Below are 72,089 nucleotides of genomic sequence, written 5' to 3' on the forward strand. Positions count from 1 at the left end.
CTACAGTAGTACTTATGGTACATATACGTATATGGATAATTCTTGTTCTGAAGGTTCTTAGTACGGTCTTTATTACAAGCTATGATATTTTTATCTAATAAACCTTGAAAAAATAGCACTGCTAAATCTAAGTAGTAAATAATTATAAAAGGCAACAAAGTAAGTTTGAAACTACTATTACTCCAGTGTTACCACATTATTTTGCAAATGTTCTCCAGGATTTCTGGATTTCTTCTAGGTTTTTTAAAGTACACGTTTTTGGGTCTATTTTTAGTTTTAAAAATAAGTTTTAGGTAAAAAACTGTGTTGAATAGTAAAGCAACATTGATAAGATACTATAAAGCTATTTTATATGTGTGTTTTAATAAAAAAATTTTTGATGATGACAACAATTTTTTATCCCTATGACATATTTTTTTCATCATCAAAAAACTTTATTTCTTATATATATCGTTGCTTAAAATTCCAAGTTTTTTGCCAAAATTATTAAATTCCAGGTTTTTTGGCAACCCCATATGAACCATGCTGTTCAAATAAACATTTCACAAAATTCAATAAAAACAAAATCAACTTATAAATGGAGAATTAGACACAGGGTCCGAACTTAAAAAGAAATTTTGTGTGTTAAAATTCTATAAAAAAAAATAATACTTTACTCAAGTTTAAAAAATTGTAATGAGTCCTAAAAGCTTTAAAAAAATTATTAAATTACAATGAAGTTGAGCAAAGACATTTTGTTGCTAACCCAGTGTTCTTAAAATTTTACAAAAATTAATTAATTGTCTGTAAAACTTAGTTAAGTAACTAAAAACAAAGTATAAAAAAAGTATACTTCATGCCTACAAAATTAATACTTAATGATATTTAAGAGTTTAACCTATTTACAAATACAAATAACTCAATAATCAAATCTACAAATAGCAAATATTTACAAATGTTTTATCTAAAAAACTGAAATAAATTCACAGGTTTTTTATAAAGTACAACTTTCTTAAACTAGTCAATCTGCTCACTTTTAAAAGAGGTATATTAGTGACAGTATTTCAGTTCAATACCTTAGTTTTTTATTATTGAGTGAAGTTTACTTTTTTGAGTAAGTGCTGGTGAACAAATAATGTAGTTTAAAGCATTTAGTTCACATAATTTTAAGTATTTGCCATGGGCAAAAGTATTTTAACAAAGTGCAGTGGCAGCTTTTCAGTAGATCATATCTTAAATAAAGACATCTTAGGTCTATTGAATGCTTAAAAAGTTTAATCTTATTTTGCTTCAGGAATATTTTGTTTATTAGTAATAGATCACCATAAAATGGTCCACACAAGCAGAAAAAAAAGTGAGTTATTCTGTATCTTATATCATTATCTAATAATTATTCAGTGTGTATTTTTGTAATAATAATTTTTATTTAGTATTAAATTATTAAGTATTAATGTATTAGTATTTTTATCTATATAAATTAAAACTTATAGGTATAAATAAATAGTTAACTGTCAAGAAGCGTTAAGGGCATAGGGGGGGTAAACACCCTTTTTGGTTTTTGATTTTATTTTATATAGTTTTTACTAAGCTACAAGATGCTTTTTACAGAATTAAAAAATTCTAAATAATTTTTGAGATATAGCTGGTCAAAGTCAGAGGCAACAATAGGATCCTTATGAGAGGAGCAAACTAAAACGGCAAAAATAGACTGTTTCACTAAAAATCTATCTTCTCCTACGTTTTTTGAGATAACTACCTCAAATTTTCAGGAAATGTTCCTTGCAATATTTAAAAAATTCTGTCAGAACAGAATTTAAAAATAATTATTAAAAAAAAATTTTATAATAAAAAAACAAAAAAAAAAGTTTTTTTTTGTTTATTTTTTATATAATTTTTTTGATTTTAATTTTTTTTTCAATTTCTTCCGACAGAATTTTCTAAATATATCAACATTTCCTGAAAGTTTGAGGTAGTTATCTCAAAAAACGTAGGAGAAGATAGATTTTTAGTGAAACAGTCTATTTTTGCTGTTTAGTTTGCGCCTCCCAAAAGGAACCTATTGTCGGCTCCGACTTTGACTGGCTATATCTCAAAAATTATTTTGAATTTTTTAAATCTGTAAAAAGCATCTTGTAGCTTAGTAAAAACTATATAAAATAAGATCAAAAACCAAAAAAGGGTGTTTACCCCCCCTATGCCCTTAATTTCATAAATTATAATCAACATCTTAAATAACAATAATGACCATAAAGCAACATAGAGATTTTTTGAAGATGTTTTATGTGACTTTTTCAAGTTAATTAAGACATTTAAAAGTGCAGTGGCCACATTATTCCTACAAGACATTTGTTTAAAATTATACATTTCAGACTATAAAAGTTCTAAAGTCCTTCTATTTCTATAGTTGCTTATTAAGTCTGTAAGGGAAAAAACTAACAAATGCTGGTCCTTATTAGAAAGCTTAAATTAAGTAAAACAAAACTAATTATATAATAAAACAGTATTAGTAACTAAAAAAGCTTTAATACAAAAAGGAAAAAAATTTAAACAGCTAATTTTTTGCTAGAAAAACTTTATAAAGATATGGTTTGTATTTTTTTCCATCTGAAATTTTTGGGAAATGTTTTTTGCAATAATAAGAGTTCAAAGTTTCAAATAAAAACCTCAAAATCAATAAAAAAATGATTTTTGTTGATTATTAAAAAATATATATAATCTTAATAACTGTTTAAAGATAACATAATAAAACTTTAAAAATCATTACATAAAACTGTTTTAAGAGAATTTTTTGTTTTTTTTTTTTTTTAATTGCTTTATACCTTCTATTAGAGTCTATTCAACTCCAAGCTTTTTTGCTTATACATCTAAGCTAATTAAAATTTAAAAAAGCAACTGTTGTTGCTCTTTTTTTTAATAAAATTTTAGTGATTAACTCACCCCAAATTGTCCTCAACTAAACCAAGTAACAATCAGTTGTATAAGATAAATGTATAAGTTTTTTTTTTGCTATTTTAAACTACTCTATTTAACATATTATTTATATAAAAATTTCATGCTATTATTTATATTATTATTTTCATTTATTTATATACTTACAATTATTTCAAAATATTTTTATTATTTTGTTTAAAACTATTTGTTTTCAATTAAAAAAAAAAAGTTATGTGCCATTACATGACCTTAAAAATTTAATTTATATAATATTTTATACCATAAATATTTTTATTTCAAACATTTAAATAAACCTTAAAAAAACTAAACTAATGACAATTTAAAATTTTATGTAAATGCTTGAGTATGATCATCTAATTGGGTTTTTGTATGTCTTGTAACTTAGCTGTTTAATTGACCAAATATATTTTACACTTTGTTTGTGGCAATGTTAAATTAAAAAGTAACCAATACCTTAAAAACTTTTGTAACTTAAAATAAAACTAAGAAAACAATGGAAATATTTTAACAATTAAAACATATTGTATCTGAAAACTTTTTAAATAATAATTTTACAGTTTTATGTACAAAATTACTTAAGGTAAACAAGAAGTCAAATTGTAGTCAAAAAATATATCTTTCAACAGTTTTTACAGTTTTAAAGTTTTACTCAACTATATATAAATATATAAATATGTTAGTTTGAAACTTTTTAGAAAATTTAGTATGTTTCTAAAACTAAACATTTATTTTAATTTTTTAAAGGATATTTTTGTTTTCATATTGAAGCATTTTTTAAAAGCTTTAAACCTCCAAGGACATTATAGGTACTATTGTAAAATTAATTGTGTTGAAGAATTAAATCTCAACTAAAGAAATTTAATCAGGGTTACTAAACTTTTTTCTTTTTACTTATTTGTTTTCCTGGTTTTCTGTATTTCTTTAAGGTTTTTTAAAATAAAAATATATTAGTTCATTTTTAGTACATAACTATACTAAATGTGCAAAACTGACTTATAAAAATATTGTGAAACACTGCAATGCTACTTTAAATGTGTTTTTAAATTTTAAAAATTCTAAATAATACATCTTTATTTTGATAATTTTTTTGTATCTAATTTAAATTTCATAGTTCTACAAATAAAAATGGTTTAAAATTCAAGGTTCTTTTTAAATTCTCAAATTACATGTTTTTCCAGGTTTTTTGGCACCCCTGTCTAATAGAGTGAAATATTATTTTTTCAAAAATTAATAAATTAAAATTAAAACTAATACTTTCAAAATTGGTGTTTAGTTTTTAAGACATTTTTAGTAGTTTAAACCTAAAACACAACAACAGAAATTTAGGCAAACCTCTGTTATTTATCTGAGGTCTAAAACTTTATTTATTAAGAGTTCTAAACAACAAAAAATATGGAAAGTATAATTTTTCATATTATATTTTCTGTTTAATTCTGCAGTCTTTTAGTTAAAACTTATATTATTCTTCATAACAGCAAATAATAAAAAGCAGTGTATAATTTTTTTAATATTTCATTTTTTACTGATCATAAATATTAGTTCTACTTTAGATGTCTCATTATTCTCATTATACTATCTTTCTAATGCATAACATAAATAAAGTTTAAAAATTTACAAGCTTTATAATTAACTGGATTTTACAACTTTTTGAGATTTAGTTTTTTTTTACTATATTACTCACTACAAAATAGTATGTAAACTATTTGATTAAATACTAAATAATTCTTTAATTTGAACAATTTAATATATTTTATTAAAAAATAAAAAATATTCTATCAAAAAATAAACATTAATGCCTATATTTTTAAACTATATTTGTATTTTAAATAAAAAACATAACATTGAACAACTGTAACTTTTAGTTTATAAATAACTAAATACCTTTTCCATAAATTTACTTAAACCTTAAATTGTTAAACAAAACCTAAAGTGTGTTTCTTTTACAAAAAATGTTTAGAGATGGGCATAAGAGCTGTTGATTTTTATTTTAAAACTTATTTTTTTTGAAAGCTTTATTATATACTAAAAGATAATGTTTATAAAACAGAAAAATCAATGAACTTAGAAGATATTGTCAGTTTTGTAAATTTTCAGATTTACACTTATAAAAAAAAACTCATGGTTAACTTTTTTTTGGAAGTTTGAAAAGACTTGATAAAATCCTCTCCGGCTTTTTTTAAAGAAGCTTTTCCTTGCAATATGGTACACAGCTTTTAAGTAGAATATAAAATCGAAAACTTATTGACAAAATTCAAAAATTTACATTTGTTTAAAAAGTTAAAAATTTGTTTTGAAAGAAATTATTTGTTACATACAAGAAACAATAAAAAGAGTATTTTAAAAAGAGATTGTTTTTTAAGAAATACTTTGCCTAATTTCAGTTCATACTTTTTTAAAGGAATCTATTGAATTTTTTGATAGCTTTATCTCACAAGTAACTAAAAAATTTAAAAGGGTTCAAGCCAATAAGGCTAGTATTTAAAAAAAAAGCAACTTTTATTTTCAGTAGTTAACCTCTCTTATGGCCAAAGAAAACTGAAAAACATATAGAATGGTAATCATAATATTAACCATCAAGACTTATATGTTGGTACATGCATAAAAAGTAGAACACAATTTCAGTTGATTCAATATTTTTTCTATTTATAAATATTTCTGTTAAACATTCAAATGTACTGAACCTAGCTCACTGTTGAATTAACTTGAACATGTCACAAAATAAGAGTAGGATGGACATTGTAAAGTGATTTATGTATGCATCAGTAGATATTATTTTAATCTGGGTTATTTTTGAATTGGCATATACATTTATTTAATCAGTGTGAAAATCAAAATGCTATATTTAATTTAACTACTATTTCAAGCTTTAAACCTATCACTTACAAAAAATTAAGTCAATGCAAGATTATTGATGTTTTATTTATGAAAATAAACATTTACTTAAACATTTTTAAATTGTTAACTTTCAATGCACTACAGCAGTTAAATTTAAAAATATAAGTAACAAAACTTGATATAATACAGACAATTTTTTTTAAATCTTCAAACACTGTGTGCATTATGACAATTACTTACTTAAGTTACTTTTTTAATCTAGACCAAGGTGACTGTTAGGGCAAATTTTAAATTTAGATTAAAACTTAACAAGATTGTAATTTGTTTTTAAATTTTAAATATTGTTTATTTATCTATCTTTTGTTGAAATACTTCTAGGATATTTTTTATTTTTTAGGACAATAAAACAAATAATGTGATTCTAATTGATTTTATTACATGATTATCTTTGTCTTTTAAGTAACATTACAAGTTAAGGCCATAAGGAGATAAACTTTTTCGTTAAACTTATTTATAATAGTAATGAAAAAATATTAGTTGCTTTAGTGAAAGCTAATATTAAAAGTAAACATTTAAGAAACAAGCAATTCAGTTTGAGAGTTTAAGTGCAAACTAATAAAAAATAACTTTTAATTAAAAATTTATATTTTGCTTGAGTTTTTGAACAACAATTTTAAACATTGTCAGTTTGATAGTCATTAAGGTCATAAAAGGGGTATGCCATGTTTTATACAAGTTGTCTTATTACAAGAGTTTTTTCTAAGCTTTAAAACTCCTTTTATCTTTTTATAAACTCAAATTATTTTTTGAGACATGTCAAATTTGGGCCCCATAATAGCTTTCCCTTATGGGAAGGGAAAACTAAAACAACAAAAAAAAGACTATTTTGTTTAAAATCTATCTCATCCTACACTTTTCAATCAATTTTCTTCATTTTTTTACAGTTTAATCTTTTTACCATAACAAAATATCTTTATTTAGATTTTGAAATTTTGAGTAATTTTTTTTTGAAAAAATAAGACTTTTTTTTTTAATTTTTTCATAAAGTGTTTTTGTTTTTTTAATTATTAAAATTTATAAGTAACGTTTTTTTTTTCTTTTAATATAAGGAATAATTCCTGAAATTTTGAAAAAGATTGCTTGAAAAATGAAGAAGATAGATTTTTAGTGATTTTTAAACTATCTGAGAAAATTGACTCCAAAAAACTTGAGGTCTGTACATTTGTTTTGGAAACTTTTTACAAAAAATTGAATATCTCAAAAGTTAGTTGATATTTTGAATTCTATAAAAACTGGATTGCAGTTAGTACTTATTGCTTTCATATTAAAACCAAAGTTAAATTTTGTATAAAAAAGTGTTGGACCTCCCCTATGGCCTTAAACTATCCAAGCATTTTTATTTAAAATTTTAAATTTGCAACTAAAATTAATTTATCTAAAAATTAACAAACATGCTAGTTTTAGTTTTTGACCATAAAAGTTTATTATTTATTTAGTTCCTTTTTTTTACAAATAATTTTTATTGATATTGCTAAAAAAAAATTCAACAATATCAATATAGTTGCTTTAAGGGCATAGGGGGGTTAAAACACCTTTTTTTCAAATTTGATCTTATTTTATATAGTTTTTACTAAGCTACAAAATGCTTTTGACAGATTTTAAAAATTCAAAATAATTTTTGAAATAAAGCCTGTCAAAATTGGAGGCAACAATAGGTTCCTTATGGGAGGCGCAAACTCAAACAGCAAAAATAGACTACTTCACTAAAAATCTATCCTCTCCTATGTTTTTTGAGATAACTACCTCCAACTTCCAGGAAATGTTTCTTGATATATTTAGAAAACTCTGTTGTAAGAATTTTTAAAAAATTAAAAAAATCAAGTTTTATATAAAAAATAAACCAAAAAAAAAACTTTTTTTTTGTTTTTATGTTATAATTTTTTTTTTAATTTTGTTCTGACAGAATTTTATAAATATTGCAAGCAACATTTCCTGAAAATTTGAGGTAGTTATCTCTAAAAAAGTAGGAGGAGAGATAGATTTTTAGTTATTTCTAGTTACTTGCCGTTTTAGTTTGCTCCTCTTGTAAGGATCCTATTGTTGCCTCCAATTTTGACTGACTGTATCTCAAAAATTATTTTGAATTTTTCAAATATGTAAAAAGCATCTTGTAGCTTAGTAAAAACTATATAAGATAAGATCAAATTTCAAAAAGAGGTGTTTACCCCCTCCCCCCTATGCCCTTAAATACCAGATTTTGACTAAAAACTAAATACTGTATATATGTGGTATTCATACAAATTTAGTAGCTTTATTGTAAAGTATTTATCGTTTTAGCTGAGTATTAAAAATTCAATTTGGAAAAAATGCTGCAGCCCCTAAGGCCTCATCTCTTTTAAACAACTTTTTTTCAATTCTCTTATCTTAACCATTTAGAAAAACACAGCTTTATGTTTTCTGCATATCATTATGTCAAGGCCACATAACTGTTATTTTATTCAATATAGCAATTAATTGTTAAAGTACAACTTGTCAACTAGTAACAAATAAACTTCTACTGTAGAAAGGTTTTTGTTATTAATTGTATACCATTTGCAACTAATATGTATGAATACTGCCTAACCATTTTCTTTTTTATTTCATTTTCACAAATACTTAAAGTTTCTTTTTCAAGTGATAACTGAATTTGAAAATTAATTACTAGTAGACAGTTTAAAAATAACTTACAAGTATTTTGACTATTAGTATTGTGTACTTTTGAAAACTATTGTGAAATGAAATAAAAAAGAAAATGAGTAATCAAATTTCATACACTTTTAGTTGCAAATGGTATACAATTAATTACTAAAACCTTATTTAAGTAGTAGTTTATTTTTAAACTACTGAAATAGCAATGAGTTTGATTAATTAATTTTCAATTAACTTGATCAATAAATGTACTTCATTTATACCATTTTTAACAAAATGCACCTGCCAAGTATTGTTTCACATGATAGTATTTATGTTCAATTTTTTTTTAATTCACAATTTGTATCTACTGTTAATTCTTAAACTGTTATTTATTTTACGTGAATTAATATTATTTTTTATAACAGGACATTATTAAAATCATTCTTGATAGTAAAACTAAATAATTATGGATTTCAGTTATTTTTTTTAGAAATTAAGTGAAAGTTAAAATATTACTAACACTTAAAGTTTAAGATGCTTTTAAAAGTGTTAACCAAAGACATATAAGGGGATAGTTTTTTTTTTTTGATGTTATTCTCTTTTAAGAGATGATAAACTTAGCTAATAGTTGGTTTTTATGGTTTTCCTAGTTCAAAAATAATTAATTAGGTTTAAAGTTAAAATATTTTATAGTTTTAAAGCTTCTAGTAAAAGAGCCAAGTTCAAATAACAAATAAAATTTATAAATAACACATTTATTAACAATTTTTAATGTTTATAAAATTAATAAAAGATTGTTCTATCAAAAATATATATTTTCCTACATTTTTTAGCCATTTTTTAACATTTTCAGTCTTAACTTTAAAGTAACTTGCTAATATACAATTCAGTGGTGGAAATTCTTTATACTTTAAACATTTTTATAACTTTTTATATCATAAAATATTTATTTGTTACAGTAGAATTGTTTTTAATTACTTTTAAATAAAGGAAAAAAATATATTTGTAATAGATTGAAAATAAAAAAATAAAAAATTGCAGTTCATATTTTCCAATTTGAAATTTTTGACTAAAATAACTACTTCTCAAATATTAATTAATGTTTTTAATTTCTTTAAAAAATTATTTGTGGCCTTAACAAAGCTTTTATTTAAGAGTTTTTATAAGTCAATGTTAACTATTTTAATGAAAATTCCCTTAAAGTACTAAGGTATAAATACTAAATATTTTGCAACTAGTTTTTTATATTTGTTTATCTATTCTTAAGATAATGCAACCCTATATGTTTTTCAAATGTGTTCAGTTTAAAATTTTAACCATGCAAGGATGTTTTTCAAATCAAAAAACATTTTAAAATTTTCTCAGAAACATTTAAGTAGGAATATTTTCCATAAGTTTAAGATTTCATCATGTTTAGTAAGATACGCATGTTGTGCTAAATCCTATTTTTTAGCAATTTTTTTTGCAATTTTATAGATACTCAAATATTGTTAGTAGGTATATGAAAAACTATTTTCCTTAAACTTCTTTCAAGAAACTCAAAAATAATGCAACCACCTTGTATTGCAAATTGGAACTATCAATGTTCTTATAATAATTTGTCAAATGTTCAACAAGTTTTATTTACCAAACTTAACATATTACTTATTTATAATCAAATATAGCTATAAGACTTAGTATGAAAATTTCATAAAAATAGTTTAAATTATTTTTAAAAACCAAATACTTTTTTCAAGTTTTGTAATATCATTTCATTGGCATACCAACTTTACTACTGAAACACTTTAATTAATTTTTACATCAACCTTTTCTTTTCCTTTGAAATTGAACTGAAATATGTGATCTTTTTGAAGGTTGGCCTATTTAAATGTACTGAATAAATATTTATATTACATTAACCTAAAACAATTAACATAATTTTATTCTTAACAAAAAAAAAACTTTTATCAAAATCAATTTACACTCAAGAAAAATTTCAAGAACAACAAGATGGTGAATTTCCAAAATTTTTTAGTATGAAAGACTTAAATCCAAAATTAACCACAAAAAATATATGAAAAAAACTCATTAAACCATATTTTCTAAGCAAAACATTTCTTAAATGAGCAAGACTTTATCCTAAACTATTCACTTAAGAGAGATTTTTAAAATTACAACACTGAGAAATATCATGAGAGTCATTAATACAAAACTATCAACAACATTTTCTGATGTCCAAAGTTTACTTATTTCTTGCCCGGGTTCACCTCAGCCTTCTTAACATTGATATCATGCCCGTCCAAATGGTGGGGGCCCGCCTGCAAGCACCTCTCAACTGCGTCCTTCTGGGCAAAAGTGACAAAGCCAAAGCCCTTGGGCACGCCAGTATGCTTGTCACACATGACAATGTGGTCCACAATCTCACCAAACTGGTAGAAGTAATCGTACAAGCGGTTGTCATTGGTCATCTTAGACAGACCTCCGCAGAACAATTTTGTGTCCTGCATTGAGGCAAACTTTGGTGGTGGTCCGGGTTTCCTCTGCCTCTGCTGTCCCCTTTGCTGAGGTCTGCCCATGGGGTTGAACCTGTCTCTGGGCCCCTCCCTGTTTCTCATGGGCCCTCCTCTCATCATGGGGGAGTTGGAGTTCCTACCCCCGTAAGATTCATAGCCATCAAAGTCCCTCATTGGGGGTCTCATTGGAGGATCCCTCCTGAAGTCATCTCTTGGTTGCTTCTTGACAAGAACATACTCAAAGCCCTCAGGTGCTTCTCTTGGCCCCCTGAAGCTCCTTGGGCCATCACCTCCCCCATAATGCCTTGGTTCATCATAACCCCTCATGTCATAATCATCCCTAGACTCGTTCCAGTCACCGTAGGAGTCGTCATGGTAAGTCTGCCTGCCTCCATAATAGTCCTGCTGCCTGTCTTGGCCTTGTGGTTTCACATCTTGTTTTCTGCCACATGGGCCATAGTTCTTGTTCTTGTTTCTGTCCTTCTTATTGACAAACTCGGTGACCATGATGAACTTTTCTCCCATCTTGTGCTGCTTCTTGTCCAAGGCCTTCAGCACTGAAGTCCTGTCCAGGAACTTTATGAAACAAAAGTTCTTTGGGCGGTTCAAAGTGGTGTTCATGGGAATGGTGACGCTATCCACGTCTCCAAACTGATCAAAATACATCTTTATCTGCTCCTTGTCCATGTTGGAGCCAAAGGGAAAGACAGCGTGAATCTCACAGTTGCCTCCCTCCCCTTTCTCCTTAGTCTGGCTGGGCATGTCTGCGTGCTTGACATTAACATTAGCACCATCAACAGTATGAGGGCAGTCATTTAAACATTTGTGCATGCTGCTAACATCAGCGTACACAACAAACCCAAACCTTTTAGGCTTGCCTGTCAGCTTGTCAAACATGACTATGCTGTCAGAGATGGCACCATATTGCTCAAAGTACTTGACAAATGAGATGTCGTCAGTCTGGGTGGCCAGGCCTCCCACAAAAATTTTCCTAGACTGGATATCTTTGTCATACACAATAGACATTTTTACCTGAACTTATAAACCTGAAAATATTCAAGAGGTTTGAGAATTTTACAAAGAAGTAAAAATAATATAACTATCAAAAGTTTTGATAACAATATATGTACTACTATTCTAAAATATAACCAAATTATAACTTTCAATAACTTAACTTGATTTATCATTCACTAACTTAATATTCACTATATAATTAGTTTCCTAAAATCAAATCTAGCATTCATATATTATATATTTTATAAACATATAAATATGTTTATAAAAACAGTTTTACTGGTATCAATTTTACCTGCATATATGAATTTATAACATTTTATATTTTTTGCATAATTACCTAAAAATTCAATTTAAATAAACTGTATCATTGGTATACAATGCTTTAAAACAATTTGGTTTTTGAGAATTTTATTTTAGGTTTTCTGAATTTCTCTCAGATTTTTGAAAGTATATGTTTTTTGGTCTATTTTTATTTAAAATTATGTTTTAAATAAAAAACAATGTTAAGTAGTATAAAAAATATTGAAAAGATACTGTGTAAAAGTACTTAAAATGTGTTTATTGATAAAAAAAATTGATGATGACAAAATATTTTTATTAATGATAGATTTTTTGTGTCAAATCAAAAATTTACTACTTAACATGTAAAATTTGTTTAAAATTCTAGGTTTTACCAGATTTTAGTGATTTTAATTCAAAATTTCAAGTTTTTCCTATGTTTATTGGCCAAAAATGTAAAATTTCAAGATTTTTTAGGATTTCAGGTTTAGTGGCTACCCTGCATCTAGGGTAACACTTTTTAAAGAAAAAAAGGCTAGCTTGAGTTTAAAAAAATTGAAAACAAAAGTTAACAGAACTAAAAACTGAAAAATATTGTAATTAAACTTATATACTCAGAAATACCACCAAGCTAAAAACAGAAGGGCTTAATTGAAACATAACTATTTAGAAAAAAAAACCAGGCAAAAAAAAGGATTAAGTGTTCGAAAAAATTCCCAACTTGCCTCAGTTTTTTTAAATCATTTAAGCTTGAATTAAATTTAAAGTAATAATTATCTTACATCAGTTTTCATCCTGATCTGTTACTCCTAGCTCTCATGCGCAACAGCTGATTTCATTAAATGACTTCATTTTCAGTACAACCCTGGTTAAAGCTTCTAATCAGTTCCCATTAACTAATAACTTTAAGATTTTTATCATACATTTGTATCTTATTATGATTTTATCATAGTCATCAAATTTAACTTTCTTTTAGGTAAAAGAAAAAGCCTAAGCTTTTTTATTTTTTTATTGAGTACTAAATAATTTATCAATTACTGAGAGACTCAAAACTAGCCTGAGGCATCTTAAATCAATGAGGAAAAAAATATTATTGGAAATTCAAAGTAACTTTTAGGGTATAAGCAATCAGAGATCAAGAGTAAATTGAGTTTTTCTTTTTGAAGGTGCACTAAAAGGCAATAATTGATACTAATTTATTATCTATTTTCTCCTAGTCATTATCTAAGCAATTACTTATAAATTTTCTTGGTCTAATCTACTACAGTGAGAAAACAATGAAATATCTTTAAAAATGAAAAATGAGATGGAACTTTAAGTAATTTAGTTTTTCTATTAAAAAACTGGCTAATAAATATTTCTTATCCATAAAGTTGTATCTTATTTTGCATAACTGGAAATATATTTCAACTTAAATGTTTTTTAAATAACTCATCTTACAGTATATACTTCAAGGTTTTTTAATTAAGTCAATGTAAATTTTTAAAACAAAATAATTAGACCAGCCTCTTAATAATCTAAATTCAAAGTAAAAAGAAAAAGTTGAGATGCTACTAGCTATTTCATGGTTAACAATAGGTGCTGAAATGTAGAGTAATAAGAGTTGAAATGTAGTGTAATAGGTTAGTGAATATCTTAAAAATAAAAGAACTAAATAATAAAAAATAAAATTTACAGGTTTGCCATTCTTTGAAGAATAAAAACCAGTCTGAGTGATAAAGATTATTTGTACAACTTAAATTTTTTTAATTTTAATCATATTTCTTTTTGGACTGGCTAAAATTATAATTTCTTAAGGTCTTTTATAGTAATTAAACAATTTTTTTAAATTATATGTGTAATAAGAATTCTAAAACCAGAACTATTTTCTGAAAAATAGTATACAGTAATTTAATTAAAAATCAAGGAAAAGTATAATAAAATTATAAGATTTAAATTATATTCGGAACTTACATTATTTATTAGAAATAATGAATCTAACTATTAAAATTTTCTAACTTATTTATAGGTCTTAAGCCAGCTAATTTTTTTTAAACAATCTGGCAAAATTTTTAAGGGCATAGGGGGGTTAACACCTTTTTTTTTGAAATTTGATCTTATTTTATATAGTTTTTACTAAGCTACAAGATGCCTTTTACAGCTCTTAAAACTTCAAATTAATTTTTGAGATAAAGCCGGTTAAAGTTGGAGGAAACTATAGGTTCCTTATGGGAAGCGCAAACTAAAACAGCAAATAACTAGAAATCACTAAAAATCTATGTGTTTTTTTTTTATAATTTTTTTTATTTTTTAATTCAAAAAAATTCTTTCCCACAGAATTTTCTAAATATATCAAGAAATATTTCCTGAAAGTTTGAGGTAGTTATCTCAAAAAACGTATATGAAAATAGATTTTTAGTGAAATAGTTTATTTTTGCCGTTTTAGTTTGCGCCTCCCACAAGGAACCTATTGTTGCCTAACTTTGACTGCCTATATCTCAAAAATTATTTAGAATTTTAAATATCTGTAAAAAGCATCTTGTAGCTTAGAAAAAACTATGTAAAATAAGAAACTTCAAAAAAAAATGGTGTTTATCCCCCACCCTATGCCCTAAACTAGCTTTAATTGGCCTAAGCTACCTTGAGTTAGTAAAATAACTTACACTGATTTAAGTATCACAGACCTAAGTAGAAAGATTTAAAGCTAAAATATGTGAGGGGTTCTACTTAAATTCTTTCTGGGCTTCTTTAATTTTAATATTGAACTTGAACTGTTATTATTAGTGGAAATTTATGTTTATAGTCAAAGGGTGAAGAACAACATAAACTGCAATATTTTTATTCATATTCCATAATATAATGTACCAGTATATCTTTATATAAACTTTTTTGTGAAGGAAATTGTATTAAAGATAGTTTAAATTGAGTTACTACCCCCCTGTCCCAAAAATACAAAATCATTTGATAGTAAAACAATTTTTAATAGCTAGATTGGCCTAAACTTATCTAATTCGAATCAGCCAGACTAACTTGACTAGATTATAACAATTCTGTACAACTATAAAAATATTTTTAATATTTTTTAAAGTTTGAAATTATTTTTTGGTAAATTTTGGCACTTTTTCAAGAAACTGTTTATAAATAAAATCTTATTAAAATTTGCCTAGTAGTAAATTTTATTTTTAATGTTTATTGGCCAGTATATGAGATAAAATTGTGAACTAGCTACTAATTTATGTACTGGACAACACATTAAGGTATTTATGTATGCCACTTTATAATCAAAAGGTTTTTTCTTGTACTAAATCAAAGATCCAAATATTTCAAGCGCATTTTTTTCCCTTCAATATACCATATTAGTGAGGAGTGAGGACTAATAAAAGGGTATAGAGTTAGAGATACGAGCATAAAGTTATTGTTATAGGAAAATTTATTAATTTTTCAAAAAACATAAAACTTTAATGTCAATTATTTTCCTTATCTTAAAAGCTATCTAAAATTTTTTTTTTTATTTTAGAGAACGCACCTTTGCCTTTAATTTAAAAAAAAAATTATTTAATTTGGGGTTGGAATTATTTCATGGGGTCCCTCCAAAAATAAAGGTTTTTTTTTCGTTTTTTTTCATCAAATGGTATTAGAACCAAAAATAAATATTTTTTTTTAATTTTTTTTTTTGATTTCCCTTAGTTTGCATGTTATAAAAACTCTTAAATAGTTATTTTATAAATAATGTTAATATCTTTTACGATTTGGCCCAAAATCAAAATGTAGTATATTACACTATCATTTGCCTTGGCCATTTCCTAGATAAAAAATTGATAAAAGGAAAAAAAAAGTTAATAAGAATGTGAATTACATCAAACTAAATTAAAATAAAATAATTTAATTAAATTTGTTGTATATTCACATTCTTATTAACTTTTTTTTTCCTTTTATCAATTTTTTTATCTAGGAAATGGCCAAGGCAAATGATAGTGTAATATACTACAATTTGATTTTGGGCCAAATCGTAAAAGATATTAACATTATTTATAAAATAACTATTTAAGAGTTTTTATAACATGCAAACTAAGGGAAATAAAAAAAAAAATAAAAAAAAATATTTATTTTTGGTTCTAATACCATTTGATGAAAAAAAACGAAAAAAAATCTTTATTTTTGGAGGGACCCCATGAAATAATTCCAACCCCAAATTAAATAATTTTTTTTTTAAATTAAAGGCAAAGGTGCGTTCTCTAAAATAAAAAAAAAATTTAGATAGCTTTTAAGATAAGGAAAATAATTGACATTAAAGTTTTATGTTTTTTGAAAAATTAATAAATTTTCCTATAACAATAACTTTATGCTCGTGTTAGAGATTTTGTAATGTTGATAAGATGTTTAAAATTTTCAAGAAATTGGATTTTCCCGAGCATTCATTGTTCAATTTCTAAATAACACATTATGTCTTCAAACTATTTTCAGAATTTTAAAAGACTATTGAATAGAAAACCTTTTTTAAAGTTTGATTTTTTCGTGCGTGAAAAACAAGTAAAACAAGTATAAAGCTTTCAAAGTTACAGAATAAATTGATAATTAAATTAAGGATTTTTTTTTAATTTACGTTGTTAACAACTTATAGATTTTTACAGTTTTATAGTTTATAACTATAAAAAATAAAAAAAACATGTACTTTAAAAAGATGATGCAGAAATTCAAGTTAACTAAAATTGTTGAAGGTCATTAAAAACTAATTAACCTCTAAACTTGAGTAACAATAAAAAATATTTATAAAATTGCAAAAAGATACAAGACTTATTTTTTAAAGCTTCAAAAAGATTTATATCGTTTGACAATAAACTTCAATAATAATAATAAAATAACAGGTAAAGATTAAAGACGAGCTTAGTTATGATCATTTCAATCAATTTGTTAAGTACATAGACAAAATTAAGGAATAACAATTAAAAAAAGTTGAGTTCAAGTATGATTTAAATATCAAAAGATTGTTTAATTTAAAACACGTATCTTTTCCAAAACAAAATGTTACAAATTTTTCTAAATATAGTTTTTAAGAAAAGGAGATTAATGCTTTGTCTTATGGATTTTTTTTTTGTATTTCTTCAAAGAAAGTTAATAAAAACTTGACATATTTGGGGAGCGAAAGTTTTTTAAAACAGTAAAGTGCACTTAAACCAATAAAATTTGGTAATAAAATTACATTTAAAGCTAATCTTGCAGCAATAGCTCACAACTATTCAAGTACTAAACCAGATAAAAACCTGATCTTAGATACGAATGAAACGTCAGAAGTCATTAGAAATATCAAAACGTATGATAAAAATGTCTTAGCAAAGCCTGATAAGGGTTCAGGCATAATGATGCTTGGCAAAACAGAGTGTTCGAGAAAAACGGTTGAAATAGTAGATGACATATCAAAACTTGTTGAAATGAGGCTACCGAGTAATTTTGATAATCTAAATAAAATTAAAAAGGAGATAGTTGATGTACTAAAAGACTAGGTATCCAAGAAAGAAATAAGCCTAGAAATTATTAATAAGATAAAACCTATAAGCTCAATATGACCAAGATTATATGGTTTACCGAAATTTCATAAAATTCCTTTGAGGCCAATTTTGTCTCACCAACAAATGCTAGCAAGGTTTCTTAACCTATTACTTGAGCAAGTAGTACAACATTATTCACGTTTTGTAGTCAATGATTCCTTTAAAGTAATTGAGCGGATTAGGAATATTAATCCGCAAAACACAATCTTATCTTTCTTTGATGTGAAAAAAATCTTTACAAATGTTTCATTGGATGTGGTACAAAATTGTGGTAAAGTATTATATAGCTTAAGAAAAGTAGGTATCAGAAAACAAGTTTTATAAAATTAATGAACATAGCTACAAGCGGAGTTCAGTTTAGTTTTGATAACGAGATTTATAGTCAAGTAAACGGAGTGGCTATGGGGTCTTCTCTTGGGCCTACGCTCGCTAATATCTTTATTGGATATCTAGAACTTAAATTGGTTTATGAGTTATCATCCTAAATTCTTTACATAAGTTACATAGATAGACGACTGTCTAGTTATTTTACAAACAGAGAAAATTAATGAGACTTTGTTTTATATTTTAAAGAAGTTATATAAAAAAAATTCATTCGCTAAGGAATTAGAAATCAATAACCAAATTCCTTTATTGGATATATTCAATACAAATATTAAAGCGAAGTTCCTTACCAGTGTGTATTGTATAGATAGTCTTATTTTACAGGGCAATATTTGCAGTTTCAATCTTTTTGTACCAAAGAAAGAAAAATAAACCTGATAAGAATATTATACCATCAGGCTTGTATGATTTGTTTACCTGAACTGTTTTATACTGAAACAGAGAAGGTTAAGGAAATTTTAGTCGGAAATGGTTTTCCATCAGAGCTGATAAAAAGAGTAAAATCACACGATGACAACCGTAGGAAGCTTAAAATGTTTGAACAGGAGAAATTTTCTAAGGTTCTTAAAGTAAAATGTTTGGTAAACGTATCAAGTTTATCTGAAAAGAAATTGCTAGAACTAACACAGTCGACTTATAACCAAGTAAAGCCCAGAGTAATATTTATTTCTAAACCAGTCATTAGATTGAAACTGAAAGACCCAATATCCTACCTTGATAAAAGTTTTATTATTTACAAATCTAATTGCTTCTGCGGAAGAAGTCGTATTGGACAAATATCTAGGCATTTAAAAACGAGAGTGAATAAACATATATCGTAATATGTATTAAACTTTATAAATGAAAAGACTAACAAAACGACGTAAGCTGTTATAAATGCGACAAAAAGAACTTCGATAATAGAAAACCTGATTTACAACATTGATTGTGCAAACAACTATGATTTATCGAGGTTTAAGGTTATTTACAATTGAAAGAATTCCATTAATTTCGTTAGATTAGAAGCAATCTCAGTATTTCAAAATAAACCTGAACTATGTAAGCAGAAAGAGTTTGACTATAAGATTTATATTTTATTTAGAATTTTATTAGGTTTTTTCATTTACTTAAAAGTGTCTGTGTTTGTTTTAAACATGTTTTGTTTTGTAATTTAAAGTGTTTTTTGCATTAACTACTATTTCAAATTAATCTAGATTAATTCAAAAATTTATTTTTTTGTTGATTGATTTTTTACAGCAATCTAATTAATCACTTAAGTAGTTTTCTAAAGTAAACTAAAAAAATTATTGTTTACCTGAAATAGCTGCAATAAGTTTCTGATGAGTTGTAGTGAAAATATGTTTAAAATATTGTTGTAAAACATTAATTGTTATATATAAAGGTAAAAAGAATAAATATAAAACAATTAAATTGAAAAAATACTACATTAATCCTCAAAAACTCAATTTAAAACTTTCCCAACAAAAAAAACTTTGTTATAAAGTACAAATTATCCCTAGGGCCTAGGTAAAACAAAAAGCTCTTTTTCTTTCACGTAAAAATTTTAGTGTTAATTTTTTCCAAAATAACGTTCTTAAACAAAACTTTTCTCGACACAAAAACAGATGCTAACACAAGAAGTATTTAAAAATTATTAAAAAAAAAGTTCCCGGTAAGTTATTACGCTTAACTTTCTATTATGTAAAAAACAGTTATGTTAAACAGTTAAATAAATTTCATATTTTGTTATAAAATTTTTTTATTTTATATCACTGTACCTGGTTTATAAGTTATAAGTCAATTATTTCACTAAAAGCTGGATAAGATAACAATAACTCCTTATTATCTTAAAAAATCCCACTTTTATCTTTTTTACCTTTCTAAGCTTGTTCCGCAAAGACTTTACAAAACTATATCTTTAGTTCAGGGTATGTGAAACTGTTAGAATGGTTTATTATTCTATAAGTATAGCACATGGAGCTTCTCTGCTTTAAAACTCTGTAGGGATACAACTGTGGTGTTTTACATTTGCTAATAATAAGAATATGAAAGCTGAACATTTTTTTTATAAATTTTATACAATTTCGGATGGAAAACTTTTATTAAATAATATTATTTGCAGAACCTGAGGTGCTAGAAATAAACGATTGCTTTGCAAACTGTTAACCAAATACTTAATAAATTTTTGTTCCGAATTAAAATTTCAAGATCGATTATTTTGCTTTACGCTAGTGGCTACAGTAGTAATAAAAAATTTAGTTGGATTTACTTTTTCATAAGTTTGTAAACATGAAATTTTAAGTTAAACCTACTAAAAATTCATAAGTACTTGGTTATCAATTTTTAACTGTTTTTTTTTCGCATTCCAGTAATTGCACAAAAAGTTTTTTGCTGCTCATCTTGCTTCTAAAATTACCAGAGTTTTAAGAACTGCAAATTTATTTAAAAAAAGAATTAAATGAAGTCTTAGTTAGAAACATAGAACAACAATTTTGACCTTTGTATAAGTCATAAATAAAATTATGTGGTTTATAAAATTTATTAATTTTATGAGTACTGTTCAAATTAGATAAAATAAGTTATTGAAATTTTTAAAGAAAGTTCGATCAGAAAAACAAAAGTTATGTTATGATAAATATCTTTGATGAAAGTAAATCGTCGTGAACTGACTGTTCACAACAACAACTTCTAAAATATGAGTTAAACGAAAAATTCTGATGGTAGTAGTAGGCTAACTAGATGATTATTTTAGTTTCATATGACCTGATAACAAATTAACGGTTTGCTTAAAATTGGCCGTTTTAAGTTATAATTTTACACTTTTAGTTTAGACTAGTTTTTAAAGAAAAGCTAAAGCTATTAAACAAATATTATTTTGTTTAAGTAAGCATTTTTAAATAGTTTTTATTTTAATTTGTAGTTAATTTATAACTACATATAAAAACCTCAAAATATATTAATTTTCTAAATTATAGATATTTTTCTTAATAATGTAGTATAATTATTTTTATGTAAAAATAATTTCATTAAAGAAGTAGTAATAGCAGTAATAAAATTAGTAATAACTTAAAAAAATTAGTTTATTTGTATAAAGTTTGCCTATAACTAAGTCAATTTAAAAAAAGCCAAAAAGTTCTGTGAAGCGTTCAATGGTGATTTGGTTTGGTATCAAAATATAACTTTTGTAAATAATGCTATGCTTTCATAAAGTATGCTATGATATTGTATTATGAAGCATTATTCAGGGTTCGTGCGCGTCAGGCTAAGTCAGGCTAAATCAGGCTAAATCAGTTTTTTTGAAAAAAGTTGAAAAACGTCAGGCTAAATCAGTTTTTGTGTCTAAAAATTTGAGAATCTTAGTTTTTGTCAGTTCAAATGCATGAAATTTTTTTTATTTAAGATCAAATTGAGATGTGAATTTATTTCTAAATAAAGATTTAGTTGTTAAAGACAAAATCAGTCAGTATTTGTAAAAATAAGTGCTTAAAACCTTTTGTTGAATCTCTAAAGTAATTTTAAGAATCATCATTATTTTGTTTTTGTAGATTATATACGTCATAATTATAAAAATTCATAAAAAAGTACAGTTTAAACATTACAGTTTAGTTCAACAACTTGACTTTTTGTTTGAATTTGTTTACATGAGCTTTGTTGGTTAAACTGTTTTAATTTCTAATATAAAGGCTTTATACCAAATACTTTATAGATTAATACTCTTAGAAGTTTGGTCATATATTTTATTTTCTGTTTATTCAAAGTTATTAGAGATATTCACAAGACTAAAAAATTACTTATGTAATATCATGATTATTTTAATTAGTTATTTTAAAAATTAAGATGCTTTAATGATAACATAAAGTTTTTGAGAGATGTGTTTAATTACACTTTGTTTTTCTTTTACAGACTTATTCACATTTCTGTTTTAATAAAAGCTTCTGGTCCAGTCATGTAACTTATAATTGACGAATTGAAGTACTAATTGACACGAACCTTGTATATGGGTGATAAGTGGTGGATGTAACTAAGCCCCAAAATTTAATAAAGGTATGAATTCATTGAAGCAGAAATTATAATGACCAGTTAAAAATATTCAAGTTGCTGGGTAAGGGATTGAAAGATGTTGAATAATAATTCATTTAAATTTTTATTTTCTTTAAAAGTAGTTTTGTGAATACTTTTATTGCGTTAATTTGCTAATTAAGACCCCCCAATACCCAAAATGCCTTCTGAAGGTGATTTTTTCTACTTTGAAAAAATGTCAGGCTAAATAGGTCTCTGTCAGGCTAAATAAAAAGTAATTTCGCGCACAAACCCTGATTATTAAACTTGGTTTGTAGTATGCACTTATAAGTTCAATACAACATTGTTTATTATTATAAAAAGACAAACTTTGTATAAAGCTTTGCAAAGTTTGGAAGTTAGGTTTTAATGATTTTATTGATTCAATTTGAAGGGCAAGTTTAATTACTCTCAACAATGGACAGGTAAGCTCTACTTGTGTATAAGCCACTAGTTTTTATTTAGCATTGTTCAGCTTAAGTGATTTAAAATCATGTAAATCAATGTATATATACAAAGAAGTTGACAGTTTGGCAGTTAATTATTAAGTTTTGGTTTTGTTAAATTATTTTTGTGGATAAACACTTGAAAGATAGTGTGAATCTTCTTAAAATTTTAAAGTAACCAATTTTTAATCCTAAGTTTACAATAGAAACTAATCATGTAGTTTTAACAATCTATTAGATTTAAATAAGTTTGTAGTAATAACCAAATAACTATATAATATGAGTCTTAACATGGAATAAAACTGATCATGTCATTTAGCCCATAAAAGTCATATCATACTTTATTATCTATTACACTTGATCTTTATGAATTGAAAGTTTAAGACAAATACCAAAATTAAAAGTTCAGACTTTACATCTAAATATTAAAAGAAAGTAAAGTAATAAGTAAATATAACGACAACTATGATAAATTGACCTTTTAACACTTTATTTATTTGAATATACAAGATTATTTTTTCTAGCTGCTATGAGCAAGTTGAAAAAAATATTCAAAAACATAATTTCTGAAAAATAAAGACATATAAACTACTTGATTTTTTAGAATTTAATCAGCATTCTTTTTAACAATTTTCTATTAATTCAAGTTCCACTATGAAGTTTGTATGTAATTTTTTAAGGGTTATTTCTTAAAAATAAACTAAAATTAAAAGAACCAAATTAAATAAGTAATAATTAAGGCCACAGGTGGGTGAAAGACTTTTTTTAAATTTAAATTTAAAGAATAAAGAGTTACTGTACTAGTTGTTTTTAACTGTTTTTTGGAATTCAAAGTTACTTTTGAAATTCTAGTGATCAAGTTTTAAGATTTGGTGTTCAGATTTCAAATTGTGCTTTTATTTTTATAACTTTATATAAGGGGTTAAATCACCTTTTTCAAAACTTTGTCTAATTTTATTGAGTTTTAATTAAGCTACAAGTTGCTTTGTTGATCAAAAAAGACAATTTCACTAAAAATCTATCTTCTCCTTTGTTTTTTAAGATAAATACCTGAAACTTTCAGGAAATGTTCCTTGCATTGTTTAAAAAATTCTGTCAGAACAAATTTAAAAAAATAAGAAATTTATGTCAAAAAAACAACTGTTTTTTTTTTTTTTTTATAATTTTTTTTTGAACTTCCTTCTGGCAGAATTTTTTATTATTTCAAAGAACATTTCCTAAAAGTATCAGGTATTTATCTTGAAAAAATTAGGAGCAGATAGATTTTTAATGAAATAGCCTTTTTTGTGGTTTTAGTTTGTGCCTCCCATACAGAACCTATTGTTGCCTCTGACTTGACTTGCTATATCTCAAAATTATTTCGAGTTTTTAAAATCTGTAAAAAGTGTTTTGTAGCTTAATTAAAACTCTATAAAATAAGATCAAATTGTGAAAAAAGATGAATACCCCCCTATGCCCTTAATTACAATATTTGTTACCTATTCATCAAGAGCAACCATAAAGTATTATTATTATATTATACCTCATAAGTATAGTTATAGTAGAAATTGTATTAACAAATCTACTATAAATTGTAATTTTTGCTCATAAATTCAATCTGATTTTCAGTCTGTAGGATGGGTATTTTTTTCTTCACTGTTTTATTTTTTAGAGTTGTGACTACAGCTTTTTAATATTCACACAAACTTTTAAATATAGCTGTTTAAGTTAGACAGTACAAAAAGTTCCTTTTGAAATAAAAAAAACCAAAATAATAAATTAATAAGAATCATTATAACTCTTTCTGCTTCCATTTTTTTTTGTGATAAGTACCTCAAATTGAAAAAACAAAATTTTTTGCAACAAATACTGTAAAATATTTAAAAAGTTCTGTAAAAAAAAATTTGTTAAAATGTGTTAAATGCTGTAAAATATAAAAATTAAAAGTTTTTTAACAAAATAACAAAACTAAAAATCTGTTTGTTTTTGAAAGTTGATAAAAGTTTAAAAATTTCTTACAACAGATTTTGTTAAATATAGCAAGAAACATTTCTTGAAAACTTATGGTATTTATCTCAGAAATTGTAGGACAAGATTAATTAAGTTTTTTCCTCCAGTAAAATATATAATCTACTCTCTGACTTTAACTAGCTATATCACAAAAGTTAGTTTGAAAATTAAAAATGTGCAAGAATCAACTTGTACCTAACTTAAAACTTTACAAAATAAGATCAATATGTAAAAATATGTTCACACCTCCTTTGGCCTTAATAAAGTCTTCAAAATTTCAAATAGTGTTTCAAGTAAAAAAATGTTTAGTTTCAATAGTTAAAATTTAGTCTATATATATTTAAATTAATAACATATACTTTTTATTTAATGTATAGTGAGTTTTAAGTTATATTCAATTTATTAAATTATGTAAAACTCATTGAACTTAAAATACTTGACTTTTTATTTTTCTGTTTTTTATTCTTTATAGGAATGTTAAAAGATTTAAAATTATATACAATTTGATCAAGTATCCCAACCACTCTATGGTGTTAATCCACTCTGGTTAAGACAGGTGATATGAAAGTTTTAGAAATACTATTGGCTTTTTTAGACCAGTGAAAAATACATTTGAGTTTTTTAATTAAGGGTGGTAAATATTTCCTTAATGCCTTTAGTATTATCTTGGAGCAGAAAAGTTTTTAAGTAAAACTGTTGTTAAAATTGTTTCGTATTTAGATATAACTTAAAAGTATTTAATAAAAATTGAAAGTCCTCAGAATTTTATTTTTTACTTTTATCAAAAAATTAATGTAATTTTTGATAATTATTAAACCACTAAATTTTATTTTGAAGTTATTTCACAATGAAGTAATGAAAATACATCAAAAAAAAAACTCAAATTTTCTTGTAATGCTTTTTTGTTTAGGCCAAACTTTTCACACTAACTAACTAGGCATGCAAGTATGAAACTAAATAACTTGTTGAAGTACAGAATCTAAATATAAATTGTTGTTATGGACAACTACAACTTGTAATCACATATAAAAAACAGAAACGGGTCAAAATGCACAAAAGGACACTTTAGCAAAAAAACTTTTTTGCACTAAGAGACATTTTTGCACAAAGGTACTTTTACACAAAGAGTCACTTTTGCACAAAGATACTTATACATGAGAGTATAAAAAAGAAAAAGAAAGAAAAATTGTGGAAAAAAAACAAGTAAGAAAAATATAATAAAAAGATAAATTAGTAAAAAAAAACTACTGAACAAGGGTAAGGGTTAGGGGTTACAGTAGTAGTAGAATATATTAAATAAACTAAAAAAAGCTAATAAAAGAAAAAAAAATTACTGACAGAGGGTAAGGGTTAAGGGTAACAGTAATAGTAAAACAAAATATGATAATTTAAAGTTGACAAAAATAAATTAAATTTTTTTCAATCTGTGCCAAAGTGTTTTTGTGCATAAGTGACCTTTCGTGCAAATGTGTCTTTAGGCAAAAATGTTCCTTTGTGCAAAAGTGTCTTTGTGCATATTAGGCTCATAAGCTTAAAAAACACAAAAAAGTTATTGTCTCACATCTTAAAAGGTGGCTGATTTTTACTAAAAATGATAATTTTAAAAGTAGATGTTACTACTTGAAAAGTAAGTAGTAATTATTCCTCAAACTAAAATAATACTTATTATATATAAATAGTGTTACTTTTTTAAAATGAATTCTATGATAAAATTTCTGTACATTTATCAACTTTTTGTGTGATTTAGTTTTACCAATTTTATAGAATATTAGTAATTCACTTATAACTGTTTTTAATTCTACTAAAATTTTATATAAAACATCATTCAAAAAAGTATTATACAGTTTATTATATGAAAAAAAATATATTTGTATCTGTTTTTTTTTTTGTTTCTGTAAAAGAATTGAGACAGTTTTTTCATATGGTTTTTTAAACCAGTTTCATTACCTGTTAACTACAATCTGTAACTAAGTCTAACAATTAACTGTCCAATCTCAATTTAAAAAAAGGCAGACTACCTCCAAACAATTCCTTTATATGTTCAAAAAAGTAGTAGTAAATAATTTTTTCAGTATGTAGTTCTTTTGTATGCTTTTGTGAGTTCCTAAACAAACAATAATATAAAATAGCTAATTGATACATGAAGTAGATTAAATTTTGGTACTTTTTTTATTTTTAACAGATTTTAAATGTCTTCAAGTGTTAAACTAAATTTATACCTGATAAATTTTTTACATAAATTTATTGATGCCAAACTTAGCCTTTTCCCCTATGCTTATATTCTTTATTGCGTATTTTAAATGCTAATGAACTAGAAGGTTTTTTGTGAAATCAGAGTTGTTGTTTTCAAACCTCTAGTAATATAGTGGTTTTTAAATATTTTTTCAATTTTGTAAAGACTATGCTCATTAGGATTATTATAAATACTCTAAGTTTTAAACTGGAAAATTTGAAACTTACAAAAAGTGATAAAACTTAATTAAAGTCAACAATTGCCTCCAGAAAACTTTCTTTACATCATCTTAAATTGTGCACAATGTATTTATGTGATAATTGGTCACATGTAAAAAAAAATTTCAGGTAAAAGCTCTAAAACTAGTTTTTTGGGTCCCTTATAATTTAGGTTGGGGTGGTTTTCAAAAAATTGAAGATAGCCCTTGATGAATTTCAAATCAGCTAAAATTTTGCACAGTGTGTTTTTGTGGTATTTGCCAAGGATAACAAATTTTCCAGCTGAAAACTCTCAAGTATTTATAAGCACCCTAATGCTCATGCCAACTAAAGCATGCTTAGAACAGCTAATAATCAATTTATTTAAATTGCAGCAAATTACCTCAGCCCTGCTTAAAAATTACTTTTGTAAATAACAACATTTTACAGATTTAAGGTTATTTAAAATGATAAAAATTAAATTACAATGTAATTACATTGTATAACAAGTATTTGTAGATAAGTTGTAATATTAATAAAACTTTGGGTCCATATAGTGTTAAATAATTATGATCAGAAGATATTAATATTAATGTACAAGACATTTCTATTCTATTTGAATAAAACTTGAGAATTAACTGATGACCTTTTTTTTTGTATAGCATTGTTTTGAAAATGAAATTTAAAAAAATTGAAAGTTAAAATATTTCGTGTGTACTAAGGAGGAATAGCAGAGTAATATATTTTATCAACTTAATTCAGCACAGTTATGAATAGCATTATATTTAAAAAATTATGTTTAATTTTAAAAGTTTGATTTATATATAGGTGGCCATTTTACCTGAGAATCTGGAAATACCTTGTAAAGTTTTGAAAATTTATGCCAAAAATAAAAAAGAGACTAGAAAAACTTGAAAGTTAAAAATTACAGATCATAAAAACTAAAAAAGACAAAAGTTTCAATTAAAAATAATGAAAAACCTGGAAATTTAAGCACCTTTTTAAATTTTAATCGATAAAAATTTGGCTAAATAACAACTAACTTTATATGTAATAAAATTATAATTCACATTTAAAGAAGCATTACAGTATCTTTTAGCTATTTTGTTCTAACATAATAAGCTGTTTTTATCTTAAGTTTTATTTTCTGCTAGTATGGAATAATGAAACTTTTACCTTTAAAGACCTGGAAGAAAATCAGAAAACCTGTAAGAAATTTATAAACAGGGTTCCCACTTCCCTAGAAAAAATTGAAAATATGGGAAAATCCTTAGAAATTATGTTTTTTGCTTGGTGATCAAGATATTTGTGATAATATAACCAATATTATTGTTTTTGTTTTAAAAATTCTATGTGAATTTTTTATGTTTTGTTTTCTATTTGTATTTTGAGTTATATGCACTTCTTTTCACAGTGTATAACATAAAGTGCATTTTCAAAATATTTTTGTTGCTGTAGTAACAAGAATATTTTAGCATCACTTTTTTAAAACTCTAAGCTTTAAAACCCAATTACTAAAAATTTCAGATGGACTTTATTGTCTTATTTTTCAATATTAAAAAATTAAAACTAGTATATCAACTACTATATCTACAGTGTTCCCAAAAAAACTTAAAAACCTAGAATAACCAGGAAAAACTTGGAATTTGAAAATTTAGGCTAAAAATCCTAGAATTTTAAATAGTTTTTACATGTTAAGTAGAAAAATTTTGATTTGACACAAAAAATCTACCATATTAATAGAAATTATTTGTCACCATAAAAATTTCTTGTATCAAAAAACACAATTGATGTGGCTTTTCAATGTAAATTTTTCAATGTTGATATACTTTTTAATTCTGTTTTTTTACCTTAAAATTAACTTTAAACTAAAAATAGACCAATAAATTAGTACTTTTAAAAACCTGGAGGAAATTTTGAAAACCTGGAGAAAATTTACCAAAACATGTGGCAACCCTGTATCTACTATATTGTTATTCAGAAATAAAAAACTGAAGCGTTTTTAATTTGTAATTTGTTACATAAAATAATAAATTAGGCCTTTTAAAACCTATTTAAAATGCCTCTTATATCTTAACTATTATATTGATCTACTAGAATACTATTCCTGCACGTAGTTTCATACTGTCTACAGCATAAAGTTTTCATTATATGCTGTAAGATAAAATAGACATAAAGACTATCTGAAATATCAAACTCTATTCTATAATAAATGTAAACTTAATAACTTCGATGATAAAAGTATAGTAATATTGACATATAAATTGATGTTAAAATTAAATAAAAGAAGAGTATGAACAGTAGCTTAATATAGTTGTTCTCTAACACTATTTATCAATACCTAGCTATGATATTTTCATTATAATTTTTTATATTTTATGGATTTCCCTATGATTTTTTTTGAAATTTTAATGGGAAGCCTGCCTGTAATATTAAAAAAAAATATTGACAATAAGAAAAACTTCTCTAGTTACTACACAAGTTTTTACAGTAGATCAGTTCTAAATAGTTGTGTTTTAACAAAAGTACATTATTACTCAATTATAAAAATCTTCACTCTTTTTTAAAACATGGATGAATAAAACAGTTAAAGTTATCTATTCTTAGTAAATCAACTTCACTATTATGCTTAAATTTACCCTGCTCTAAACCATTTGTTTAACTTATTACTTAAGTTTAATAAATATATATGTTACTTACAAGTTTTATTAAGTTATATTGTATCTGTTAGTTATCTTTCTACATAGTTAATTAGTTTCTAATGCCATATTTGGTAATTAAGAAATCAAATTAATTTGTACAGAAATAAAATTGACGTTAAGTTATAACAAAGATTGAAAAGCTGCGAAAAGGCTGTTAACCAACTGAAATTCAAATTATAATTTATTTGTTTTATTTTCTGTTTTTGTGAGGAGTTTCTTCAGCTCTTGCAAGTGTATCAAAGACAAAAACTATCTCTTTAATTGTTTGTAGCTAGAATTTTGTTTTTTATTTCATAGTCTTGTTTCTAAAACTAATGTTGTACTTTTTCTTTAACTAAATGAAATACCAAACTAAAAAATTAATACCTATGTTAGAAAATAAAGAAATAAAAGACAGGTAAAGTGCTAATTTGAATAAATAGTTTTTGTAATATTTAAATAAGTGTAGTTTCTAATAAATTCAATAAGAAAACATTGTTTATAATTATCTCTATGTATTTAAGGTCATAAAATAAACCAAGGATTATTCTTTCAGATTTTATTTAAAGCTAGCAAATTTCAGTTTCACAAACAAGCAAACACAAAATGGCCAGGAAAACCAAAAAAGTCACAAAGATTGCCACTTCCACTGCCACAAGAAAGACAGTCTCACAAACCGACCTCAAAGTCAAGGGGGACTCCAAAGCCGCCACCACCAAGAGAAAGGCCGCCCGCCTGTCCAAGAGCAATGACCTCAAAGAATCCAAGAAGCAGAAGGTGCAAGAGTTGGAGCTTTTAAACCACCAACCAGGGCTTCTGGTGGCCGTCGGGTCAGGAGATCTGGGTCAGCTTGGGTTGGGAGAAAACTTGATGGAGAGGAAGAAGCCAGCCGTTGTCAAGGAGTTAAAAGACACGCAGGTGTCCCTTGTGGTGGCTGCTGGCGTCCACACCTGCTGTGTGACCACTGACGGGGAAATGTACTCCTTTGGCTGCAACGATGAAGGAGCTCTTGGGAGAGAGGCAGAAGATACTGAATACGACCCACTGCCTGTGGAAATGGGAGAATTGGCAGGCAAGAGAGTCCACCAGTTGACAGCTGGTGACAGCCACACTGCTGCATTGACCTCCATGGGAGAAGTTTTTGTTTGGGGAAATTTCAGGGACAGCCACGGCGCTATGGGACTTTTAAAACCAAAGGAAAAGTGCCTCACCCCACAAAAACTCCCCATGCCAGGCTTCATAAAGCAGATTGCCTCTGGAAATGACCACTTCATGATGCTGAGCAGAGATGGCAAGGTGTACTCCATCGGAGCAGCAGAAAACGGTCAGCTGGGAAGAATCGGTCACTGGTGGTGTGACAGGGCAAACATCACTGGCAAGAAGAAGGGATTGATGCTGGTCCCATTGCAGGTAAACTTCCCTAGGCGTAAAGGGGGAAAACCCAAGATTGTTCAAATCTTCTGCGGGGACCTAAACTCTTACGCTTTATCAGATGAGGGTGAGGTATATGTGTGGGGATTGAACAACTACAACCAGTTAGGGGTGGCTGGCACGGAAACCAGTCTGTACATGCCCGTGCTTTCAAAACAACTCTCCCTGAGAAACATCACATGCATAGTAGCTGGTAAGGACCAGACAGCTTTTCTAACAGAAGAAGGAAGAGTCTACTCCTTGGGATATGGCCAGGACGGAAGGCTTGGCCAGGGTAAGGAGGTGGAGCACACTGACACGCCTGGACTGGTGCCAAACGTCAGAGACGTTGTGCAGTTATCTTCAAGAGGCAGGCTGACCTACGCCTTGGACAGGGAGGGTGTTGCTTGGGCCTGGGGACCCGGAACCCACTACCAGCTGACTGACAAGGAGGGAGATGATCACTGGGAGCCGCTGAGGATGACAGGGAAGCAGCTGGAAGACAGGAGGGTTGTGAGTGTCAGCGCTGGAGGCCAGCACGGGTGCCTTATACTCAGCCCAATGTAGGGGAATTCCCTTTAAAAGAAATTGAGACTGCAGTTTCTATTCTACCACGATTTAGAACTTTGTTGTGTTTCTCTGACTTTTTAAATTGAGCGTGTAGTGAAAATTAAGTGAATTTAGTGAAATGTGTCTTTTTTTTTCTATTTTTCTGCGATTACTTATATTGTTTTTCTATTTTTTTTTTGATGTTTTTTGCATCTAGTCAATTGGTAATTTCTATAAAGATAATATTTTTATTTATTTAATAGTTTAAATGTATTAAAAAATAATTTTCTAGCAAAATTTTGATTTTTAGATGAAGTAACTATTACCAATTTATTAATTTTCTTTAAACTAATTTTCACTTGTTTTTAATTAAAGGTAGTTAGAATTTAAATGTATGTGAAGTTATATGCTGAAGTTTACTTTGGTTCCTATTTTATAAATAAATTTTGAGATTAAATGAAAGTTTTGATGAACTTTTAAAAATAGCAGGTTTTTACTTTACTGTCTGTTAAATGCATTGAGAATCAAATAGGCTTCAAACATTGAGGTTTGTTTTATTAATTTAAACCCGTTTTTTTTTGAATATTTTACTGAATCTGCTTGGTTTAAGGCTATCTTTAATGGGCTCACCATAAATATAACTAGAATATATATTATAAAAAACACACTTTATTTACCAAGGTTTCAGGCTTAATGCTTTATTTAAAAGTGTTAAGATTTAGAGAGTAGTACTTATTTTATATAATTTTGCTTTTATTTACTTTCAAAGTAAGTGCAGGGTGACCTTGAATCCTTGAAAAACCTGGAGTTTGAGAAGTTTTGTCATTAAAAACCTGAAATTTTAAACAATTTTTAGATGTTAAGTACTGAAATTTCGGTTTTACACAAAAAATCTTTTATATAGATAAAACATTTTTATCATCATCAATTTTTTTTAATTAAAAACCACATGTAAAATAGATCTACAATGTTGTTATACTGTTTAACACAGTTTTTTTTTACTTTAAATTAATTTTAAACTAAAAAATACCCAAAAAATATACTTAAAAAAACCTAGAAGAATTTTCTCAAAAGTCAGTAGGCAACCCTTTAACCAAATTAAGATTAATCAAAGTAGAAAATAAAAAGAATAATTACCATGTTTTTAAGTTTTATAAATTTAAGTTTAGTGAAAACCTTAAAAATTAAATAAGCTCTTCTTCCAAAAAAAAAAAAGAAAAAAAATCTGGTAGAAATGTCAAATTATAAAGTTTACAAGAAGCAAAAACATAAGAAGTTTTGACTAATTAAGTTTTTCAATCTCCAAGACTAATTTTGAGTATTTTTAAATCGATAAAACCTGTTTTTAACTTGTTTGAAAGTTTAGGCCTTTTAGTTTCCACCTAATTGATAGTATACTGACAGAAGTTTTGTTATATTTTATATAATGTACTATATTTTTAAGTTTTTGTAATAATTAAAAATTATTAGGTTAAACTGATAACTGTGCAATTAATACTTAATTAATTATTTATAAAAATAACATTCGTTTGTCATGTAAATTTTCAATAAGTTCCAATATTATATAAAAATAAGTTAGTTGAAACCAGTAAGTAAATAAGTTTGAAGTAAGCTTGTGAAAAAGTTCTTAATTTTTTGGAAAAAAGGCTGGAATATCAAGAAAACTTACAAAAAAGAATAAAAATTATACCAAATCAAGAAATTCCAACATAAAACTTTTTAAATTGTTTTAAATTTTTTACAGTGTGTTGGTGTGATAATTGCCACATGTAAAAAACTCTAAGGTTGCATTTTTTGGATCCCATACATTTAGCATTGAGGTGGTTTTTATAAAATCGGTTGGAGCCAAGGTTTAAATTTTGCCTAGTGTGTTTTTATGATATTTCCGGAGTATAAAATTTTTTCCAGTCGGAAAATCAAAAGTAGCTGTAAAAATAAGCACCCTAATGATTAATTAGAATAGATAATCTTATTTTAATATTTCTACAGCTGTGTATTAAAAATCTCAGTCAAAAAAGGTCTAGTATATAAATTATAATTTTTAGGAGTTTTTCGGATTGCCTAACACTGTCATGACATGAATTCTTGCTGGTTTATATGGAACTGCTCTTGTTCTAGAATTCCCTAAAAATAATCAAGTAAGTTTAAGTATTTAAACCAGTTAATTATTTCTTCTAATGTGTGTACTTTTACTACAAGTCTCAGAACTAATTCATCAAAAACTATGTAAATGGTTGACTTTTTGGTATTCACTACAGTAACATTTTAAAGCTCTAATGTTGGAATTGCACAAATAGATTACATGGTAACAATTTTTTATAGTTTATTATAGGGGTGGACATCTTTTCTAGTCGATCAGCTTGACTAAATAAAAAGATTTGACCAAATATTTTTGAGAATTATTAAAAAAAAAGTTTTAAGGAAAAACTGTAATGAATGATGATTTAATGTACTTAACTTATGTTTACTGAAAATCAAGTTAGAGCGCGGTTCAAAGTCTTTGCTACAAAAATACTCAATTTTTAAATTAGCGTTTTGCATATTTAGTTTTCAAAAATAGGTTGTTGTTTAAAATTTATTTTTCGCGGAATGTGTGTTGTCCACCCTATATAATGTTAAAACTTTGATATTTGTAAATTTATAAGTTGAAAACACACATAATATTCATTGCCCTTCAAATTATTCCCTTATATGGTATTATTGAACCAATTAAGTTATAAAAATAAGTTGTTGTTTAATAGTTAAGCTGGTGTTCAAGATGTTATGGTTTTATTTAGGAGTTTATTAATCTTTTACTAAATCTTTTATACTTCTTGTGTAATAAAGCTTTTTACAAAGCACCTTATTTAAAATATTTATTTTTAATTTATGAAGATATGTCTACTTATTATGTTGATTTATGTACAAGTGTATATTTACACTTGTGCTCAAAAAGTTTGTTAAAGTTGTTTTGTTAACTAGCTAGTATGTCAGTTATCTAAGTTGATTATCATATTGAAGAAGTCTTTTATTGATAAATATTCAAAAACTGTAAAATGACAATCTTATTAAATGTTTTAATAATTTATAATCTTGTTTTTATATATTTATTAATTTCATTATAATACTTTTATACTCAAGTTTTTCGATACTTTTTAATCTCAACTAAATGCTAAGCTCATAAACAGTAATTGTTTTAGATTTTTTGAGTCTTAATTCAATGTGTTCTTAAAAGGTGTAAAGTATCAATAAAATTGATTTTTATTTTAAGTACCATTGATGTTACTTCATGGGTACTTACTTTCATTACACTTTAAAACCATTAAAACACAATAGCAATTGAAAACAATTTAATCATTTATAAAATTTTTAAGCCTATAAATCTCATTAATTTTGTGTGAGAACTTAGTTGTTATATTTATTAATGCAGTAATTTGATACTGCTAGCTTTAAAATTTATTTAGTTTGTTTTTTAGTGCTGTATATCTTGTTAAAAAGAACAACTACTTCCTTTTATTTTCTTAGTCGGATTTGTAAGTTTTATGAAATTATGATGTTGTAGTGTTTTTTTTTCTTTTTATATATGTGAAATTTATATTAATACTTCTTATACAGGTTGGACATGTCTTGAATTTGTTCTAACTGAAGTATGGTTTTCAATATCATAGTTCCAGTGTTTATTTTTAAAGTTAGTTTAATATTTTGATTTTAAAAATAAAAAAAAACTTGTAAACCCTAATTAAATAGGGATATAATAAAAAGTGGCAATAACCAATTACATAAACTAATTTTAAACAAAAAATATTATGTTCAATAACTATGTTTTAAAGTAAATTCTGAATTTAGTAAACCTTATAAGTTGGGTTATACTAGAAAAATAAAAAAGGCAAACTTTTATTTTTTATAATTATAGATTATTTGTTACATATTAATATTTTTTGTATCTTGTTTCTGTTTTAGCTTTATTTAAAAGTGTTTTGTTTTGATTTCATAAAGTTGTTAATTTTTGCTCGTTTAAAAATAAATTAAGTTAATTATTTTATAAAATCAATAAAATATTATGTAATATAGAATTAAATCTTCCCAAAACTGCAATAGACATTTAACAGGGTTGCCAAAAAGCCCTGAAACTTGGAAAAACTCAGAATAACCTAGAAAAACCCGGAATTTGACAATTTAGGCTAGAAAACTTGGAATTTGAGAAGTTTTGAAAAAAAACCTGGAATTCTTAACAATTTTGTCATGTTAAGTATTGAAATTTCGATTTGACTCAAAAAATCTATAATATAGATAAAGAAATTTTGTCATCATCAGATTTTTTTTACAAAACACACTTAAAGTAGCTTTAGAGTATCTTTTCAATGTGTCTTAATACAGTTTCTTACCTTAAACTTAACTTTAAACTAAAAATAGACCCGTGATTGTTTACTTTTGAAAACTTAGAGAAAGTTTGCCAAAAATATTTGACAACCCTAATTTAAGTAGTCATATTAGCCGACATTAAGCAAACACTACTAAGTATAACACTAAAGTTTATATATTATAAAAATGAATTAGTTCTGTTTTTAAATAACAACTACAACTTTCAATCCTAATAAGGAGATAATTTATAATTAGCCCAAATATGTAATTAAAACAAAATCACCTTAAAATTCAACTCAAGTTCTTTGTATAAAAATTTAAACACATCAAAGTATATAGTAAATATGTAGTTTTATTCACATTTGTTTAAAGTGCTTTCCATATTTTGTTCATGTTTGTTTAAGTTAGAGAAGCATGTTTTTAAAACGTAAGTTAGAATATAAATAAAGCATTTTATGTGCTAGTACAAGACTTCTTATGATTGTATTTGGATTTTTTGACTAAGACATTGCAAAATTATTATAACAAAAACTCAATCATATTTTTTTGCTGTTTAGTTTTTTTCACTAACTATATTGACTATAGCTTTCTTGATAATTGAATTACATACAACCGGGCTTTCACTAAACTTATGTAAATTTAAATTCATAATAGCTGAAACAGTTGCCAAAGTAAAATATATTAAGAGTTCATTTTCTGTATCAAGCCTTTATGCAATGATAGAAATACTACTCACTGAAGAAATGGAACTCTAAATTGTATAAATATATATAGTGTTGTGTTCATAATATCCAACTTTTTAACTTTTAAAAATTAAAACTGAAATGAAATGGTTTTTGTTTATATAAATGTTTTGTATAAAAGCTTTTAAAAAAGTAAGTTGTGAAATTAATACAGTTTCATACATATGATGATACATGTATTTAGTTTTTTCCGTTAATTTTGCAAGAACTTTTTCGAACGTAATTAGTTTTTCCTAGGGATTTTCTTTATGGGTTTATTTGTAATTGCTATAGTATTTTATATGAAAGTTTTAGTTTTATCGACAAAATTTAGTTTACACTTTTACTAGAACACTTGATTTTTAAAAAAGTAACTAAAAATAATAGTGTTTAGTTAATGGTTATGAAAGTTCTCTATAGTTAATAAACTTTTAATAAAGCAATTAATGGATATTATATATAATACTTAAAAATATTAACTAAAATCTATAAAATTATTGTTACAGAACTGTATCAAATGTGATCAAGGGAGAAGAACATCTATTGAGAACAACATTTTCTTTTTAAATACCTTTTATAAAAACAAACAATTATACTTGCATATTTTTCTTAATTCCCAAAGATTCATAAAAAGTGTTCATGCTGCTTAATAACTTAATCTTCTTAGCTCATTTGATGATACACAAGAATATAAAAAAACATATTTATAAGTTGTCGAATGTAAAATTTAACTAAAGTAGTATTTTTTTAAACTTCTTATTTTAGTTTTAAGCTTGAATAAAAATTAACTCAACAACTTATATGAATTTAAATGTTTAAATTAATACATTTTGTTTATTAGAAGACCATAATTAAATATCTTTTAATGATTCACTTGTGTTGATTTAAAGTTTCTTAATATTTTGTTATTTATAACAGTCTATAATTGTTTAAACAAAATCGCCAGTTTTAGTTAAAAAATCTAAACAAATAGTGATAGGCATCGACTTATAATTATTGATTATAGTATACATAGCTTTGTAAAAAGATATTGAAACTATATGTAAATAAAATGTAGCTCATCAAAAGTAACTATTTACAACTTGTAAAATTTGTTCAAATTTTTGTAGTTATGTAACTAATAAAAAATCTTAAGATGAAATGCAATAATCTCACCAATTTTTATTTAAAGTAGTTGATTTGATGCGGGATAAACTTTTTACAATATATAAAATCATGTATTGATAATTTTTCTATTTTATATATGTATTATATTATATTGTATACTTTTATATATAAAATGTTACATGTAAGTGTTTTAGTAAAATTTCTTGGAGTATAAAAATTTTAAAAAATTCTAAAATTTTTCTACACATAATAATTGATCTTTTGGTAGTGAATTACTAGATTTAGAATGATCACAAAAATTGTTATGGCTTATATATTAAAGGTTTTGGAGATTTATACTCATTTTTAAATTAAAGTTTATTACTTCTTTGGCCATTGTGAAATAATAAGTTGTAATTAGTATTAGATTTCTCAAAAAATATAATTGATGGTTTTTGAGCATCAATTAAATAATGGAACCTTGGTTATTTATAACATATATGCTTCTTATTTACTTATATAAGTTTGATTTAATCTGACCATACTAGAGATTATTCTATTAGGTCTAAGCTAGAATATTTAAATAAATATACAGCTGGAGATTTTGCTAATTATTTATAAATGTTTTACTTTCATAAAGTCTAGTAAAATAAGAAAAACTTAATAGGTAAATACAAAATAAAAATCCTGTAGAACCTAATACCTTTTTAAAACAAAAATTTTGGTTTTCTCATAGTACAAGTTATGTTGCTTATTTATTTACTAGAATTTTCTCACTTCGATCCGACAAGCCTTCGGTAGACTTAAAATTTGTTTTAATTAAACTCGTCAGCCAGCTGTCGTCATTTTTATTATAAGATAAACGAACACAGAAAAGCAACTAAGTAATAAAAGGTAAAAATTAAGTAGGCGGCGTTGTTTAACAGATAAAAGCACAAAAAAAAAAACATTATTAAAAAAGGAGTATAACTGTTTTTTCTGTAATCTTTGTTTTAAATTGTCAAAATTTAAGGACACACGACTTATTACTTTAATATTTAAAATAACTAAAACATCAAAGTTAAACTGCAATCAAAGTAGCAAGGCAGCACATTACTTTAAATTACAACTAGTGTTTTTAGCATATTTCCTTGTTATATCGTGCTCCACCTAGAATATTCGTTAAAACAAAATTTCTTTTTTTAAAACGTGTTGGGCTATTTTGAAAGTTCTTTTTTCATGAGCATGCGATCAAACGAATCATCATTCAACTTTACATACTCGTACTTGTAATCCAACTTTTCGTAAAACCCTCCTGTATCGCCCATGGGTTCCAAATAAACACAACCCAATTCTTTCTTCACTGCAAAACTTTCAGCGGCCAACATCATTTGTGTACCGATTCTATTACCTCTTAGTTCTTTTTTTATTGCAACTAAAAACGAAAAAAGGCAAACTATATAATTATTACGGCTAGAAGCGGTTAAAAAGAAACTACAAATTTTTATAAAATAATTTTACAATCTACTGTAAATATTATAAAGACGTTAATCGTTTACAAACCCGAGTCGAAACAATAATATTTTCCAATGCCTAAGTCGTCTTTTTCCTCAATAAGCACATGTCCAACCAGTTTGTGAGGAGATGTTGAAGTGTCCATGTAAGCCAGCGATGTTGGAAAGTCGTCACAAGACTTTTCTAGCGTTCCCATTCTAAGAAATTAAATTATCATTGAAAATGTTGTATTAGTTTTTAAACTAGGCTAAGCAAGTGTTTGTAAAGGTTTTTACGTTATAAAATAGTTATATTGTTTATTGAACAATAAAAAAGCGCTTAAAGAGTTTGGTCTAAGGTGTACAAAGTAACCTTTTGGTTATTGAGTCGTACACCACAAAATAATCAAGTTATTATGCTACTTATTATACTAAATTCTGTCCAAAAAAATCTAAACTACCTGATGCTACTAAAATAATATGGAAATGTTGAATCTAGAAGATTATAACATTCAACACGGAAATTTTTCTCCAACTTGTGATAAGGAACAAGCTTGTATTTTAAGTGATTTTTATTCATCTGCATCGAAGTTGTTTTATTTTGAATATTGCTCATTTTGTTTTGTACTATTTTACTAATTTACTCTGAAAAGCTTCGATAGTTATAATTTTTAATTTAGAGATTTAAAAATGTTTTTCATTAAATTTGCAATTAAACTTTTTCCTTTATTAAAATTTTTTTTTTTAATTATCTTAAACTTAAGTATCTATACTTGTAACAAAAGTATGCTAAAGTCAGAACGAAAACATCGGTTATTGTTATTAGAGCCAAAATCTACCCTAACTTCATGTGCCATGAAAAAAATTCAAAATAACTTAAAACAGGTTTTGAACTTCGATCACGAGACCATTATTTTCTAAGAAAAAGACTCAGGTTTCGTAGTCTAATTATCTGTAATCCGTGATTGCGTTTGCCAATGACAAACTTTATACACTGAAGAGACTGAAAAAGTAATGCTATAGTATTGCTACTTATCTTAAAAGTATCTACCTGTCATAAAAACTATTTGCTACATACGGACTTTACAGTATTAATGATGACTGGTAAATTAGTTTTTCTAGCTAGTTTTCAAATTTTCACTAATTCTGATAAAACTTATCTTACCAACAATGTATAACATACTGACTTTGTTAACAAAACCAAATTTATATTCTATAGATCAAGTCTACTAGTACTTCTCCAAAACTAGTTGTGATAAAACTCCTGTTTTACTAATTATTTCTAATATATTTATTGAATAAAATAAATATTTCAGTTAACAATACAAATTCATATACTTTAGCTTTTATCTTCTACGAACTTATTTAAAAGTAGTCCTGATCAACTTATCTTAATAGTATCTTATTTTACTTGCTATTCATAAAATACTGACATGTAGTTTTTTTTCAATAAATTACCAATCTTTCAAGCTTTAATAAGACTATCATGAAACAATAAAATCAGTCTTTTATTATGTAGGTTGAGCTATAAAAAGCTTTTAAAGCTTACTTAAGCTTTGAATTTAACAGAATAAAAAAGTGTGTCTAGTTAAAGAGTAAAAATAACATACAAATTGTTTTTAAATAAGTAAAACACAGTTTTAGCTGTAATAGTATGTTAAGTTTAGTCATAGTTTTGCATTAATTTCACAAAAAAATATAGTTCCATAAAAGATACAAACTAGACTAGAGTTTGGCAACGAACGCCCCGCGAAGTGAAAATGCCTGTTTACAAAACTATAGTGGAATCCGTCCAGCGAAAGGTAAAACTACGGCCCATAATTATATTAAGCTATTACTAATTAGTAAAAACAATCATCAGTTCTTTGAAATTTAATAGTTAGATTTAGTTTATTTTTTGTAATCCTTTTTTAGCAAACAGTTGAAACCTACAGATTTGGACGTTTATTTTTGTATTTAGAAAAGTAAGTCAGGTATCCTACAAATTAAAGTCACCTGGAAAAGTATTTTGCTGTAAAAAACCCAAACTAACTTTTGTTTTTTAATTTTTTATTAGTGATCTTTATAGCAAACACGTTAAACTCACATGCAACACATAAATCGCAAACAAAATAAATTTTTCAAATGTACAAACTGTCAAGGCAAAAAGATAAATCTGGTAAAAGTAGAGTTAAATCCTAAGCTGTTACTATCAGCTCTCTTAGCTACAACTGATTTAATAAAATGCTTAATTCTATTGTTTAGTTATTTTTTTAGAATATTTCTGATAAAAGTATTTTTAGTTCTTATTAATGTTTAATTAAAAACACTTAACAATGCTTAAAAACTTACAGTGTATTTTATCATACTTCAATTTTTTTCACACTTTAAAATTCAATTCCTAGCTTAATACTTTTTTAGCTTATGCAGTAAGTATAACAAAAAAATAATACTAATAAATAAAACAAAACTTATTTATATCTAGAAAACAAAGTTTATAAAACTAGAACTAAAATTAGAAATATAAAATATATAAAACAAAAAAATCAAACAAAATTGAGTTTTTAAAATGGCCTAAAACATATCAAAAAGGCAAGACTTGGTCTTTAGTCTCTTGAATTATATCCAATGTTTTCTGTGTGTTCTTTAGTAAAATATTTATTTTACAGGTTCTTTGAGTTTAATAGGAACCAACACGATTAATAACTTCTATTGAAGAAGTTTTACTGAACTACACTTTCAAGTATCAGCCTATATTTTCTACAACTTATATAAACTGTAAGTGTAGATGATTCAATAACTTTATATTTGTATAAATTTAACATAAAAATAAGAATAACTAAAACTGAACTTCATTAAGAAACTTACAAAAAATTATCAGATGTTTTCAAATTGGACTATAAAAATTTTTGATGTTAGCAATTACATATTAAAAAAGTTTATAATAGAATTAACATTTAATGATTACAATTTTTAGTATTTTAGTTTGTATGAAAAACATTTACTTAGTAAATGTAACAGAAAAATAATAGATTAAATGAAAAAAAACTAAGTGATGATTTTTTATGTCTTATATCGTTTAACTAATACCAAAAAGCCAGCCTTTCTTTGGAAAAAAAAAGCAAAACCTGGGAAGAGATGTTTAAAATAAAAATGAAAAATTTCTACTACTGACTTTTTTGTTCCATATTTAAACCAGCTAATAAAGCAATGAAAACTACAACGTTAAATAACTCGTATTTTTAAATATATTTTTTAAAAATATATGATTTTTAAAATGCTTAAAATCACTAAGTAGCATGTATAAAAATTTATTTATAAAAAAATATTAATATAAAGTAGTTTTTAGTCCATGCTGTATTCATTAAAATACAAACCTAGAAGAAAAAAATAGATTTAAAAAAATTTAGATAGATTTTCTTCATTGGTTAATAATTATTTCTCATCAATTCTCTCTTTTATCTGCTTCCTGGTATGAAATACTCTTTTTTTTACAGCCCCAGAAAAGTACTAGAATATGAAGTTTTACTTTTTTTTAAGTTTAGATCACTTTAAAATATTTAGAACTTATTTATTGCAGTAAAAAGAAAAGAAAATGTGGTTAGTTTTATTCAAGTACTTTAAAACACTGTATTTTATTTTTTCAACTATTTAAAACTAAAATAAAAGTAGCTTGTTATGACTGTATTATATGTATCATAAACCATTTCAAGTATTTTATTCTAAAACTTTTCTCAGTGGTTTTAGCTACTCGCTTTAAAGTTGTATTAGTAGTGTTTGAACCCTTTTTTTGGTGGACATTCATTACTACAAATAACATTTATAATCTAAAGCGAACGTTGTTTATACAGCATATTGAAACTTTTGAAAACAAATAAATGATTACTGTGATCTTTGAAAGAAAAAATTTTATAGATAGTTGTTTAAAAAAAAGTATTTGAAAAATCAACGCAAATACAATAAAACTTAAAATAAACTGACCTTTGAAAATTTTAAAAACATAAAACTAAAATATCAAAAACAAAAATTACTAAAATTGTACTAACAGGAGCTAGAGTTTAATAAGATAAACTGATCATAGCTCTTTTAAACATAAGAGAAAAAATTTTAGACAGTTAATAAGAAAAAGATTCTTAAGACTTAAGAATTTTGCTTTTTTATAAAACTGAATTTTTTATAACTAAATACTAATGATTAAAAAAAAGCTTAGAAACGGTTTCGCTGTAAAAACAACAATAACTAAATTAGAAACCTTAATTGCTTTTTTATTATGATAATTTTAAAATGCAGTGTTTGTTTAGTTACTGGCATATCCTCCAGCAGAAGTTAGAGTAGTACTAATTAATTTATTGTTTAGCCATTACAAGCTAAAAGTTTGCAATTTTTGACGAAAAAAAATCAACAGAGTAAACAATAATCCAGGTACGTGTTATCCTGGATAAGACGTTTAAATGTATCCAAGTGGTGTGCGACTCGATAAATAAAAGGTTTTTTCTTGCAACAGGTCATAGGACCAAATATTTTGAGCGTTGATTTTTTCGTTTAACAAATAATAATGAAGGTTATAAAACAAATTTATTAAGCTACCTTTCACACTTAAATTTTCTCAAAAAACTTCAAAACTACCTGTTACCAATAAAATAATAGGGGAAGGGATAAATCCTAAACAAAAATTTAAACATTGTTTAAACATTGTGCTCGGAGAATTTATTCCAGTTCGTTAAAAGGAACTAGATCGTATTTAATTTTATTCGTTTGCATTATGTTTGATTTATCTTCCATTTTGCTTGTTTTTAATTGTAGTATTTTACTAGGCTTTCTGGTACACTTTATAACTTTTACTGTTAATGGTTAAAAGCTTTACAAACTAATTAGTTAAACAACAAATAAACATATTTTGATTTGTAAAACCAAGTTATTTAAAACTATCTCAAGTTATTATATTTGAACTTGTAACAAAAATATGTAAAAACAAAAACAAAACATTAGCTATAGTCATCAGATCAAAGCTTTTGGTAGACTTTGATCCGAACTTAGTCGTCTAATGATATAATTGGATAAGCAAAACTTGTTTTTTAAAAGTGTTTATATTGTTTGCATTTTTTAATTGTTATAAAAAAGTACATTATCAATAATTTACTATTTAAGTTAGTTAGTTTGTACTTTTTATCCTTTTAATATAGTGATGTTGAAAACCAAAGGTAAATCAAATGTCCAAGCAAGATAAGTAAAAAACAAAAAACAAAAAAAGTATTTTATCAAATTCTTTTACTCCATTTACAAGCTTTAGATTATAAACTATTATGTTACAGAAAAATTATTTTATTAAAATAGTTGAGCTTAGATAGCTTACAGTAATAGCTTAGGGAGTAACTTTAAAACAGGATTCGGCAAGCATTTGGAGGTCGCGAGTCTAGTTTCAAAATAAAAACACTCATAGGCCGCTGTTTAGTTCTTACTACTTACGACACACTCAAAACATTATTAGATTATGCTTGATTTATATATATTTTTGAAAACTACCTATTATATTTACTACTAACTTACTTAACTCTGTGAGAAAAATAAATATGTGGTAATCAACTATTAAAAAAATTAAACGTACTTGTGTTAAAGTGTTTTAGCTTACTTGAATCCATTGGTAGGGTCAGACTAAACCAATCTTTATAAAACAGATTTTTTTAACTGAAAAGCATCTTTTTAAATTGCTAATTAATAATAAACTTACTACCTTCTATAATAATATAAAACCATATTTATATAAGATAATGTTATGCTATAAGTCTACAGAAAACAGATACTAATCTGGTTTATAACTGTGTGATTGATTACTTGTGAGCATATGTAGGGTAACGTTGTTAGTCGGCTGGTCAGATGTTGAAAATTTAGTCCTTGAAAGGCCGCAGAACTTAAGTTTCATTTAGTTCAAAAAAATTACTCAGTAGTCCAATTTATTTCGACAAATTACTACTTTTTTTTTACTATAGGTTGCATAAGTTTCAAATCTTCTGTAAATTGTTCTCGTGACTCTTTGTTCTTCATTTCTAATCTCAGAAATCTAGTATAAGTTTTAAAGTTTGATTTTGTTGCTAGATTATATACTCAGGGCTGTTGGTAAGACAGGTAGAGTTCATTTAATTTAGGTTTAAGTCTACTGAAGGCTTTGGTCTTTTGACTTGCGCCTTTTTTTTTGGTATTGATATACTTTTTTGTAACTTTATGTATCGAAGTTTAGTTATGAAGTTAATTTTTAAATACTTTAGTTTACTAAATTAAATCATCATTTAATTTAAATTTAATTATTATTTAAGTTGAATGTTTTGTTAAGCATAAAACCAAATTGCGAAAAAAGTTGCTTCATTGAGGAAAACGATAACTTTAAAAACTTTGGAATATATTATGCTTTTGACTTAGGTTAGTATAGGAACAACAACTTTATAACATTTTAAGAAGATTGTAAAACAAAGTTTAAAATATTTGTAGTTGTTTTTTCTTTAAACCGCTTCTAACCTTAGTAGTTAGACAGTATACTGTTTTTTTTTAAATTATTTTTAATGGCAATAGAAAAAGAGTTTAAAGAAAATAAATCGGCAAAAAATAGTGTTGGCCGCTGAAAATTTTGCAGCGAAAAAAAAAATTGGGTTGTGTTTGTTCGGAACCTATGGGCGATTCTTGAGGGTTTTACAAAAAATTAGGGTACAAGTATGTAAAAATTTAAAAGGACTCGTTTGATCGTTTGATGATGAAAAAGAACTTTCAAGATAGTTCTGCAGATTTTAAAGTCAAAAATACTGTTTAAACTGATATTACAGGTGGAACATGATTGGTTTAAAAAAAATTTATGCCAAAAAATAGTCTTTCATTTGGGTTAGTTGAAATTATTTTGATCGAAGTGGTGAAGTAAAATTAAACATGTGTCTAAAAGCAACGTTAAAAATCATCGGAAAATAGATTTTTATTAAATTTAGGTCTTAAAAAAAGGCCAGGTGTCATAAGTGCACGAATGCATAAATGTCACCCTAGCATGGGGCGACACAGTTGCACGAACTAACACATATGTACTAAAATATTTTCTTACTTATTGATAAACAATGTTTTAAGTTATAACATTTTTTCATTACTCCTAGTTCTTAGACCAAACCATTAGAGTGTTTTCTTTTTATCGTTCAATAATCAATATAAAACAAACTTAGTTAGTGAAAGCTTAAAGATATATTTATACAGAGTGTTCTTTCAAAAAGAAATAGTCATTGAGATTGTTTCTGTAGGTATATCATAAAATAAGAACAATTAAACTGCTGGTTTAGTAAAAGTACTGAAGTATAAACTGGAAATATCTAGTTAAAATATTACGATGTAATTTAAAACGTTGTAGGTTATGATAAAATATATAAATACATTTAAAAACTGATAACTATACTGAAGATAAAACTAACGTCAGTGTGCTTTCTATTAAAGTATACGTCCTGAATATTTACTTAAAAGTTTTTGAGTAATAAAATTTTTCTTAAAAACTGTTCTAGGATCACTTTATTCGTTGAAAACAACTTCGGTAAGAGCGAAAAAAGCTAAAGTAAGTTGCAAATGTAGAAAAAAAACATTAGTTTGAGTTTTTTGAATTTACAACGTAGCGGTCTACTTTTTAGTACTACGTCGCCGGCTACGTTTTTACCATTCTGCTTTTAATTTGACCCTCGGGAGCTTAAAAACCTGTTAAGATTGTTGCAAGAACACCCTTGTCTGGTAGACAACTTCAAAGAAGTAGCTTCGCAGCTTAAAAAGGATGCCTTGTATTCTTTGGCTGTAGACAATAGACGGCTCAGAAGTCGAAATTGAAAAAAGTTTTAAACAAATTCTGTTCACGGTGTTGTAGTGGAACTTCATAAAAAGGAAAGGTGCAACGTTGAAATACTCAGCAGTATCCTGACATTTTAGGCATAAAAACAAAAGTTAAAACTCTTAAATTTTGTACGACAGCGTATCGGGAGAAGTAGACAATGCATCAACTGAAGCTAGCAATATGACTATTACTGTTCCAGTAACGTGAATTTTTTTGTTGTGAGCGTCATTGAAATTTATATGATGGCTAGCTAGTTGACATTTTCAATTTATGAAACCTTTGTGAATTTTTGTTTGAAAAAAAATCTTTCAGATTCAAAGAAAAACCAATCAGTTTTCAGCAAACTGATAAAATTTATAGAAACTTGGAAGGTTTGTCCGATACCTAAACTTTTTTTAAGATGGCAAATCGTCAAAAACCAGAATAAGGTTTTCAGTGAGCTCCCCTTTCAAAGAGTCCGTTTGCTTTGTTTGAAATGTTTTCCGTGGACTTATAAGATAAATGTTAAAATAATAAGGGTAAGAAATTTTGAAGTAAAAAATAGTTTCAAACTGTTTGTTACCTAAAATACCAATACTCGGAAAGTTTAAATAATACTTATATGATTTTAAAACACTTTTGTATGAGTTTAGATCGATCACGTAAAATTTTAATAGATTTTTTACTTATACTGTTCTGTCAAACTTAAACATTAAGATAAAAAAAAATAATGGTAGGTTTTCAATAAGAAAAATCTAAAGTTTTTTAAATTACTTTTTTTCCGAGAGCATGAAAACGCACTAAAATGTTTTCTATAGCTCTTTAGGCAAATCCCAAACCAGTACAAAAAAATAAGCGCAAGCTGAAGTATATTCAGTCTAATTTTTCTCAACAGTTTGGATAAATCAATACACTTGTGAAATCTTGTTGATTCTCGCAGCTGAGATTTTTTATTTTGAACTTACCATGATTTGCACAAGCATGTTGTAAAAACAAGTGTATGAATGTTATCACTTTTACGGTATACTGTTTTTTAGGTTGATGTTTATTTTTCTGATCACTCTTTGAAATCTATTTTTATAAAATGCTACTATCTTAATATCTTGTTAAATCTAGCGATAACAAAATTTACTTAATAAGGATTGAAAGGTAAATATCCTTAGGGTTCTTAAAGCTAAAATCGATTTAAAACAATAAAATAAATTTATTTTTTATGATTATTAAGAGAAACTATAGAGAATTTTTTATTAAATTTCGTCATTTGCTGTGTATATGTGTTTTAAAATTCTTTTAATAATTCAATAATTTAGATGTTAATTAATGCTAATCAATATACTATAATACATAAATGAAGGCCAAAACATTTAGTTTTCGCTAATCTAATTATAAAAATGTATATACACAAGCCGTCCTCTTTTAAATCAAATTGTTTTCATACATTTACGTACATAACTTAACTTCATTCAACATATTAATGCAGACTACTTTCTAATAATCATATTCAAATACTGTTAGTTAATTATTTTTAAAATTAATAATGACAGAAAATACAAAAGTACAAACATCTGAATTATTATCATATTTCAAAGCAATCTTTTACCAATTTTATAACAAACGAGTTAAACTAAAGTTATACATTTAATGTGCTTAAAAAGAAACTATATATACATATACATAATTTATACAAATATAAAATCTTATTTTGTTTTACTTTAACCTGGAATCATTGACAATTTTACTAGAATTAAAAAAGTGTGAAAGTAAAAATAGCCAGAATGAAACATGTTTTGGTAATTATCTATAAAAGTTTATTTTATACTGTGAGAAGCCTAGCGTCAAAAGAAATTTTAAAAACATTAATTGTTGAATTAAAAAAAACACTGTTTTACAAAATGTCTTCGAAATTATTCAAGCTTATTTTTAAAATCCTTAACAACATTAACCGTTGAAATGAAAACAACATCGTACGAGCAAAATCGGCGCCAAATTTTCAAACGATGACGAAAATGGTCGTTTTTTACTGGAACCTCCTGGTGTGGTACATGTCGGGGTCGTAGAACGAGGTCAGCACGATCCTGTTGGCGAACTTGCGGCCCGACAGCGCGTTGGAAGCCGAGTGGCAGTCCTTCTCCGAGGCAAACTCCACGAAGATCTTGCCCACCCCCTCCTGGCCCTCGCCGACTCCCTGGCGCGGCCTCGGGATCTCGAGCGATACCAGCTGCGAGAAAAGCGAATTGTAAGTTAAACAAGTTGGGAAATTATATTTCGAAAATCAACTACCCACACACTAAGAATTTTTGATTATCTATGTTTATTATAAATATTATCAATTTATAAAAACTCATGTAAACGGTAATTGTATTGTATTTTTTGATTTTGTTATATAACTGATAGATATATATCTTATTATTTAAGTTTTCTTGTACGTTTAGTTGTTTTAACACTAATTTCGAATCAACTTTAATCGGTAAACCTTCAATGAACCTCTGATCTAGATACACAATGTGGGAAAATGTAACTTTACTGGCACAGGATTTTAATTTTAGGTCGGTTTATCCTTTTTAGTATCAACAAAACTCAAAAGTATTTCTATATATTACTTTATAACAAATAAATAACTAAAATTTAAACTAAAAATATGCCAAAAGTGTTTATTTGATAGGATTTTTTTTTCATGATTAAGAGTTTAAAAATTTTTGTTTTTTAAAACGCAATAGTCTGTGAGATCATATGTCAGAGTTTTACCGTATTTTCTTATATATCTCAATGTTTAACATTAAAAAATTACAATAAAATTACTTGAAACATTCTTCTCTGACATATTATAAATTATCTTTATATTTAAAACAATAAAAAAACGAACATTTCCTAATTTTGAACACTCTTCTCTTACGTCTTCCAATATGTCTTCGTATTCTTCATCATCCCTCAATTCGTCCACTGTCACCTGTTTGTATTTTATTATTAATTAAGCTCTGAATAATAAAAATTTATCAACATAATTAGTATTTTGTTAAAATATTTGAGGTAGAGTCAACAACTTAAAAATTAAAATTTCAAAACACATGATAACGGTCTAAATTAAAACCTTTGACTATATTATTTGATAGCTTGCAAAAAATTTTTTACGTAAGCACTGGATAATATTTTTTCCATTAAATATAATTATTTAATATTTTTATCGTGCTATTTTGTGCTGGATATAAATATAAATAACAAAAGTGGTTTAACAGTTGTTAATTTTTTATAAAAAAATATAGTAACTCTTACCATGTTCATCAAGCACAATACTTTAGTTGGTTGGCCGCTTCCGATATTTCCAGTCATTCCTGGTACCTGTAAAAATTAATTTATAAGTTTTTAAGTTGATTATTTTATTTAATTGACCATCTAGAAACCACAGTTACTGATTAGAAGATTTAATTTCAATGATCAATAAACATTGTTATATATTTAGCCGATAAACAAACATCAATATAGTAGAAATTGCTATTATAACAGCACATACTATTATAGTTCTCATTGACATGGAGTATATTTTTAAATTCTATTTTAATAACTAGCAATACAACAAGATTTTTTTCAGTTAGGTTTTTCTTTTAATCTTAAGTTACTTAATTTGAAAATTTATATTAAATTATCCTTACCTGTATCTGCACTGGCAAGTTTAGCAATAAATAAATAAACAACAATATAGTATAAAATGTTATCATAACTATTATAGATCTTATAATTATCGATGTTTTTAATTTAATTTCAACTTTAAAGATTAGCAATACAACAAGATTTTTTTAAGTTACGTTTTAAATTTATACCAAATTATTCCTCACCTGTATCTGCACTGGCAAGTTCAGCATGGCGCCAGGGTTGTTCTTGGCGCCTACCGACGCTCTCTGCACGATCAGCTTCTTGTCTCCCAGCTGCATTCCGTTCAATCCCGCTATGGCTGCGTCCGTCACAGCGTAGTCTGCGTACTCTGCAAACGCGTACCTGTGTGGAAAGTTGAAAATTATTACATATTTATAAATACAATTTATTTAATTGCTGCGTAATATGCCTAACTGGGAAATGCCGTAATTGGATGGGAAATATTTTAATTTCAATTATCTATATTTTCATAATATTTAAAATAAAAAACTAATTGTTATTATAATTTTTCACCCTCTAACGTTTACACTGTTAAGAAGTGATAAAACAAGAAAAAAATCAAACTATTAGTATTTTGTTATGAAACTGATGAGAAAAAAACTAAATTGTAGACTTTTTTTGAATTTTTTATTTCCCTTTATATCACTCAAATAGCAACAAAATCAGAAAAACTTAAAAACGCTTGAATTTATACATATACAAATTAAATAACTAAACCTAACATCTTAAATATATGTATTATATTGGTTATAAATTGAAACAAACTTATAAATTACAATTTTTCTTATTAGTAAAATATCTGTTAACTTTTATAGAATATCTAAACCATCACAACACTTAACTAAACAGTTAAATATTTGCTATTATGTTTCAACACTCACCCCTTAGAACTGCCGTTGTTGGTATCCTTGACCAGGTTGAAAGCTCTCAGCGGTCCGAACGAAATCAGCAGCTCTTTAACTTGATCGTCGTTCAAATAAACTGGCAAGCCTGCCACGAACAACTTGTTCTGCGAGTCCGCCACCATCGGCTGGTTCAAACTGTTGTGGAAACTAAGAGTTGGAAAAAACATTAATATATTGATTATTAAATGTTTGGTTCAAACTGTTTTACTAAAATTAATAATGATCTAGCAAATACATTTTAATTTTTTTACCAACCAAGGCATTATTATCACCCAGTAACTATTTTACATATATTAAATTAACTCCTATACACAGGCTCCCGACTTAAATTTGAAAATTTATTTAGGGAAATCCATAAAATATAGAAAATTTATTTGAACAAATCGAAAAAATGTAACTAAAAAAGATAACTCTCTCGTTTTCTTCAGTACTTTTCCACTCATAAAATCATACAAAAAATAGATGCTTTTTACTCAAAATATGCACTTTATGTTTTGGACTCTGGAAAGAAGTGCATACAACTCTTAAAATATAAATAAAATTTGTAAACCAAAAAAAAAATGTGGTCATATTATCACAAAAATTTAAATCATAAAGCAAAAAACGTAATTTTTAGGGTTTTCCCATATTTTTTAATGTTTTTAAGGATTTCTAGGGATTTTTCAGACTATTGCAAACTTCTAGGAATTTATAGGGAAGTGGGAACCCTTAATACACATTTTATTTTTTATAATTGAGCAAATGAACTTTTGTTTTGACACTATCAACTTAGCAAATAAGGTATAAGCATATATCAGTTGTTATTCTTTTATTTTTGTATAACACAACCCCTGTTTTTTAGTAAAAATAAAAAACCAATAAACTATTATACAAAATAGACAAGAAAGTACTATAAAATATATCAAATACTAGTATGTACACTCTTAGCATAACTAAGAAGGTAAATTATCATATACTAACAAACTCAGTATTTTAAAACATTATATCATATACTAACAAACCCAGTATTTTATAACATTGTATTATAATATAAACAAACCCAGTAACAACTGGAACTTGTGGAACATCACTGCCGGGCAGTGCCTTGTAGTCAGAAGGCCTCCTTATCTTCAACGACTGGCTCATGAAATTGATTCCGTCGAAAGCAAGAGCCTGCGATGTCTCATCAACTGATCTGAACTCTGGTGTTTTAAGAATAACATGTATTTAGATTCTATAGTTCACATTTTTTAAAGTCTAGTGTGCACAGCTTTTGAAAAGGTTGAATTTAGAACATGTTAAACAAAATGAAAAAAGCGTACTTCATATCAACATACTTAATTATATTAAGCGAACCAAGAAAACGTGAGGTACTTTTATTGAGGTACATACTTATATTAACAAACCAACCAAGAAAAATAATTTTGTACCAACTGAGTTATCTACTAGTATAACAAACAAACCCAAGAAAGCGAAGTTCTTGTCCACGTTGATCTGAGCAGCCAGTATGGGGTCGCCCGGGGCCTGGCTCAACCCTGCAACTCGCATCTGATCGTTGAAGAAGTCCTTCATAGCTTCCTCGGTCACTCCGAACGGGATGTTGCCCACGTACAAGCGCCTTGCTTGGCGGGTAACTTGAGTGCCCATCGCAATTGGCACCTGGTGAACGATATTTATAACATGGTGCATATTATAATTTGTGTTTTTTACAAACATACTTGTATACATGAGTCATCAAAATTTTATTAAACAATTGTTGCTTTAGCTGACACTGTTTCTCCTGAAAGAATTTTGAGAGCCTTTTAAGTAACAAATTTGAGTAAAATTTTGATAACTAAGCTCTTATGTATGGACCACTCTAAATCATGCAGTTGTCTAACTAATGTATGCTTAAGTTTTTATATATTACATTGTACAAGCGACGCTCCAACGCTTGTCGATTATTAGGCCCATAATGGCGTTCAGTTTTTAATTTACCGAGGAAGATGTTTGCACATTTCAAAATATATTTAACACATGGTTGCAACGGAACTAAAGTTCGAAACTTTCAAGATTCGTATTTAAAATAAAAATTGTGATAAATAGTGCAACAAATAATTCTGTTGTTTAGTGAGTGCTCGTTTGTTATTGTTAAAGTTTTAAAACCAAAAAAAGTGCGGTAGGTGCAGGAAATTTATGATTTTTTTATCAAACTCACAACATCATCGATAGTCCATATACGCTTAAGACTCTGTGTGTGTGGAAATAACCAATACTAGACTCATAAATTTTTACTTGAACATTTTTGTACGCTCATAATTTTATTAAAAATTTTTTTTTAACAACTTTAATATTTTATGTGGCGTGTTGAGAATAATTACCTAAGAATTGAACAGCTTATAAAAATTTTACATCAACACCTAGGTATTTACTTCAATTCTATTTACGTACAGCCGCCTCATAAGGCCAAACAAAAGTAAGATTGTAGTTTAACAAAAAAAATCATACTTTTAATTACTTTCTATATCTTAGTATACTCTATTAAAAAACTTGATTTTTTACAGCAACATTTAAAACAAACAGTATTACTAGTATCATACTGTTTTGTGTTTTTTTTTGTATAACTTTTGCATCTCTGTTTACTAAAGTGGTTTTTATTTTAAATTGAACTAGCTGATGATTAAATCAATTAGTTTTATGAAACATATGTTCTAGAATTTTTAAAATTGTAATTTTATAATAAATTATATTTATGTATTATATATAAATTACATATATAAAGACTAGAATTACAAACTTAAAGCAAACTCACAGCCGTTTTATTAGGGAAAGATCAAGCTATATCTAATTTTACACTTTAAAAAATTTATTGATAAGAACTGTTCATATATTTGAATAAAAAAAGAAACAGCTGATTACGATACAACTTGTTTTAGTTAATTATCTATACAAAAACACTATCTACAAACTAACAGCCATCTGGTTGGGAACGGTGCCTCCAGCCATGACAGCCGAGTTCGCGCTGACGATCGGTATCTGTCCTGCCGCCTGCATGGCCTTGTACTGCAGTGGAGTCACATGCTCGTAACCTATCGGTGCCAAGTCCCAGAATCTGTATGTAAATATTTTACTTAGAATTAATTATACAAACCCTAATAGTTTTTATTTATCTTATTTATTTTTGCAACCAACTATAATAGCATGATCATTTGGTGAAAGCTAAAAAATAATTTAAATTAAAATATCACTTTATTTAATCAAAGTTAAAAATTAATAACTATTAAGTTTTTATTAAACTTTTAATTATATTATGTGCTCGTAATGTTGCATGTCAACTTTTTAAAACTTTCAAAAAAATATTTTGTTCTAGTAATAAAAAAAGTTCCCAGTCCCAAAAAGGTAAAAGTTGACGGAACAAGTAGCTGAGACTTCACACATCAAAAATACTTAGACAAAAATTCAAGATATATACAAAACCAAACAAACTTGTTGACACGCTTCGGTTTGGGAGGCTTGTCGCTCTTCCTGTCACGTGACCTGCTCCTGTGGCGATGCTTGCGATCCCTAGACCTGCTCCTCCTGTTAATAATAATGCGCTTGCCTAATACAACTATTGAGATTTGAGCTTATCACGATCACTTTTGACTTGGGAGATTAAGTTAATGGGAGTGAAGTACATTTTTATATTGTAGACTTTTTGAGATGACTTTAGGTTTAAGTTTTATATCAACAAAAAAAGGGGATAATAATTTTCTTAGATCTTTAAGAAACTAATAAATTAATTTTGTTGTAGTCACTGAAGTAATAAGTTATTTACATGTAAAGTAAAGAGTTTAAAAAAAATTAAGTTAATTAAACAACAACTTATAAGCTACTTTTTTGTACAATAGATCACACTGATTACAATTATATTTAATGCATTTGATTTGTGTTAGAAGAGTTGTTCTTTATTTAAACTATTTATTGTAATATTAACGTTAAATCTAAATATACGTAAATATAATATTCTTATAGGAATAACTAAATATTTTTGCAGCCATAACTTTAAACAAAATTAATCTTATATCAATAGTAAAAACAGTATATTTTGATGACTAAAAAATGATATCATAACTAATAAAAAATATTAATTCTGCACTTATAAATTTATTTTAATCAGAAGCCCAAAAACTTGTTCACTGTACTTTTTTTCAATACATGGCTAATATATTTTTCTCAACAAAATTATACAAATGTTATTTAAATCAGCAACTTACACAAAAATGTTTTTAATATTTAATTTGTTTGATGGTTAGAAAGGAAACCTGCTGAATCTCTGTAATTAAAACCACTAAGTTTTTAAATATATAATTAATATATAAGTAATTTTTGACTTTATAAAGATTCTGCAAGTAAGGATAAAACCTGCAAACCGCGACCAAAAATGTTTTAATTTAACAAGCCCTAAGAATATTTTAACATAATACTAAAGTAGTATAAAATTTAAGCTGTAACATTATATAAAAAAAATTAATCAAAGCTTTTACATTTAAGCAATATGCTATATATACATATAACAAAAATAGTTCTTTTTAACATCTATTTTAGTGTTTTGAGAGTAATTGTGCTCATTAAAGAATCATTTTTGAATTTATTGAAACTTTTTGAAAGCAAGACCGTCTGAAACTAAAACTGGAAACAAGTAGCTCATTAATTTCTGACCTGCGTCCTGATAAAAATATTACACAGGTTAAATTCTTTTTCTCATACCATGTTTTTTAAATTGATTTAAAAATACATAAAAGAAAAATATATTAAAAATCAATTAATTATGCTGAAAGAGGAAGTTTTAAAGATAAGATTAAATCTTTTTGTTTTCAAAATGCAATCCTATTTTTAAACTTACATTTTCCAAGTATAAAATAATTGGATTGTTTTGACAATATTTTGAATATGAAATTTCAATCACTCCCCAGCAATTACCTTGCTGCAGTAATATTAATTTATTTAATAACAGTTTTCAATTACTTTCAAATAAAAAATAAAAAAAAATATTAGTTATGAAAGTAGAAAATACTTAAACACTAAATATTAGGTATAAATAAGACAAATTAAAACTTACCAGAAATCTAAAATAATGACTTTATTATAAATATTTAAACTAATTTAGTAAACATATTTATGATTATTACTTTTATCCTAGTCATAAAATGACCTCAGAAATAATATTTAAAAGATTTTTTTATTAATGTATCATTTGTATTTGAGGACCATTCAATGGTAGTTATTTGGAAGTTTTGGATTCATCAAAACTTCATCAATTGTACATAGACCTTTTTTCTACTTGTTAGTATAAAATCCAAATACTTATAACTATCACTTAAAATATTTAGTGTTGAAAAAACAAATCCTTTGATACCTTTTCCTGTCTCGGTCCCTGGACCTGCTCCTCTTTTTCCTGTCCCTATCACTTCTTCCCCTGTCTCTGCTCCTTTTCCTGTCCCTGCTTCTCTTCCTATCTCTGCTTCTCTTCCTCTCCCTAGACCTTTTCCTGTCTCTGCTCCTGCCTGAGTCGTCCCGCTTTTCCTCCGTCTTCACCACGGCATGATGGTCACCATTTCCGTTGCTTGGTGGCATTTCTGGCATGGGAGGCGCTTCCATTGGTTGCTCCATTGGTGGTTGCTGATCCATTTTGATTTGTTCTATTTAGCTAAAATGTCTGCAAGGAATAATTTTTGAATTCTAGCATGCTGTTGAGCAGTAAAAAATCTTATTAAACTAAGATCAGTTAAGAGCTTTCAACGTATTTTCTAAAAGACAGAAAGAAGTAGAACTTAAAGGACTATTTAATAGGTTTAAACACTTTTGTGGTAACTCAATAACCTATAAGCAGTACACTTTCAACATTTCAATAAGCTTTTATTCAGCTATTAAAATACAAAGCATATAACCCACATTGGTTAAACATTTACTTAATAGCTTTAAACAAATTTAAGGCTATAGTAACGTAATTACTTTATTACAATGATCTGCTAAGAATATTTGCAAAAATATTTAAATCTAACAATAAAATGTAAAACAGGTTTTTTTTTTTTGCTTTCAAAGAAACAACTGAGAACTGCAACATTTTTAGCAAAAAACGGAGTTTTTCATAGCCTAAATGCACTTTATTTAAGTAAACAAGCATTTTATTTCTTGAATATTTAAACAACAAGCACAATTTTCAAAACGCATAAGAATGCTGTTATATATTATACACTTTTTAATTATGAAGGTGAATAGTTATTGTTATTTGACTGTTTTTTGATTTTAAATCATCTATTTAATGTTTATAAAATAAGTACATAAATATTATCAAAAGTTAAACTATTTCAACATGCTTAAGATTGAATAAAGTAAATAAAAAAATAGTTTCGATAAAAGTGTTCTTACAATGTGAAATAAAAAAATAGTCTAAGATAATTAAAACACTTTTAAATTTTTAATATAACTGTTTTAATATATATTTTCTTTTACAGTTCTTAATTATTAGACTGAATTTTTGTCTTTTAATTACCTTAAGTAAATTTAATGACTATATATTTTAATCTTAATCCTTAAGAGTTATAAAATTGGTTTAAATAGGCTTTTAGCCTGTTTGTAAAGTTTTTTAGAAATATAAAGTTTCATTCAAGTAACTCATCATTTTATTTTTACTATAATATTAAACTGTTCAAAAATAAATCTGAGCACCATATAAAAATCAAAACTTGTAACAACAGGGTTGCAAATGCTTTTTTATAATTTTTTTTCAGCTTTTTAAAAACAAGTTTTCGGGCCATTTTAAGTATAAACAGGGTTGCCACTCGTTTTTTCAAAATTTTTCCAGGTTTTCCAAATTTCTTCCAGATTTTTAAAAGTACACATCTTTGGGTCTATTTTGAGTATATACTTTTTAAGTCTAAGGTGAATAGATATTGTTACTTAACTACTTTTTGATTTTTAATGATTTATTTAAGGCCATAGGGGGGTAGGCCATGTTTTTTACAAGTTGATCTTATTTTATAGAGTTTTTACTAAGCTTCAAGTTGCTTTTTACTGTTTTTAAAAATTCGAATTGGTTTTTGAGATATGACCGGCCAAAATTGGGCCACATAACAGGTTCCTTATGGGGAAGGAAAAACTAAAACGGCGAAAAAAGACTAATGCATTCAAAATCCTTCTCCTCCTTCATTTTTTAAGCAATCTTCTTCAAACTTTCACAGTCTATTCTTTATACAATAACAAAAAAACCGTTATTTGTGACTTTAAAAAATTTTAAGTAAAAATACCTTATTTTGAAAAAAAAAAATTTTTTGATAAAAAATCACTTTTTTTTTTTTTTGTCATAAAATTTTTATTTTATAAAATTATTAAAATTCACAAATAACGTTTTTTTCTCATAATGTAAGGAACATTTCCTGAAAATTTGAAGAAGATTGCTTGAAAAATGAAGGAGAAGATAGATTTTAAAGCCCGTTTTTAAAAACTCAAGAAAAACGGCTTTAAAGTTACCCTTTATATACCCTTTATAAAGACAACCCTTTATATAACCGGTCATAAAAAAAAAGTTACTTAATATTTTTAAAATCTAAAAAAAACATCTGAAAGATTATGAAATTTACTATAATATAAGTCCATATGTTATTTTTGGTCAAAAAATGGCTTCTACCCCCCCCTATGGCCTTAATGTTTATTAAATTTAAACTTTTGATAATATTTACGCACTTTAAATTAAATAAAACATAAAATAATTGATTTAAAATCAAAAAATAGTCAAGTAACAATAACTATTCACCTTTATTCTTAACCTAAAGTTTAAGGCAAGAAACTGTGTTAAATAGTATAAAAACGTTGAAAAGATACTATATAGCTACTTAAATATGTTTTTTAATAAAAAAATTTTTGATAATGACAAACTTTTTTTTTTCATGATAGATTTTTTGAGTCAAATTGAAATTTTACTATTGAAGATGTGAAAAATTTTTAAATTGCAGGTTTTTTTTGCCTAAACTGGCAAATTTCAGATTTTTCCAGGTAAAGTGGCAACCTTGTATAAAACTAAACTTAAATTGAAAAAAAACTGCCTTTAATAGTATATTTAAGAACATTTATAATAATAGTATTAAATAGTATAATAGTATTGAAAAAATACCATAAGGCAACTTTAAGTGTGTTTTACAATAAATATTTTATTAATTTATACAAAATAGTTTTTTGTCTATATGATAGTTTTCATATTTAATCAAAATTTTGTTAATTACACATAAAAATTATTAAAATTCTAAGTTTTTTTAATTTTTTTTTGCCTAAATTTTTAAATTGCATGTTTTTAACAACCATGTAGTAATTTACTTATTTACATAGTTGATATATATTTTTTGGTTCCTATTAGGATGTTTAATTAGAAATACAAACTTTTGGTATTAAATGCAAAATAAAACAATTTAAAACACTTCATAATAAAAATGTTAAAAGTTATAACATGGCTTGAGATATATAATACTACAAACTTCAATATTTTTTAACAGCTTAGTTTTATTAACAGGGTTGCCACTCTTTAAATCAAAAAATCTTCCCTGAGTGACCAGAAACTTCCTTGAGGAGTAACCTTAAACTTCACTGAGTTTCACTGAATTTTTTTCTAATCCTTAAAATTTTATTAATTATTAATAAATTACAATATTAATTTCAAGAATATTGAAGAACTAGCCACAAGGCTAAAAAATTCTAAATACGCACTTAAAAATAATTAAAATTAACTTTTTAGAACTAAATATTGAAACTGGATTAACTAAATCTCATTCTAGATCTAGAAAAAAATTTCCCTGAGATTTTTTAAAAAATCTTAAAATTTTCCTGAAATTTTTAGAAAAAACCAAAACTGCCTTGAGTTTCCCTGAATTAAAAAGAAAAAATCAAAATTCCCTGAGATTTTCTTTAACTTAAAAGTTCCCTGAGTTTCCCTGAATTCCCTCTGTGTGGCAACCCTGTATTAATAATTCAGTTTTTGACATAATTAGGGCTTAATACCATGTTTATATTTTAGTTATTTATATCTAAAATTTTCAAAGAAACATAAAATCTAACTTAATAGGGGTCCCACCTTGTTTTATTCTAGCAAATAAATATAAATCACTAAAGTTTCCTTTGTTTTTTGAGTTTACATCAAATTTTCAGGAAAATTTTTTGCAATAGTTGAAAAATTTGTTGTGACAAAGTTATCAAAAATTAAAAATTATAACTTAATGACAAAAAACTAACTGTTTTTTTTTCTGTTTTGTCAAAAAAAATTCTTTTTTTTTTGTTATTAAAAATCTTATCACTACAAATTTTTCAAAATATTATAAGGAATATTTCCTGAAAATCTTAGGTATTCAACTCAAAAAATGTAGGAGATAGAACTTAAGTGATTTCTATTTATTTGCTGCTTTAGTTTTTTCGTCCCATAAAAAACTTATTGTACTTTCTGACTTTAACCAACTATACCTCTAAATTGTTTTGAATTTTTAATGAATAAAAAGAAACTTTTATTTTAGATAAAACTATACAAAATTGATAGGATAAAGTTGGGAAAAAAATGATCTACCCCATTTGCATCTATGACCTTAATCACACCTTTGTTAACCTACAATATTAAAAACAAGTTGATAAAAACATAATTTTAAAGAAAAGGAAAAAATTTCAAGTTAAAAAACATGCTTGAGACTTAGGAAAATTATTTAAACAATCCTGATATATGCATTTTTTTTTCTTAAACAAATAGTTATCCAAGTAGATAAGAGTTCTTATCATAGGACAGTTCTGATTAAGATTAATACCTTTGACAAAGGTACTGCACATATAGGTTTGAAAATTTGTAGACATTCTATTTTAACAATATTATTATACAATTTATACTTAAAATCAATCTAAAAATTAAATATCATATATTTACAAAAACATTTCTTTACTGTACACTAAGTCTGAAAGTTTATAAATTTTAATAGAGGCTATATGCACTAATATTTAAATTTCAGGTGGATACAAAAGAAAACTGTGGTCATTTTTACAAATTATAACTTTTTTATTGTATTGATGTTGTAATTAAGGGCATAGGGGGTAAAACACTTTTTTAACTATTTAATTTTATTATAAGTTTTAACTAAACTACAAGTTGCTTTTTACATACTTTAAAAATTCAAAAAATTTTTTGATATATAGCCGGTCAAAATAACAAAAAAAAATTTATCTTTCTGACAGAATTTTTCAAGTATTCCAGGGAACATTTCCTGAAAGTTTGAGGTATTAATCTCAAAAAATAAGGGAGAAGATAGATTTATAGTAAAATAGTCTTTTTTTGCGGTTTTAGTTTGCGCCTCACATAAAGAACCTATTGATAACTTTGAACTGCTATGTCTCAAAAAATAATTTGAATCTTAGCATCTTGTAGTTTAGTTAAAACTTTTATAATAATATTAACTAGTTAAAACAGTGTGATCGTTAAATTTGTAGCTTAGTTGAACTTCTTTAAAATAAGACTAAATTGTGAAAAAAAGTGATTTAGCCACCTATGCACTTAATGGATGGATTGAGTTGAGAAAGTATTATACAAAGGTCTCCAATATTATGTAAACAACTTTTTATAATTTCTGTGCAGTAAACTTGACAAAAATGAAATTTTGGTTGAAAACAATGTCCTCAAATAAAAAGTCTATTCCTGAGTAGCCTGAGTGTATGGAAATCCTGTCAGTAAGTATCGAGTTCAATTTCTTTTTTGTCTAAATTTTCAATTGCAGTTTAAATTTATAACTTCATGTTAAAAAATTGTGATCATTTTACAGAAAAAATACTTCTAACCTTTCTGACTAAGTGACAATCATGTAATTCAGAATTAAACATTTAAATAGTCTTTGCCTAATCATTTTTAGAAGCTGTTATTTTTGAACATCTAAATATACAGGGTGTGGTAAGTTAGTAAGCTAACTAATATTTTTCATTAGCAAGAATATTTTAAGTAAACAAATATTCTATTTTCAACTTTTAGCTCCTTTATTATGTTTTTAAAGTTATATATTAAAATAATATTTAATAATTAGAAATTTACCATGTTTGTAATTTGAAAAGGGAAGAGTTTGATTCCTTTTTTTTTAAATTACAGTTTTTTGTATTTTCAAAATTTGCAGAATTTTTTTAATATACATATTTTATGTAAAAAACAATTCAAGTTTAAAAACTGTCTTTAAAAGTATAAAAATATTAAATACGTACGGTAAGGATACTTTAAAAGTGTTTTACAATGAACAAAATACTAAATGATACAAAAAATTATACATGACAGATTTGAATATCTAATCAAAATTTCACTATTTCACATATAAAATTGAAGGCTTTAAAATATTTTTTCTAAAAAACTCCAGATTTTACCTTTTTTGTCTAAATTGTTAGACTATAAGTTTTAGAAAACCTGTTTTCCGCCATTTAAAGCAAAAAACTGATTGTAAAATATGTAATCAGTAAAATCTGACTGAGTTCCCTGAAGGGTTTAAAAGTGATATTGATTAGATTGACTGAATGAGTAAATGAAGATGTGAAGTGTATCAATTGAAATTAAAACATAGCTATTATACTAAAAAATGAAGAAAACATACAAATGACAATATGTATTTATTTGATCCTTAAAGTAAATTCTATCCAGCTTTTGCAAGAAAAAATTAGGTTATGGTTAACTTTAGGTGAGCACCAATATCAAACTGAAAATATAATACATTCTATGTCTTATTTTACCATAAATTTAGGCTAAAAAAATGATACTTTGTTATAAACAAGCTATATAACTACATAGAAAGAACTAAATTAATATATTATAAACTAAAGTATTCAATCAATTTTATTTTACAATATCATAACCAATATAAATTATTGTATTGGTATAAGCACTTTATATTATAAAATAAAAGCAATTAAACATTTAAGTATATGATATATAGGTTTAATTTTATTCATGTATTTGTAAAAGATAAATTTTTAGCCTAAAATTATGATTTTATAAGACATCAAACTCATTATAATTTAAGCTTGATATTGGTGCTCACCTAAAATTAACCATAACCAGCATTTAAGATAACTTTGAATTTTATATTGATTTAAGTTATAAAAAATACAAAACAGCATGAGTGAATAGCATTTTTAATTATTTAGGTGAAACAAAAAATCAGTTTAATTTTAAGAATTAAAAACTAATTTATTTTAATATTACTTTTAAAAGTTAATTTGACAGAGTTAAACTGATTTATAAGTAAAACATACAATTTATATAGATTCATAAAAACTTTCACTTAAAAATTAGTTTGACTTTTTCTGCTTTAGTTAAGTTAACAATAATTTAAAACAGACATACAAAAATTTATCTGAATCAAAATATTTCTCTAGTAAAAAATTGAAGGTAAGAAATAGTTTGGTAACATTATGTATAAAACATTTTAGTAAAAAAAGGTAACTTAATCAGTATTTGATTAAACAGCTTGGTCTGTAGGTTGAATTTTTCAGCATGTGATACGTCCATTTATTTTCTTTCTTAAATTGGTTTATTATTCAGTATAAATCTCGAAACAAGCTACCCACACAACTTATTTTACATAAATACACCAATAAATTCAAAAGAGACAATTTGGCCTTTAGTTTTTAGGGGATTATTATAATCATGACTTATCCTAAGATATTCTAAAATACATCTGTAAAAGCTTTGGACAAAAAGAAGTTTCAATGTAAACCTTAGATGAAAAAAATATGTTTTTGTTTATAAATTTCATAAGCTAGTATTTTTCTACAAAAAAAAATTTTTAATTAAAAAAAATAAACTCAAAACTTTTTGATAATTACCATATGCTTTCTTCTTGTTATTATTATTATAGCTTTAAAAGGCACAAAAAACGCCCAAAACTATTGGGGCTAGGCCCTGATGCACGAAGAACCATTCGGTTATCGAATCGCACACCACGGATACCTTTTATCGTCATATCTAGGACTTAACTGGTGTAATCGCATAAAGTAGTATAATATTAAGCATAGTTGCTTGATTTTTATAAATAAGAGTTCTGAAAACTGAAAAAACTTTTTTTTTTGCTAGAGTAACTTTTGGCTATTTTATCATGTTTTATCTGGCATTTATGTTTTCAAATAGTTTTTTAAGCAACATTAGTTTTTATGTAAGTATAATGAAAAAACGAAATGATGCTTAAAATCAGTTTGTTCGAAGAACCTGGGTGCACGAAAAGACCTCTCGGTTTTCGAATTAAAGATTTAAGCAATTTTTTTTTTAACACAACATATTTGCTAAATTAGAAACTAAAAAAACTATAATATGTTTTAGACGAGTAAAAATATACTTTACTTTCTTACTAATAAATTAAAACTTGTTTTCTAAGTATTGTTTACCTTTTAGTTAATTTATAGTCCGATAAAAAAAAAATATAATTTTTCAATGTCAAAACCGTTTTACAAAGCCATTTAAAAAACTGACTCAATTAAGTAAAATATTAAGTAAAAATACACAATTACAAAAAGCTTAAATTTTGTTTTATTTAAATACCATAATTAAAATTTTACCTGTAATATCAAAAAACTACTAAACTTAAATTGGTTTGGTTTTTAAATGTCTTATTAAATGTCTAAAATAGTTCCACAACAGTTACAATTTTTTTATTAAACAATAAAGAAAGATATTTATTACATATAAACCTTCTAATTTTGATAAAGCTGTTGTAAACTATTGTACATTGGCAAATTTATACTGTCTTGTTCTGTGTAGGATAAATAAAAACTTTTCGTGCCAAAAATTTAAAAATTTTGATGACTAGAACAATTGAACTTGATTGGTTTCAGTTCAGGAAACGACACCAGTTTTCAGATGATATGTTTCTGCACATTTAAACTTTTTTACATTTTGATCACTTCATTGAATAACATATAACTTTTTCAGATTTCTACATGCACTTTTTTTAACCTAAGACAACTACTTAAATGGTAAGTCTCTGACAATAGGGTAAACAAACCATGAATGAAGAAAATGTAAATTGGTACATGTTAAACTTTAACATATGTTCTATCAAGGAAAGTACACCTTAAGTTTCTTCACAGCAAAATCTGGTTAAAACTAAATAAAATAATTAACTTTTAAGTCATAAATAAACACTTTCTAGTACTTATGATAAGTAAAACAAGTAATACGATTACCTTATACATTTTTAAAGTACTTCAGGTTTTATAAAGCTAAAAGTTTTTATAACTCTGTTTTGCTAAACTAAATGCTTTTAAATGCTAGTTGTTTATTATAACGTACATCAAAGCTAGCGAAAAGTAGTTGAATCGTATAAAAGTAACAAAGTCCTAGTTTGCTGAAAAACGTGTTGAATTCGCTTAATTTGTATCGCTTTTGACTCAAAAAAGATAACAGTATGAATTTACAAAAATCTTCTTAACTTGTAACCCGTGATAGAAGTGTTTACTTTGCTGGCTAATATCTGAATTTGAACTTTATAAAAAAATTAAGATTTCAAGAAATTCCCCAATTCCTTATAAGTAGTCGCTTACCGATGTACGGATCAAATAATTATTCATTTATATATTAATTAATATGTTAGAAACTGATAAGACGTTCACTGTAATGACGAGATAAGCTGTGTGATTTATAAATCAAATAAAAGATATAGTGGCTACTTAAATAAATGTATTACATTTTATGTTGAGGAATTGGTCAAAGAACAGATGTTAAACTTTATTAGCAATTTACTATTTCTTAAAAACTGATTGTTATACTTATGGTGTGTGGTTTTGACCAAATCGTAAGAAACTCGTAACTAAATAAAAAACAAAAAGTAACTGGAGTAGTTATGGTGTGTACTTTGAGTTTAAAAATTAAACTTGCTAGTTAAACAAACTATACGGAGATTGACTAAAAAAGCTATAAATTTTTAAAATCTACATTCAAAACTCTACTGGTCTAGTGGGGATAATTAAAATTCAGTACAAATCTTGCTCTAGAGCCTATATGTAAGTTTGTGTCACCTAGTGATTATTAGATATACCCACAAAAAATTTAAGCTTTTTTATTTTCCCATTTACATGACTGTAAAAGTCATCTAACAGAGTAAATTATCAACTACAAGTTTTCTGTTAGTGAGGCTAGATAAGAAACATTAAAAAATTAAAAAAAGATATATGTAAATTACTCAACACATTTAAGTTAGTTTCGTTAAATTGAATAAGATACAAAATTCAGTCTTTTATTACTTTCATACAATTGACAACACCGCTATGAACGGATTAGCAAAACTGACTTAAATTGGTTACGAAATGAAATATAAAGGCTCTGAGGTATGTGCAGTACTTGTAAATTTACCGTACAGTTGTCAAATTTTAGTCAATAAAAAAACTCTACAAAACAAAAACGTTTGACAATGCAATATAAGTATTATACTGATTCTGCTTCACCGTACCACTAATATTATCTAACGCAATTTTAGTAAAATTTAAACAAGACAATAACTTTTAGTCAAATTTCTATACTTTTTTATTAAAAACAATTATAATACTTTTTAGATACCAACAAACTTCAAATCCGGATCTGCTAATCGATATCTATTTTCAAAAAAAAGTTTACAACTAAAAACTTTTTTCTTTCCGAAACAAAAAACTTACAAGCAATTATGCATTGTTAGATTGTGAGAATTGATGATAAGAAAGCCAGCATATTGCCTGAAATATTGAAATGTAAATGTGCTGAAATATTCGGTAACGTGACAATCGTCATCTCATTTGAAGTTTCGATGAATTTCTGAAAAAGATATCAATTCTGCAATTTAGAAGCAGTCAAATTTTCAAAGAGGTAACCAAAATTTTATATATACTTTTACTATTGTGTCCATAAAAACATTTAGTTCTAATGTTTTTCATATTGAGTTGTTGTATAAATCCTTTGTGTAGTATATGAGTTTTGAACTAAGCTTAGTTTTTCGGGCACAAGTAAAGTCTGCACGAAGAGAAACTTTTATACAAATATTTTTTTTTATATAATTTATTATTAATTTTAATTAATAAATTTATTTTACTTTTTAACTAATATAAATATTTTTTTTTTATTTTTACTGTTACCCTCGGTAGTTACCCAACCCTTACCCTCGGTAGTTAATTCTTTTTTTATTTTTCTATTTTTTAAATTAGTTTTAATTACTTTATTTTGAATTTTGTTTTTATTTTTGATGGTAATTTTTAATTTTTGTGTTTTTACTATCACTGTTACCCCTTCGGTCGATAACTTTTTTTTTATAACATTTTTTCTAGTCCATTTTTAAATGTTTTTTTTTTCTAGTGTTTTATTAACGATTTTTATAATTTATATAGCATTATTTTTACTATCACTGCTACTATAACCCTCACCAACGATCGGTAATTAACTTTTTTTTCTTGTTTTTTGTTATAATGTTTTTTGATTTTTTAATTACTCTCGTGCAAAAATTACCATTCGTGCAAAAGTGTCCCTTCGTGCATATTTGAACCGTTATCTGAACAATGATTTTTTGTCTTCTTCAAAAATAAAATTCTCTGTAGATTTATCAGCTTTGACCTGTTAATTTACTTAAACTTTACTGATATTTATATAGTTTTTAGAAATAGAAATATATAGAAATATGTTTACAATATTGAATGTGACGTAGCTAGCTCTTTTTGAAGATACTTAAATTTTATAACTCAAAACAATTAAGTAACTAAATAAACATGTATATATAAAGTCTTTTGCTTCCTGTGAACCAATAACTACAAGTTATAGTGCTTGTTAAGTGAGTTGTAAAAAGTAATTTAAATATATCTTGAATAAAAAATCCATTAATTGTTTTTGAAAGCAAAAATGTATAGGCTCGTTTATTGAACGACAAAAATAAACTTTCAAAATTTTTATCCAAGGACCTGGTGCACGAAGAACCTTTTGGCAATCGAGCCAGACATCACGGATACAGTTCTATGTCTTGTCCAGGACTAATGTACTAAGTATACGAGTCAAGTTTTATCATGAAATAAAGCAAAAAAAGAACATGTTTAATATTAAAAGCTGTCATTTACTACCAGTTACAAAATATTTTTTTTTTAACTTGATTATACTTTTAATCGAAATGGCATATTTAAAAAAAATATTTTAGATTTTGTTATATATAACCAAAAAGAAACTTTGTGTACGACAACTCAGTTTTGAAACTTACGACTACAGATTGTAATATTAAATTTTATATTAAATGCCATATCTTTAAAAGTTTGTGTTCGATGTCAAAAAGCTGATGTTAGAAAGAATAATGTTAGTTTTTTAAATAGCATAGTTTTTAACAAACCAACAGACTTCGTAAATTTTGAAATAGTCTATGGTTGTTAACGCAAATATCTGGTAGAACATTTATAAAAAATACTTCAAAGATACTAAAATACGTATATTAAAAAATATAGGTTGTAGTGCTAATAAAATGAATTATTACACTACAGGTTTTACTAAAATTTAGATAAAAAGTTTTTGCTATGATTAAAACAAATTTGTTTTTTTTTTTTTTAATCATAATTGGTTAATTTTTTTTTAGCATTGAAAAAAATGGACAAAATCGTTGTTACTATATTTTTTATTGAACGACAAAAAGCGCTCAAAAAGTTTGGTCCAAGGACCTAGTGCACGAAAAAACCTTTCGGTTATCGAGTCATACACTAGAATAGTTTATTGTTATGTCCAGGACTATTAGTAAGTTTTATTCTAAGTAAGTGTTCTAAGTAACTGTTAGTAAATTTTAAAACTATAACAGTTATTCCATAGATAGAATAAACTTTAGCTGCCTAATATCCTGCAAAAATCTTCTAAAAACTAATAAGTTATTTTTGAATCAAAAAAAATTAAAAAATGTAAGATGTTTCCACAAAGTTTGCTTATTCGAACAAGGTTTTATCTTGTAAAATTTCTTGTATCCATGTTTGAACGAATAATCGTAGTTCGAATGTTTCTCATACAAAAACGCCTAGTTGGCACTAAAACGAACTAGTTGTACACTGTTGATAACAGAGAGTGCAAGCAGACATATTAGTTTAATTATTTGTTGTTAGTTTTAAGTTGAATTGAACTATATTTGTAAAGTAAAAAGCTATTTTTATTACTACGTTTAGAAAATATTTTGTTTGGTACTATTTTATTGGTAACTCAAAGTATCATAGAATAAACAAATATAAAAGCTCAAAATTTGGCTGTTAACTATTATATAGAAGCACAACTTGCACACTTTGTATATATAAATATAATTTTACTTAAAATAACACTTTCCTATATTAATCATTTATTTAAACTTGTTAAAATAAAACTTAAACTTCTTTTATTCTTACTTATCATAAAGTAGGGTATTATTACCATATTATACTACTTAAAGTAATTAAATGTAACAATATACAGACATAGACGTAATACTTTGCTCTGTAAAACTTACCAATTAAAGTCACTTAACTCATAATATAAAAAAAGCACACTGAATGTTTATTAGCAATAGAAGATACAACATTATGACGTCATAAGGGTCATAGTGGTAGGCTAGTACCTAAAATATTCTTGTTTTTTTTAGTAAAAAAAGCTGTTAAGTAAATTCAGATTAAAATTCAAAATCTATAATTAAAGTTATTAAGTATGTTGACAATATTCAATGTTACATGGCACTCCAATTATGTCATTACCTGTTGTGTGTGCACAAACTTACGCTTAATTAATTTAACGATAATAATTTATTTGTCAAAAACTAATTAAAATTCTTTTACAAGCTTAGTTATATTGTAAAAATATTCATAAGTCTATTTAGATAAATTGCATTCATCTTTCACTTAATAACATCATGAATTGCATTTGAACACAGTTCAAAAACGCGTACTTATCTGGAAGTGATACTCAAGAAGTCTTGAACTTTAATTTATATACAAAGATCCTATATTAAATATGTTAAGAAACTATAAAATGAACTGTTTGAAGATAGTCTGCCTTTTTAATAATTTAGATTGTACAGTTTTGAAAATTGTAGTTTACAGGTAATAAAACTGGTTTAAAAACCATATGGAAAAACTGTCTGAATTATTTTACAAAAACAAAAAACAACATATACAAAGATTTTTCGTTAATTATAGAAACATTTTCAATGCTTATTCAAATAGAATTGAGAAAGTTTTTTTCATATGACTTTTTAAACCAGTTTCATTACCTGTAGAATCTCAAAAGTTTACATATGGTCAAAAAAACTAAATAAAAGTGTCTCTAATCAAAAAATAACCATTTACCATACATTTCTTCTTTTAAATCTACTAGAAGTCTTTAGTGATTGAACTGATATTTGCACTTTGATCATGTAAAGTTGTAATTCATTTTGTATTGCCTGTTTAAAGTTTTGATAAATAGTTATTAAAAATAAAGTGAGGGATCAATGTAATTTTTTTCTTTTCTGTGGTCTGTATGTAGTTTTTTTTTTGAGCAAATTAAGTCTTTGAGACTATAAAAGTATGTTTTGTATTATCTAATGTTATATTTTCATCTTTTTATGTAAACTTTTGTACATAATAATAGTTTGAACGACAAAAAAACATTTGACCGTAGGACCTGGTGTACTAAAAAACTCTCGGTTATATAGTGATACACCACGGATACCTTTCAACGTCTTGTCCAGGACGTTTATATGTTATGACTTGATTTGTTTAAAATCTTTTTAAAACTATTTATACAAGTATACTAAGGGGGTTATTACGCCCAGTCAACAAGAGCGCATAAATAGGATTGGTATGTACTTGATACGAGGAAGTAGTCTAACTTCCTTTTAATTCTAAATATTCCTTATTCATTTTAACAATTGCTTCTTTATATACACTTACAGTCATGTTTATACTTTATGCTATTTTTGATAATAGGGTTACCCTTTCTCATTTTATAAAATTCAAATCTAGGGTAGTTTATCCAGTAATATATATACAGGCTAATTTACAGTTTTAACAATTTGTTGAAAAGTTTTTTTATAAAACATTACATAGTTTAGTTTTAACTGATAATTATTATTAGCTTATTTTTTGCTAGCTAGCATGTTCTTAAAGTCAATAAGGAAGTTAAATAAGGAAGTTAGTTGTTGTCATTGCTTTAGCACCACTAAGTTTTTATCAATTAGTATTTTCTGAAACTTATTATTTAAAAATGTCAAGTCTACATATATATGGGTGTTTTAAGATTTCAGTTCAGTACTAATTATAGAAATTGATTTTTAATATAAGTAATTAGTGATCGTAAACTAATATTTGTAACTTTATAAAAAAACTGTTTTCAAATTTGATGCAAACTAAATAATGGCATTACTTATTTATTTTTTGAAACTTGGTTAATCCAAAAGTATAAATTACAAATTCTGTATCACAGTTGTGTATATACATTAAAATATAAATAAAGTCTTCAAGTCATTTCAAGTATA

General features: G+C 25.9%; 3 protein-coding genes and 1 long non-coding RNA gene across 5 annotated transcripts; 2 read left to right on the plus strand and 2 right to left on the minus strand.

The window, feature by feature from the left end:
• Positions 1 to 10,335: 10,335 nt before the first annotated feature.
• Positions 10,336 to 11,970, minus strand: LOC145831577 (uncharacterized). The gene has a single exon (XM_082938876.1). The coding sequence runs from the start codon at positions 11,952 to 11,954 to the stop codon at positions 10,662 to 10,664; it is 1,293 nt and encodes a 430-aa protein (XP_082795002.1). The 5' UTR covers positions 11,955 to 11,970; the 3' UTR covers positions 10,336 to 10,661.
• An 18,310-nt stretch (positions 11,971 to 30,280) lies between these two features.
• LOC145832752 (regulator of chromosome condensation-like) lies at positions 30,281 to 31,871 on the plus strand. The gene has a single exon (XM_082940090.1). It carries the CDS (start codon positions 30,324 to 30,326, stop codon positions 31,692 to 31,694), a length of 1,371 nt encoding a protein of 456 aa, XP_082796216.1. The 5' UTR covers positions 30,281 to 30,323; the 3' UTR covers positions 31,695 to 31,871.
• Positions 31,872 to 32,160: 289 nt separating this feature from the next.
• Positions 32,161 to 37,381, plus strand: LOC145832753 (uncharacterized). The gene is made up of 4 exons (XR_014369734.1): positions 32,161 to 32,223; positions 33,722 to 33,814; positions 35,271 to 35,343; positions 37,246 to 37,381. It is a non-coding gene; the product is annotated as an uncharacterized LOC145832753 (long non-coding RNA).
• An 11,339-nt stretch (positions 37,382 to 48,720) lies between these two features.
• LOC145831572 (splicing factor U2AF 65 kDa subunit-like) lies at positions 48,721 to 57,300 on the minus strand. Of its 2 annotated transcripts, XM_082938872.1 has the most exons (11): positions 56,492 to 56,517; positions 56,133 to 56,314; positions 55,093 to 55,185; positions 54,580 to 54,718; positions 53,091 to 53,286; positions 52,688 to 52,829; positions 51,625 to 51,783; positions 50,926 to 51,085; positions 50,366 to 50,431; positions 49,959 to 50,042; positions 48,721 to 49,313 (listed from the first exon to the last, which is right to left on the minus strand). In XM_082938872.1, coding segments are annotated over exons 2-11 (1,242 nt in total). In that variant the 5' UTR covers positions 56,135 to 56,314; positions 56,492 to 56,517; the 3' UTR covers positions 48,721 to 49,112. The 2 variants fall into 2 exon arrangements, with proteins under 2 accessions (XP_082794998.1, XP_082794997.1); XM_082938871.1 differs by lacking the exons at positions 56,133 to 56,314; positions 56,492 to 56,517 and adding an exon at positions 57,005 to 57,300.
• Positions 57,301 to 72,089: the final 14,789 nt, after the last annotated feature.

Source organism: Thalia democratica, chromosome 3, assembly GCF_965202585.1.
Source record: "Thalia democratica chromosome 3, ktThaDemo2.hap1.1, whole genome shotgun sequence".
NCBI classification, from domain to species: Eukaryota; Metazoa; Chordata; class Thaliacea; order Salpida; family Salpidae; genus Thalia; species Thalia democratica.

Excerpts from the sequence above, each read along its gene's own strand:
- LOC145831577 (XM_082938876.1), bottom strand. The coding sequence starts at position 11,954 with ATGTCTATTGTGTATGACAAAGATATCCAGTCTAGGAAAATTTTTGTG.
- LOC145832752 (XM_082940090.1), top strand. The coding sequence starts at position 30,324 with ATGGCCAGGAAAACCAAAAAAGTCACAAAGATTGCCACTTCCACTGCC.
- LOC145831572 (XM_082938871.1), bottom strand. The coding sequence starts at position 57,276 with ATGGATCAGCAACCACCAATGGAGCAACCAATGGAAGCGCCTCCCATG. Across the intron at positions 51,086-51,624 it reads AACAACGGCAGTTCTAAGGG|GTACGCGTTTGCAGAGTACG; the intron begins GTGAGTGTTGAA and ends CTTTCCACACAG. Across the intron at positions 50,043-50,365 it reads TATTGTGCTTGATGAACATG|GTGACAGTGGACGAATTGAG; the intron begins GTAAGAGTTACT and ends AAATACAAACAG.